Source organism: Ascaphus truei, unplaced genomic scaffold (assembly GCF_040206685.1).
Source record: "Ascaphus truei isolate aAscTru1 unplaced genomic scaffold, aAscTru1.hap1 HAP1_SCAFFOLD_335, whole genome shotgun sequence".
In the NCBI taxonomy this organism is placed as follows: Eukaryota; Metazoa; Chordata; class Amphibia; order Anura; family Ascaphidae; genus Ascaphus; species Ascaphus truei.
In genome coordinates, this window is record NW_027456344.1 from 175252 (window position 1) to 237182 (window position 61931).

The 61931-nt window shown below is 52.5% G+C and overlaps 2 protein-coding genes across 2 annotated transcripts; both read left to right on the plus strand.

Annotated features, from left to right (window-relative positions):
* Positions 1–5458: 5458 nt before the first annotated feature.
* On the plus strand, positions 5459–20020 carry LOC142483550 (alpha-tubulin N-acetyltransferase 1-like). The gene is made up of 3 exons (XM_075583571.1): positions 5459–5619; positions 16729–16765; positions 19217–20020. Exons 1-3 carry the CDS (start codon positions 5520–5522, stop codon positions 19500–19502), a joined length of 423 nt encoding a protein of 140 aa, XP_075439686.1. The 5' UTR covers positions 5459–5519; the 3' UTR covers positions 19503–20020.
* A 4971-nt stretch (positions 20021–24991) lies between these two features.
* CUNH6orf136 (chromosome unknown C6orf136 homolog) lies at positions 24992–35340 on the plus strand. The gene is made up of 6 exons (XM_075583563.1): positions 24992–25470; positions 26615–27079; positions 27587–27675; positions 28875–29075; positions 31087–31156; positions 34413–35340. The coding sequence occupies exons 1-6, from the start codon at positions 25354–25356 to the stop codon at positions 34551–34553; spliced, it is 1083 nt and encodes a 360-aa protein (XP_075439678.1). The 5' UTR covers positions 24992–25353; the 3' UTR covers positions 34554–35340.
* Positions 35341–61931: the final 26591 nt, after the last annotated feature.

Below are 61931 nucleotides of genomic sequence, written 5' to 3' on the forward strand. Positions count from 1 at the left end.
ATCTCCATTGCATTAAAATATCGCCACACACACACACACACACACACACACACACACACACACACACACACACACACACACACACACACACACACTCTCACACACTCTCACACACTCTCACACACTCTCACACACCTCTCACACACTCTCACACACTCTCACACACTCTCACACACACACACACACACACACCACTTTTGCGCACGTTCACATGTTTAGGCTGGGTCCCCGCGGGTGGCCGCTTGCGGAGGAGACTTGCATATATAGATATATGTAAGTCCCCGCTCACGCGGGTGCGCGCGGCGCTCGTGCATATCACCTGGCATACAGTGCTCCCACCGCAGCAAGGGATTCTGGGAAATGACATGCAAATGAGCACACAGTGCCACCTTTTTGCCTGGAATATCCATTCACATGGAGCCCATTTAAGCTAGAAATATTTCAAGGCAAGTATAAACCAACCTCACACTGATGATACCCATCAAGGCTGAAACATGTCTGTGAGTGGTTTGACTTGCTTTGCTAGTCCCATGCTGTGCTAAAAAGCTGTGTGAACGGTGATACATCAGCTTAAATGGGCTCCATATGAATGGATATTCCAGGCAAAAGTTGACATTGTGTGCTCATTTGCATGTAATTTCCCAGAATCCCTTGCTGCAGTGGGAGCACTGTATGCTGGGGGATAATGGTGAAAGGCAGGGCTGCATGTCATTTCACAGAATCCCTTGCTGCAGTGGGAGCACTGTATGCTGGGGGATAATGGTGAGAGGCAGGGCTGCATGTCATTTCCCAGAATCCCTTGCTGCAGTGGGAGCACTGTATGCTGGAGATAATGGTGAGAGGCAGAGTGCAGACCTGTCTAAGATATGTGAATGTGCTCACACGTGATATTCTTTATTGGCTATATACACACACAAAGAAACACACACCGTATGCAGGGCATTATGGGTTATGAATGACAGACACAAGTCAGAAGAAGGGTATCACCATGTCATTCAGCTGATTGGCTTAACCTGCTGTCAGGTATAACATAAACTCTGCCGCAACCAATCAGAAGCCTGCTTTCAGTTCAGGGTCTTTCTGAGGCACGGTAGCTGCAGTAGGAGGCCTTTCACTCCAGCCACACTCTGGTTGGCTCAGGCTGCTGTCCATCACACGCTGAGCCTGTCCCCGCCTTCTCCGCTGCAGGAACATCCCATAGAGTTTTTTTCGCGTGCCGAAACTGACTATTTTTATTGCCGCCCGTGGCAGACGCGACGCCATCTTTATTTTCTTTCTACCCCCCCCCCCCCATTGCTTACTAAAACAAACCTATTAGCTGTTGATAATTCGCTCCGCTCGGCCGCGGGTGCTGTTTTAGGGGGGGTCGACTAATTAATTAATCCATTTTACTAATTAATGAGGCTTGTTTGGAAGGGGGAATGTTTTAATTAACGGGATAATTAAAGATGGAGGATGACGAAGCAATGTTTTGTGTTGGTGACATTTTGTGACAAAGGATAGGAGGGAGGGCCGGGGGTTATAGAGAGAGGGGAGGGAGGGCCGGGGGTTATAGAGAGAGGGGGAGGGAGGGACGGGGGTTATAGAGAGAGGGGAGGGAGGGACGGGGGTTATAGAGAGAGGGGAGGGAGGGCCGGGGGGTTATAGAGAGAGAGGAGGGAGGGACGGGGGTTATAGAGAGAGAGGAGGGAGGGACGGGGGTTATAGAGCGGGGGGAGGGCCGGGGGTTATAGAGCGGGGGGAGGGCCGGGGGTTATAGAGCGGGGGGAGGGCCGGGGGTTATAGAGAGAGAGGAGGGAGGGACGGGGGTTATAGAGAGAGGGGAGGGAGGGCCGGGGGTTATAGAGAGAGGGGAGGGAGGGCCGGGGGTTATAGAGAGAGGGGAGGGAGGGACGGGGGTTATAGAGAGAGGGGAGGGAGGGACGGGGGTTATAGAGAGAGGGGAGGGAGGGACGGGGGTTATAGAGAGAGGGGAGGGAGGGACGGGGGTTATAGAGAGAGAGGAGGGAGGGACGGGGGTTATAGAGAGAGGCGGGAGGGCCGGGGGTTATAGAGCGGGGGGAGGGCCGGGGGTTATAGAGCGGGGGGAGGGCCGGGGGTTATAGAGCGGGGGGAGGGCCGGGGGTTATAGAGCGGGGGGAGGGCCGGGGGTTATAGAGAGAGGAGGGAGGGCCGGGGGTTATAGAGAGAGAGGAGGGAGGGCCGGGGGTTATAGAGAGGGGGGAGGGCCGGGGGTTATAGAGAGGGGGAGGGCCGGTGGTTATAGCGAGAGGAGGGAGGGCCGGGGGTTATAGTGAGAGTGGAGGGAGGGCCGGGGGTTATAGAGAAAGAGAGGAGGGAGGGCCGGGGGGTTATAGAGAGAGAGGAGGGAGGGCCGGGGGTTATAGAGAGGAGGGAGGGCCCGGGGGATATAGAGAGAGAGAAGAGGGAGGGCCGGGGGTTATAGAGAGAGAGGAGGGAGGGCCGGGGGGTTATAGAGAGAGAGGAGGGAGGGCCGGGGGGTTATAGAGAGAGAGGAGGGAGGGCCGGGGGTTATAGAGAGAGAGAGGAGGGAGGGCTGGGGGTTATAGAGAGAGGAGGGAGGGCTGGGGGTTATAGAGAGAGAGGAGGGAGGGCCGGGGGTTATAGAGAGAGATAAGGGAGTGCTGGGGGGTTATAGAGAGAGAGGAGGGAGGGCCGGGGGTTATAGAGAGAGGGGAGGGAGGAGGGAGGGCCGGGGGTTATAGAGAGAGAGAGAGGAGGGAGGGCCGGGGGTTATAGAGAGAGAGAGGAGGGAGGGCTGGGGGTTATAGAGAGAGAGTTGGGAGGGCCGGGGGTTATAGAGAGAGGAGGGAGGGCCGGGGGATATAGAGAGAGAGAGAAGAGAGAGGGCCGGGGGTTATAGAGAGAGGAGGGAGGGCCGGGGGTTATAGAGAGAAAGAGGAGGGAGGGCTGGGGGTTATAGAGAGAGAGAGAGAGGAGAGAGGGCCGGGGGTTATAGAGAGAAGAGGGAGGGCCGGGGGTTATAGAGAGAGGAGGGAGGGCCGTGGTTATAGAGAGAGAGGAGGGAGGGCCGGGGGTTATAGAGAGAGAGAGGAGTGAGGTCCGGGGGTTATAGAGAGAGAGGAGGGAGGGCCGGGGATATAGAGAGAGAGCGGAGGAGGGCCGGGGGTTATAGAGAGAGGAGTGAGGTCCGGGGGTTATAGAGAGAGGGGAGGGAGGGCCGTGGGTTATAGAGAGAAAGAGGAGGGAGGGCCGGGGGTTATAGAGAGAGGAGGGAGGGCCGGGGGTTATAGAGAGAGGAGGGAGGGCCGGGGTTAGAGAGGAGGGAGGGCCGGGGTTAGAGAGGAGGGAGGGCCGGGGTTAGAGAGGAGGGAGGGCCGGGGGTTATAAAGAGAGGAGGGAGGGCCGGGGGTTATAAAGAGAGGAGGGAGGGCCGGGGGTTATAAAGAGAGGAGGGAGGGCCGGGGTTAGAGAGGAGGGAGGGCCGGGGGGTTATAGAGAGAGGAGGGAGGGTCGGGGGGTTATAAAGAGAGGAGGGAGGGCCGGGGTTAGAGAGGAGGGAGGGCCGGGGGTTATAGAGAGAGGAGGGAGGGCCGGGGTTAGAGAGGAGGGAGGGCCGGGGGTTATAGAGAGAGGAGGGAGGGCCGGGGTTAGAGAGGAGGGAGGGCCGGGGGTTATAGAGAGAGGAGGGAGGGCCGGGGGTTATAGAGAGAGAGAGGAGGGAGGGCCGGGGGTTATTGAGAGAGGAGGGAGGGCTGGGGGGTTATAGAGAGAGGAGGGAGGGCTGGGGGTTATAGAGAGAGAGAGGAGGGAGGGCTGGGGGTTATAGAGAGAGGAAGTAGGGCCGGGGTTAGAGAGGAGGGAGGGCCGGGGTTAGAGAGGAGGGAGGACCGGGGGTTATAGAGAGAGGAGGGAGGGCCGGGGTTAGAGAGGAGGGAGGGCCGGGGGTTATAGAGAGAGGAGGGAGGGCTGAGGCTGCTGAACCCATGTCATCATCCCCCCCCCTCTCATCTCTCTCTCTCTGCCCCCCTCACACATTTGCTTTCCTTCATCTTTCATGGCTGCTCCCCCCTCCAACCTATCCCTCCCTCTTCTCAATCCACATTTCTCTCCCCATCTCTCTCTCCCCACCCATCTCTCTCCCCACCCATCTCTCCCCCCATCTCTCTCTCCCCCTCATCTCTCTCTCCCCCCATCTCTCTCTCCCCCATCTCTCTCTCTCCCCCCATCTCTCTCTCTCTCCCCCCATCTCTCTCTCTCTCCCCCATCTCTCTCTCTCCCCCCATCTCTCTCTCTCCCCTCATCTCTCTCTCTCTCCCCCCATATCTCTCTCTCTCCCCCCATCTCTCTCGTCTCCCCCCATCTCCCTCTCTCTCCCCCCATATCTCTCTCTCTCCCCCCCTATCTCTCTCTCCCCCCCATCTCTCTCTCCCCCCATCTCTCTCTCTCCCCATCTCTCTCTCTCCCCCCATCTCTCTCTCTGCCCCCATCTCTCTCTCTGCCCCCATCTCTCTCTCTGCCCCCATCTCTCTCTCTGACCCCATCTCTCTCTCTGCCCCCATCTCTCTCTCTGCCCCCATCTCTCTCTCTGACCCCATCTCTCTCTCTGCCCCCATCTCTCTCTCTGCCCCCATCTCTCTCTCTGCCCCCATCTCTCTCTCTCCCCCCATCTCTCTCTCTGCCCCCATCTCTCTCTCTGCCCCCATCTCTCTCTCTGCCCCCATCTCTCTCTCTGCCCCCATCTCTCTCTCTGCCCCCATCTCTCTCTCTCCCCCATCTCTCTCTCCCCCCCATCTCTCTCTCTCCCCCCATCTCTCTCTCTGCCCCCATCTCTCTCTCTCTCTCCCCCCATCTCTCTCTCTCTCCCCCCATCTCTCTCTCTGACCCCATCTCTCTCTCTCTCCCCCATCTCTCTCTCTCTCCCCCCATCTCTCTCTCTCTCCCCCATCTCTCTCTCTCTCCCCCATCTCTCTCTCTCTCCCCCATCTCTCTCTCTCTCCCCCCATCTCTCTCTCTCCCCCATCTCTCTCTCTCTCTCTCTCCCCCATCTCTCTCTCTCCCCCCATCTCTCTCTCTCTCTCCCCCATCTCTCTCTCCCCCATCTCTCTCTCTGACCCCATCTCTCTCTCTGACCCATCTCTCTCTCTGCCCCCATCTCTCTCTCTCCCCCCATCTCTCTCTCTCCCCCCATCTCTCTCTCTCCCCCATCTCTCTCTCTCTCTCTCCCCATCTCTCTCTCTCCCCCCATCTCTCTCTCTCTCCCCCCATCTCTCTCTCTCCCCCCATCTCACTCTCTCCCCCCAACTCTCTCTCTCCCCTCCAACTCTCTCTCTCCCCCCCATCTCTCTCCCCCCATCTCTCTCTCTCCCCCCCATCTCTCTCTCCCCCCATCTCTCTCTCTCTCCCCCCATCTCTCTCTCTCACCCCATCTCTCTCTCTCTCTCCAATCTCTATCACTCCACCATCTCTCTCTCTCTCCCTCCCCTATCTTTCTCCCTCTCCCCCACTCTTCCCCATCTCTCCCCCCTCTCAGTGATATGAATGTGTCGCTCGGTCTCATGGCTCAGAGAAGCTGTTATAGTCGTTATGCGTCTCCTTCTCCCTCTCTCCGCACCTCCAGCAGAGGGAAGACCCCAGGTAAGTGCAGAGCTGGGAGCTCCAGCTGTCTCTGTACTCCTCTGTCTGTCTGACTCCCCTATGTGTCTGTCTGTCTGTGTGTGTCTGTCTGTCTGTGTCCCTGTCTGTGTGTGTCCCTGTCTGTGTGTGTCCCTGTCTGTGTGTGTCCCTGTCTGTGTGTGTCCCTGTCTGTGTGTGTCCGGTCAGTGTGTGTCCCGGTCAGTGTGTGTCCCTGTCTGTGTGTGTCCCTGTCTGTGTGTGTCCCTGTCTGTGTGTGCCCCTGTCTGTGTGTGCCCCTGTCTGTGTGTGCCCCTGTCTGTGTGTGTCCCTGTCTGTGTGTGTCCCTGTCTGTGTGTGTCCCTGTCTGTGTGTGTCCCTGTCTGTGTGTGTCCCTGTCTGTGTGTGTCCCTGTCTGTGTGTGTCCCTGTCTGTGTGTGTCCCTGTCTGTGTGTGTCCCTGTCTGTGTGTGTCCCTGTCTGTGTGTGTCCCTGTCTGTGTGTGTCCCTGTCTGTGTGTGTCCCTGTCTGTGTGTGTCCCCTGTCTGTGTGTGTCCCTGTCTGTGTGTGTCCCTGTCTGTGTGTGTCCCGGTCAGTGTGTGTCCCGGTCAGTGTGTGTCCCGGTCAGTGTGTGTCCCGGTCAGTGTGTGTCCCGGTCAGTGTGTGTCCCGGTCAGTGTGTGTCCCGGTCAGTGTGTGTCCCGGTCTGTGTGTGTCCCGGTCTGTGTGTGTCCCTGTCTGTGTGTGTCCCGGTCAGTGTGTGTCCCTGTCTGTGTGTGTCCCTGTCTGTGTGTGTCCCTGTCTGTGTGTGTCCCTGTCTGTGTGTGTCCCTGTCTGTGTGTGTCCCGGTCAGTGTGTGTCCCGGTCAGTGTGTGTCCCGGTCAGTGTGTGTCCCGGTCAGTGTGTGTCCCGGTCAGTGTGTGTCCCGGTCAGTGTGTGTCCCGGTCTGTGTGTGTCCCGGTCAGTGTGTGTCCCGGTCTGTGTGTGTCCCTGTCTGTGTGTGTCCCGGTCAGTGTGTGTCCCTGTCTGTGTGTGCCCCTGTCTGTGTGTGCCCCTGTCTGTGTGTGCCCCTGTCTGTGTGTGCCCCTGTCTGTGTGTGCCCCTGTCTGTGTGTGCCCCTGTCTGTGTGTGTCCCTGTCTGTGTGTGTCCCTGTCTGTGTGTGTATGTATGTATGTGTATGTATGTATGTCTGTGTGTGTATGTATGTATGTCTGTGTGTGTATGTATGTCTGTGTGTGTATGTATGTCTGTGTGTGTATGTATGTATGTCTGTGTGTGTGTGTATGTATGTCTGTGTGTGTGTGTATGTATGTCTGTGTATGTCTGTGTGTGTGTGTGTATGTCTGTGTGTGTGTGTATGTCTGTGTGTGTGTGTATGTCTGTGTGTGTGTGTGTGTGTGTGTGTGTTTGTGTGTGTGTCTGTGTATGTCTGTGTGTGTGTGTGTGTGTGTGTGTGTGTGTGTGTGTGTGTGTGTGTGTGTGTGTGTGTCTGTGTGTGTGTGTGTGTGTGTGTATGTATATCTGTGTGTGTATGTATATCTGTGTGTGTGTGTGTATATATGTGTGTGTGTGTGTGTATATATATGTGTGTGTGTGTGTGTGTGTATGTATGTCTGTGTGTGTATGTATATCTGTGTGTGTATGTATGTCTGTGTGTGTATGTATGTCTGTGTGTGTGTGTGTATGTCTGTGTGTGTGTGTCCCTGTCTGTGTGTGTGTCCCTGTCTGTGTGTGTCCCTGTCTGTGTGTGCCTGTCTCTGCCTGTGTGTGCCTGTCTCTGCCTGTGTGTGCCTGTCTCTGCCTGTGTGTATCTGTCTGTCTGGTTCCCCTCTGTGTGTATCTGTCTGTCTGTTTCCCCTCTGTGTGTATCTGTCTGTCTGTTTCCCCTCTGTGTGTATCTGTCTGTCTGTTTCCCCTCTGTGTGTATCTGTCTGTGTGTGTCCCTGTCTGTGTGTGTCCCTGTCTGTGTGTGTCCCTGTCTGTGTGTGTCCCTGTCTGTGTGTGTCCCTGTCTGTGTGTGTCCCTGTCTGTGTGTGTCCCTGTCTGTGTGTGTCCCTGTCTGTGTGTGTCCCTGTCTGTGTGTGTCCCTGTCTGTGTGTGTCCCTGTCTGTGTGTGTCCCTGTCTGTGTGTGTCCCTGTCTGTGTGTGTCCCGGTCAGTGTGTGTCCCGGTCAGTGTGTGTCCCGGTCAGTGTGTGTCCCGGTCAGTGTGTGTCCCGGTCAGTGTGTGTCCCGGTCAGTGTGTGTCCCGGTCAGTGTGTGTCCCGGTCTGTGTGTGTCCCGGTCTGTGTGTGTCCCTGTCTGTGTGTGTCCCTGTCTGTGTGTGCCCCTGTCTGTGTGTGCCCCTGTCTGTGTGTGCCCCTGTCTGTGTGTGCCCCTGTCTGTGTGTGCCCCTGTCTGTGTGTGCCCCTGTCTGTGTGTGCCCCTGTCTGTGTGTGTCCCTGTCTGTGTGTGTCCCTGTCTGTGTGTGTATGTATGTATGTGTATGTATGTATGTCTGTGTGTGTATGTATGTATGTCTGTGTGTGTATGTATGTCTGTGTGTGTATGTATGTATGTCTGTGTGTGTATGTATGTCTGTGTGTGTGTGTATGTATGTCTGTGTGTGTGTGTATGTATGTCTGTGTATGTCTGTGTGTGTGTGTGTATGTCTGTGTGTGTGTGTATGTCTGTGTGTGTGTGTATGTCTGTGTGTGTGTGTGTGTGTGTGTGTGTGTGTGTGTCTGTGTGTCTGTGTGTGTGTGTATGTCTGTGTGTGTGTGTATGTCTGTGTGTGTGTGTGTGTGTGTGTGTGTGTGTGTGTGTGTGTGTGTATGTATATCTGTGTGTGTATGTATATCTGTGTGTGTGTGTGTATATATGTGTGTGTGTGTGTGTATATATATGTGTGTGTGTGTGTGTGTGTATGTATGTCTGTGTGTGTATGTATATCTGTGTGTGTATGTATGTCTGTGTGTGTATGTATGTCTGTGTGTGTGTGTGTATGTCTGTGTGTGTGTGTCCCTGTCTGTGTGTGTGTCCCTGTCTGTGTGTGTCCCTGTCTGTGTGTGCCTGTCTCTGCCTGTGTGTGCCTGTCTCTGCCTGTGTGTGCCTGTCTCTGCCTGTGTGTATCTGTCTGTCTGGTTCCCCTCTGTGTGTATCTGTCTGTCTGTTTCCCCTCTGTGTGTATCTGTCTGTCTGTTTCCCCTCTGTGTGTATCTGTCTGTCTGTTTCCCCTCTGTGTGTATCTGTCTGTCTGTTTCCCCTCTGTGTGTATCTGTCTGTCTGTTTCCCCTCTGTGTGTATCTGTCTGTCTGTTTCCCCTCTGTGTGTATCTGTCTGTCTGTTTCCCCTCTGTGTGTATCTGTCTGTCTGTTTCCCCTCTGTGTGTATCTGTCTGTCTGTTTCCCCTCTGTGTGTATCTGTCTGTCTGTTTCCCCTCTGTGTGTATCTGTCTGTCTGTTTCCCCTCTGTGTGTATCTGTCTGTCTGTTTCCCCTCTGTGTGTATCTGTCTGTCTGTTTCCCCTCTGTGTGTATCTGTCTGTCTGTTTCCCCTCTGTGTGTATCTGTCTATCCGTTTCCCCTCTGTGTGTATCTAACTATCCGTCTGTCTCCCTCTCCTGTCTGTTTGCGTGTCTGTCTACAGTAGCGAGAAAACATTTGTGAACCTCTTAGGATTTTCACATATTTCAAACATAAAATGTTATTAGATCTTAATCTAAGTCCTAAAAATAAAGATAAAGATAACCTGATCAAACAAATGACACAAAAACTTGATACTTTTTCAACATTTATTTAACTCCCAAATGATTCGACATTCAATATCCACGTGTATCTAAGTATATGAACTTTAGATTCAGTACCTGGTGGCGCCCCCTTTAGCAGCAATGACAAACTGCGCGTTTCCTGTAACTGCCGGTCAGTCTCTCACATCGGGTTTGAGGAATTTTGGCCCATTCCTCCGTACAGAACTACTCCAACTCGGTGACATGTGAGGGGTTCCTGGCATGGACAGCGCACTTCAGGTCCTTGATTGAGCTTCAGCTCTCGGATGGACGGCCTGGCATTCTGCTCTAGAATCTTCCGATACAACGCAGAATTCATGGTTGTGTCAATGATGGCAAGCCGTCTAGGTCCTCCGGCAGCAAAGCAGCCCCAAACCATCACACTCCCACCACCATGCTTGACGGTTGGGATGAAGTTCTTCTGTTCGAACGTAGTGTTTGGTTTTCGCCTTACATAACGTTTCTCATTCAGGCCAAAAAGTTCTACCTTTCCCACGTCTGTCCAGAGAACATTGTTCCAGAAGTCTTGTGGATCAACTGTGTGCTCTTTAGTGACCTTCAAAACGGACAACAAGGTCACCATTCAACACCATTATAGTTGTCTTTTTCTGATCGTTGAATCATGAACACCCACATTAGCCGAGGCGGGTGTGGCCGGCAGATCCTTGGATCTTACTCTGGGGGTTCTTTGTGACTTCCTGTATGATTTGCTGGTTTGTTCTTGGAGAGATTTTGGTTGGATGACCGCTCCTGGGTAGAGTGACTGTGGTCTTGAACTTTGTCTATTTGTAGACTATCTGTCTGACAGTGAATTGGTGGAGCCCCAAATCCTTAGAATTGGTTTTGTAACCCTTTCTAGACCGATGAGCATCAATAACTGCTTTTCTGAGGTCCTCAGAGATTTATTTTGATCGTGGCATTACATGTTTCCACACATCCGTATCGTCAAGACCAAACTCACAAAGTTTGTGATCTTTATATAGGTGGGGCCTCCCAAACTCACACCTGAAGATCTACCTAATTATTTACACAAACTTTTTCTCGCCACTGTATCTGTGTGTGTGTTTGTCTCTCTCTCCTCTCTCTCCTCTCTCTCTCCTCTCTCTCTCTCCTCTCTCTCTCCTCTCTCTCTCCTCTCTCTCTCTCCTCTCTCTCTCCTCTCTCTCTCCTCTCTCTCTCCTCTCTCTCTCCTCTCTCTCTCCTCTCTCTCTCCTCTCTCTCTCTCTCCTCTCTCTCTCCTCTCTATGTAATTGTCCATCCATCATCTCCCTCTTCCTATATCTCACACACTCTTTCTTAATAATAACTTAATTAATATAGAGCTTTTCTCCTAGTGGGAGACACAAAGCGCTTCACAATCACACAAAACACATCCAAACCTTAACAAATAAAGACCAAACACAAGATAAAACAATGAACCAAATGCAGGCGACGGATCTAGTAGAATGGACAAGGAGAATATGCAGATGACAACCCGAGGCCATGTCATCTGGTCATCTTGCCCAGTGGCAGCATGTACACTATGAACAACTTGGGGGATAAGATGGTCATCCACATGACATGGTCACTGGAGCAGAGGAGTACACCCCAGAAGATACGCTCTGAAGCCTACCAGTAAGGAAAGCTTTGACCCAGCTGAGAACTGTGCCACCGTGTCTACCGAAATCCTTCATGCGCTCCATTAAATTCCCATCGTACACTGGCGACACACTTTATTCGAGCTCGGCTAGTCCCACGAATTCGGATATACCCGGGTATATTGAGGTTTGTGACTGTTTTCTGCCCGAGTGCATTGGGTTATTTTCCAGGCAGGGATTGAAGCATTTTATTCCCGCTGGCTGCAATACTGCACAGTATATATATATACTGCATTACAATTCATAAATTTATGCCATCTGGTAGACACGCGAAGCATTGCAGTCTATTAAATCATTATCATTTAACAGATCAGCCGCCCGTCAGCCAGGCATGAACCCAGGCTGGGAAGGCAAACGCAACGGGGCTTGTCAGAGGTGAGGAGCGGCGCATTCCAGGTATCTGCCAGGTACATACTGGGTATTTGCTCGAATAAAGTATGTCGGTGCAGTACATAGTATCTAATGCTGCCAAGAGGTCAAGTAGGACTAAGATCAAACAGTCTCCTCTGTCTCCCGCCACCAGAAGATCATTAAGCACACGAACCAGTGCTGTTTCAGTACTGTGCCTTCTTCTGGATCGTAAATATTGTAGGTAGAAAGATGGTTTTCCAGTTGGGCTGCAATCACTTTCTCAATGACCTTCCCTAGGAAAGGAACATTTTGATACGGACGTGGTTAGCCATAAAGGCTTTTGTAGAAGAGGTCTGATGATGGCTTTCGGCAGCGGTTCCGGAAAGATCTTCGTTTGCAAAGACCATAGGACTATTTTGGCAAATACTGGGCCGATTTACATCACCTCCCCCTAGAGCAGGGGTTTCCCAACTCCAGTCCTCAAAGACCCCTAACAGTCCAGGTTTCAAGGACATCCCTGCTTGAGCACAGGTGGTTCGGTCGAAACGATTGAGCCACCTGTGCTAATGTGAGGATATTCTTCAAACATGCACTGTTCAGGGTACTTGAGGACTGGAGTTGGGAAACGCTGCCCTAAAAGATGGCATGCCCAGATCCAAACTACAGGTAGAGGGTTGCCACCCCTTGATAGTTTGCACAATTATTTCCGCATCCAGATGGTCCAAACTAGTCCATGAAGCCAAAGAACTTGCATTCACTGGCAGCCCACGATACTTCTTAGACAGCACTGTCGGAATCCAGGCCTGGATGGAGACCTTTTTTTATCAACCAAAGAAGAGCACAAACTCATCACACCACAACTGATAAAAGGCTTACATCAGACTGTAAAAATGCTGGCGTGTAAGGCCTCTCGAGCTTAGCCGGTCAATTGTCCACTGCCACAATCTCTGATTTCTTACGAGTGACCGTAGACAAGTATTTGACGATATGGTGAATCAGTTTAAGCTGGTCTTCCACCATGCGAGTCTCCTGCCAGCGCCGTTGAAGCCTGCGACCCCCCCCCCTTCTTCCATTTCCTGTGGCGACATGAGGTGTCGTATATGAACAGGAGCAATACTATCCATTGCAGCCGATTTGTAGTAATGGACTGCAGCACAGGGATTGTTCCAGGCAGTGGTTACGTCAGAGAGGTCCAGGGTTGCCATGAGCCCCATGGAAGATAGACCCTTCATCGGGTTATGTGGTCATTGCCACGGTAGACCAGGTCTTTAAACACATTTATATTTAAGGGATCAGTCACAAGGCAAAACAAGGCAGTGAAATAAAATGAAGTTTATTTGGATAAGACCTCGGAAACGCACAGGAACACAAAATACTGAAAATATACACACTGGGGTCTGGGGGTAGCCCTTTCCTAGTTGCGGGCGCCTGCTTCAGCAAAAGGCATTACCCTGTCTGCTCCGGTTGGTTCCAGCCTACTAGCTTGGCTTCTCTGTGTGAATAGTTCTTTTACCGAGAAGCACCTTTGAGAAGCCTGCCAGCAGCTCCTTCTCTCTTCAAATCTCCAACAAAAAAGAGGGTTATCTGCTACACTGCTCTCCCTTATATAGGGTTTGAAGCCTATCTAATACATTGAGGGGGCTGGCAGCCAATTAGAGCACGGATTGTGGTTGTGCATTCAATGATAGGAGGGGAAGTTCAAAACTTGCCAATGGAAATTGTGCCTATGAGTTTGAAATCCAGCAACCGTTTTCCTGGCTAGCCCAATACCCCCTGTGTTCCTGGCTCCCCTGGGTCTAGGTGAAACAAAGGCTTTCTCTGAAAATAGCAAATCCACAGCCCTCCCCCTCACCATGTTGCAATTAACACAGGGAATCCCTATACTTGGGCTAGTGGAATTTAATTGCTAATTCACATCTGGCTGCCTTTTGTCCTGTATGCAGTTCAGCTCACCGCATAAACACAAAATGCATTGTTGTTTTAAAACTAACATTTGGTCCCTAGAGCTTGCACTCTACAATTTGGACCTAAAATGTGGGGTCTGTGAACTGGGGCTCTAAAACCTGTTCTAGGACACCAGCCCCTACACCCAATACAGTAACAGTAACATTTGATCCCTAGAGCTGACACGCTAAAACTGGGATCTGCGAGCTGGGGTTCTAAAGCCTGCGTTAGCATACAAGCCTTCTAGACCCAGCTCTAACACCTTGCTGGCAGGCAATACAGGTTAACCCTGTTTGCCCCCAAATATCCCCCTTTTTCCTCATGTTCCAGAAGTCTCTGCCCTGCAGCTATTTCTCATAAGGGGCCCAACAATACAAGGCAACCCACGTATAAAACAGAAAACAGCGCACAACGCTCATCGTGAAATGTGTATAAACAATTTATATATTAAAAATGATTCAAGGTTCTGCGTACATCAGATATAAGAATAACGGGCATTGATTATGACAATGACAGCTGTTACCACTCACACCGGAACACACGGGGAAGCAGGGACGGGCGACCTGATCCACTCCAGGGTTCTGCAGTCAGGTGGCTTGCAGTGCTCTCATCTATCACGATCTATGTGTAGAGAGTCCTTTAGTAACGTCCACACCGTCCAGGAAAATGAATCCCAAGCTCCGTTCGGGTCAGAGGTGGCTGATACACTGGCAGTCTCATGGAACAGCGTCTGCTGTCTATCTCACGGCACCACGCTGAACGCCGTCGGGCAGTGATGATGTCACCGTTATCGGCGCCAGTCAGGAAAGGTACAATATTAGACCCAAGAGCTGACACTCAGCCCTTGCCATACTACCCCCCAGGACTACCCCCTACCGTCACAGTCATGTCCATGGAGGAAGGGCTATTTGGGGGGGGCAGTTACAATTGACAACCAAACATAGTGGTGATCTGACAAAAGTACTTAGTCTATCTTTGGGTCAGAGATGTCTAACCAGGTCTGGACAACATGATCAAGCGTGTGTCCACTTTTTGGGGTATTTGAGTGGACTACTTGTGTGAGGACTCAGAGCACTTAGAGACTTTATCATTGTCACGGTGAGATTATGGCAGGCTGTATAAGTCACACATAGATATATATAACAGATGATATATATTTATCACTGGGTCTGAACTGGGACGGGTCTTAGATATAATAAAGTATATTTATTCCTTTGGATAGGTGAACACACGAATAATACAGTAACAGACAAGAAGTACACTTACTTTGGGGTTGGGGAATGAGAAGTATATAGCATAGCAATTCTCTCGCAATCAGGTAGCCATCAGATGATAAATTGAAGACAAAGGATACAGGGTGGACATCAGTTTATAAACCTTGTGTGCCCTATCCTTAACATTGAGTACCGTGGATTGGTTTTCAATTAACTCTAGCCAGTAGTTAACGTGGGAACACTTTTTGACCCATGCCCCCGGCTAGTTGGGATACGCGTAGTAGAGCTCTGGGGTCCCATTTCTATGACCCTCCTCTGTATCAGGAATGCCAGCTAGTCTACCAAATGGAGTACCTGGCAGGAAATCCTTTGTTGGGAGGTGTGAAATGGAACACTTGAAGACTGCTCTGGTTTGAGTAGTCTCCACCCTCATGCAAACAGTAGAGGTGACGAAATCCTTTGAAACATACTCAGGTCCTAGACATGGGGTCGCCTTTCTGGCCATATGCTACTCTGGTATGCAAAGGAATTTCCTCTGAGTTTTACCCATATCTTGGAATACAGTATGTTGGATAAAACATGAACATATTAAAATATCCGGTTCCTTTGGGTCCAGCAGGTCCAAACTTCCCAGTTCTCAATGCCGGAACTGGGACACCCTATGGTCCAATTTGCGACCGGCTATGACCTGGGAAACCGGAGATACACAAATACACTTAAAACCGTTTTACATTTTAATGCACAAATCTCCGCTGTAAATTAAATCACGGTTTTTCACTAAATCCCCATTGAAAACAACGAGTTCCGCCGCCATAGACTTTCAATGGCAAACGGCCGCCATTGGCGGCTATGGGAATCCCCGCCGTAGATTTTCAACGGGGCGATGCCGCCGTTGAAGTCAATGGGAGTTTTCCGCCGTAGCCGGTCAATGGGGGTTTGGCCGCCATTGAAGTCTATGGGAGAAATCCCGAACCTTCAAGGGGGTCCATACTCCGTCGGGTTGGTCCCAGAGGGTTAAGGATGGTTCTGCAGCGATGCCGGAGCAGTGGTTACACATACTCCAAACCCTGACTCTCTGGACCCTCCGGAACCGGAGCTATGGAATACCAAATTTCTGCATTTGACACTTAGCCGTTTTCCTGAGCTGGTTCTGCCGCCGCCATTGGAACCTATGGCGCGGCCTGCTCTTCTCGGTTCGACCCTTATCGGGGGTCCAGGATACGGGGACCCGGTTGTGGTCGAGTGGGGGGAGGTCTAGGAACTAGGGACAGAAAGAATTTTATTCCTAGAGGCCCTAGAACTGTTTATTCCCACGCCACTTGTCATTGAACTTGACTTGTAAGTGATCAAAGCTCTTTTATTGAAATTGTATCCGCTTTGCGGTCAAGCGGTTTGGACGGCAGCCAACTCGTTCCTGGAAAGCTCTCTCGAGGGTTTCTCCATTGAAGTCAATGAGCCCATTGACTTTCAATGGGAAACCGCCGCTCTCCCTCTCGGACGCCATCTGCTGGTCTTCTCAGGAACCGGACTCCACAGCAAGATTCACCATTAAGAAGCATTGAGCCCTAATGGCGGCCTATTGGAACCTGCAAAATGGTGCCTGAAAAGGCGGGAAAATTACACAAAGGGCTATAATCACTATACCACTATTAACCCTTGTGCTCCCGGATGGATCCCAGTGTGTGTGTGCTGCAGACCAGATGTTACAATAAAACAGGGGAATACACATGTACATGTCATTACAGGGGTTAAATCACCGTTCTGGGTCTTAGTCCAGTTAACCCTTTGACTCCCGGGTGAGGTCAGGGGATGGCCAAATGGGGTGTAACCCCTTTAATCCCGGGCCACCCCCTTTCTCCCTTTACAATCATCAACCCAGGCACTTAAACATCCACTCCCCCCCAAGATGGAGCCATATGGGGGGGGTTCTCCAGAACTAACCCAGCAATGATACTTTCCCATCTCTAGGAGGACCGTCGATGAGAAGGACTCAAATGATCGAGTTCACCCAACTGAGAGGGTCCTAAGGTTCAAAGTAGTTTTAGAACAGATTGCCACACATAATATTTTGGTTGGAACAGCGGCTTTGAAAATGGGGTCTACGTTTTTCTTCTGCTTCTTAATCTGTCCCTCTTTTCTTATCTCTCTCCCCATTCCCTTTTATTCCTCCTGTCTTTCCCCCTTTTCTTCTCGGTACTAATCAGTCTGTTTCATTCTCTCCATAGTGGAGGTTGAAGGAAAACCGCACGACACAGAGACAAGGTGAGAATGACGTCCCCTATTTGTTACCCTGCGGGGGAGGGACAGACTCATAGCTCCCTTCTGTCTGTCACTGTGTCACCCTGCGGGGGGAGGAACAGACTCATAGCTCCCTTCTGTCTGTCTCACCCTGCGGGGGGAGGGACAGACTCATAGCTCCCTTCTGTCTGTGTCACTCTGTCACCCTGCGGGGGAGGGACAGACTCATAGATCCCTTCTGTCTGTGTCACTGTGTCACCCTGCGGGGGAGGGACAGACTCATAGCTCCCTTCTGTCTGTCACTCTGTCACCCTGCGGGGGAGGGACAGACTCATAGATCCCTTCTGTCTGTGTCACTGTGTCACCCTGCGGGGGAGGGACAGACTCATAGATCCCTTCTGTCTGTGTCACTGTGTCACCCTGCGGGGGGAGGGACAGACTCATAGCTCCCTTCTGTCTGTGTCACTGTGTCACCCTGCGGGGGGAGGGACAGACTCATAGCTCCCTTCTGTCTGTGTCACTGTGTCACCCTGCGGGGGGAGGGACAGACTCATAGCTCCCTTCTGTCTGTGTCACTGTGTCACCCTGCGGGGGGAGGGACAGACTCATAGCTCCCTTCTGTCTGTGTCACTGGGTCAGCCTGCGGGGGGAGGGACAGACTCATAGCTCCCTTCTGTCTGTGTCACTGTGTCACCCTGCGGGGGGAGGGACAGACACATAGCTCCCTTCTGTCTGTCACCCTGCGGGGGGAGGGACAGACTCATAGCTCCCTTCTGTCTGTCACTGTGACACCCTGCGGGGGGAGGGACAGACACATAGCTCCCTTCTGTCTGTGTCACTGTGTCACCCTACGGGGGGAGGGACAGACTCATAGCTCCCCTCTGTCTGTGCCACTGTGTCACCCTGCAGGGGAGGGACAGACTCATAGCTCCCTTCTGTCTGTGTCACTCTGTCACCCTGCGGGGGAGGGACAGACTCATAGATCCCTTCTGTCTGTGTCACTGTGTCACCCTGCGGGGGGAGGGACAGACTCATAGCTCCCTTCTGTCTGTGTCACTGTGTCACCCTGCGGGGGGAGGGACAGACTCATAGCTCCCTTCTGTCTGTGTCACTGTGTCACCCTGCGGGGGGAGGGACAGACTCATAGCTCCCTTCTGTCTGTCACTGTGTCACCCTGCGGGGGAGGGACAGACACATAGCTCCCTTCTGTCTGTGTCACCCTGCGTGGGGAGGAACAGACTCATAGCTCCCTTCTGTCTGTGTCACTGTGTCACCCTGCGGGGGGAGGGACAGACTCATAGCTCCCTTCTGTCTGTGTCACTGTGTCACCCTGCGGGGGAGGGACAGACTCATAGCTCCCTTCTGTCTGTGTCACTGTGTCACCCTGCGGGGGAGGGACAGACACATAGCTCCCTTCTGTCTGTGTCACTGTGTCGCCCTGCGGGGGGAGGGACAGACTCATAGCTCCCTTCTGTCTGTGTCACTGTGTCACCCTGCAGGGGGTGGGGCAGACTCATAGCTCCCTTCTGTCTGTGTCACTGTGTCACCCTGCGGGGGGAGGGACAGGCTCATAGCTCCCTTCTGTCTGTGTCACTGTGTCACCCTGCGGGGAGTGGGGCAGACTCATAGCTCCCTTCTGTCTGTGTCACTGTCACCCTGCGGGGGGAGGGACAGACTCATAGCTCCCTTCTGTCTGTGTCACCCTGCGGGGGGAGGGACAGACTCATAGCTCCCTTCTGTCTGTCACTGTGTCACCCTGCGGGGGAGGGACAGACACATAGCTCCCTTCTGTCTGTGTCACCCTGCGGGGGGAGGAACAGACTCATAGCTCCCTTCTGTCTGTGTCACTGTGTCACCCTGCGGGGGGAGGGACAGACTCATAGCTCCCTTCTGTCTGTGTCACTGTGTCACCCTGCGGGGGAGGGACAGACTCATAGCTCCCTTCTGTCTGTGTCACTGTGTCACCCTGCGGGGGAGGGACAGACACATAGCTCCCTTCTGTCTGTGTCACTGTGTCGCCCTGCGGGGGGAGGGACAGACTCATAGCTCCCTTCTGTCTGTGTCACTGTGTCACCCTGCAGGGGGTGGGGCAGACTCATAGCTCCCTTCTGTCTGTGTCACTGTGTCACCCTGCGGGGGGAGGGACAGGCTCATAGCTCCCTTCTGTCTGTGTCACTGTGTCACCCTGCGGGGAGTGGGGCAGACTCATAGCTCCCTTCTGTCTGTGTCACTGTCACCCTGCGGGGGGAGGGACAGACTCATAGCTCCCTTCTGTCTGTGTCACTGTGTCACCCTGCGGGGAGTGGGGCAGACTCATAGCTCCCTTCTGTCTGTGTCACTGTGTCACCCTGCGGGGGGAGGGACAGTCTCATAGCTCCCTTCTGTCTGTGTCACTGTGTCACCCTGCAGGGGGTGGGGCAGACTTGTAGCTCCCTTGTATCTCTGTCAGACCACATCTCTCTTTTGCCTTCACAGAGTCACCAGGGGGGAGACCCCAGAAGACTCTCTTAACTTGAACTGTCAACCCCAAAGCCACCAAGTGAGCACCCCAATTACCCAGCATCGTCGGCAGCTACCCAGTGACCCCTCCGGCCACAAGACAGAAGGGGCGATAGGAGAGGAGGGGCAGAGCGGATACTGTGCCTCTGATGTCCCCAAATTTCCCTGGATGGATCAGCCCTCATGGACAGTGTTGGGGAGGGTGACAAATGCCCAGTGGGTGAGGCGTAAACAGGAGATACGCGGCACGCAGCCATGGTGAGGGCAGGAGAAGAGAGGGGGAGGAAAGGAGGGGGATGGAGTGAGTGTGACTGAGCGGGGAGAGGAAGGGGTGAAGGAAAGGGAGGGAAAGCGAAGCAGATGAAGAGGGGAGTAAGAAAGGGCTGTAGAGTAAGGGCGGAGGAAGTGGAAGGTAGGGGAGAGGTAGGAGATGGAAGGTATGGGAGGAGGGAGGAGAGGAGGAAGATTAGAGCGCAAGAGGGAGAGCGTTAGGGAGAAGGAAGAGAGTTAGGGAGAGGGGAGGAAGGTAGGGGAGAGTGTGAGGGAGATGAAGAGCGCACAGGATTTGCAAAGGAGAAAGTGTGGGTGGGAGATATGAAGAGAACATGAGAGAGGGGAGAGATTGAGAGTAGGAAAGCAAGAGGAGATGATGCAGGGGGGAGGGTGAGAGTACAAAAGGGAAGGGGGGAGAGTGGTGAGAGTACGAAAGGGGAGAGTGGTGAGCACAGACTGGCACACAGACACTTTATTATGCACACAGACATTTCTATACGGAAATAAACTGACTTTTATATATAAACAAAAACCTGTCTGCTGGTGTTTATATTACAGTGCGGGTGTTTATATATAAGTATGTGTGTCTATATAACTGTTTGAGTGTTGCTATTAGTGTGTGGGTGCTTATATTAATATGTGGGTGTTTATACAAATGATATTACTCTGGGTATTTATATTATGGTAAAGGTGTTTATATGACTAGGTATTTTTTATTAATATGTGGGTGTTGATATAACTGTTTATAGTAGTGTGTGGGTGATTATATTAGTGTGGGTGTTGATATAACTGTTTATAGTAGTGTGTGGGTGATTATATTAGTGTGGGTGTTGATATAACTGTTTATAGTAGTGTGTGGGTGATTATATTAGTGTGGGTGTTGATATAACTGTTTATAGTAGTGTGTGGGTGATTATATTAGTGTGGGTGTTGATATAACTGTTTATAGTAGTGTGTGGGTGATTATATTAGTGTGGGTGTTGATATAACTGTTTATAGTAGTGTGTGGGTGATTATATTAGTGTGGGTGTTGATATAACTGTTTATAGTAGTGTGTGGGTGATTATATTAGTGTGGGTGTTGATATAACTGTTTATAGTAGTGTGTGGGTGATTATATTAGTGTGGGTGTTGATATAACTGTTTATAGTAGTGTGTGGGTGATTATATTAGTGTGGGTGTTTTTGACGGGGGGAAATATTGGTCGTGATCAAGCAGATCTTGACCGGACGTAACTGGGAGATGGGCCACGCGCGCCCACGCACACACCACCCACGCGCGCACACCACTCACACGCTCCGCTTATGCACACACACCACCCACGCGCTCCGCCCACACACCACCCACGCGCTCCGCCCACGCACACACACACCCATTCATAGACGAAAAAATATATATACCGGCACTCTCAGTGCTCAAGTGTCAATAAATGTCATTTAACATGTACGATGTAACATGTAATGAACATTGGAAGAATTAGGTAAAAGCCATATTTGAATTGTCTGTCTTCAATTCCACCCCTTGATGTGTCTCTTAATTAAATTCAACTTGTCACACCTAGGCAGGACAAGAGCCTGGTTAGAAATACCATTTGTTTTAATGTGCCTCGCATGTGCTAATTGAGCTGGCTGGGCTGAACTTAATTCAGTCGGGTGACTTTTTAGAGCTATATAACTAGAGACATAGCAGCCTTTGCTGTATGTAAGAGCCTGCATTTAAAGCCGCCCATATTTAAAGTAGCAGTGTTTTAAGTAGCATGCAGTGTGGAGTTGAACAGGGAGTTCAACCAGAGTGATATAAGTGGACAACACAACACCTACAGGCCCTGAATCCTGGATTTGAACTACGCTGGAAAGGAGGATATTATCTATCCCAGACTGCACATCTCCGCTCTAAGCTATCACTGCCACGCCGCAGATACTGTTTCTATTTGCTGTGACCGCACTTCTTCTCAAAATACGCGCTTCTTTCTACCAGTCTCATTATGTCTCTAACTCTATTCATATATCTCCATCTCTCCTTCCTTCGCCACTTCTCCGTTCACATGAACGCCTTTCTTATATACCCTCTGCACTAAAACACACCCTTACAAATCATCCTCACACATCCTCTTTCTATCCATGCTTCTCCTCCTTGCTTCTGGGGACATCTCTCCCAATCTTGGTCCCTGTCTTATTTCTACTTGTTCTCGTCCTCGCCTTCCACATGCAACTTTCACTACTTCGGTTAACCCCTCACCTCATACCCATCTCCTGCCACCCTCCCTCCTCTCTCCCTTTCTCCTGTGCCCTTTGGAGTGCTGCAGTGCGTGCGACCACGTGACATTCGCACGGCGCATGCGCGCGAATCATGCACTCTATGCAGGCGGCCAGGGGCCAGGGCGGAGCTGTGGCCCGTGATGTCATGCGAGTGGTATGCCATTATTAGCTGAACCGCTTCACGTGACGCTGACGTCACGCGGCGGCCGCATGAACAGACACTTTCATTTGTCTCTCCTGGGTCCTGCCGCTCGGTAGTATCTCCGCCTGGTCACGTTCACTATCTGCAGCATGATGCACAACAAGGTATGTGTTTTGGTGCCACGTGCTGTCGCCGCAACTATAAGTGTGGCCTTTCTTTCTCTCACACTCCGCGCACTGATGGCAGGGGTGGAGGCGTGGGGCTCCTGCTCTCCTCTCTCTGCCGTTACCGAACCCTTCCTATTCCCCCCTCTCTAGCTTTTCCCTCCTTTGAGGCTCACACTGTCCAACTTGTTTCTCCTCTCCCTGACCACGTGGCGGTCATCTATCGCCCACCTACCTCTACTCATCCCCCTTCTGTCTTTCTCACTTTGAATCCTGGCTCTCTTTCTTTCTCTCCTCCGCTGTTCTTCTCCTTGGAGACTTCAACTGCCATATTGATGACCCCTCTCTCCCTTGGGCTTCCCGCTTTCTCTCTCTAACCTCTTCTTTTGGCCTTCAACCGTGAACTGCAGCCAGCACCCACAAGGATGGCCACTACTTAGACCTGGTTTTCACTAAAAACTTTTCTCTCTCTGACTTCTCTGTTTCCCCTTTTTCTCTATCTGACCATCATCTCATCTCATTCTCTCTCACTTCTCCACCCACTCCCCTGTTTCTGCAGAGACCTGCGCGCTATTAACCTATCAGCTTTTGATTCCACATTACGATCCTCCCTCTCCTCTGTTCTGCTCCCGACCCTGACAACTTGGTCAGGAACTACAACTCTGCCTTATCATCTTCACTTGATCTACATGCCCTGCTTTCTCTCTGCCTTTCTCGCCCTTCTAACCCCAGACCCTGGCTAAATTCCCACACGTGCATGCTGCGTTCCTGCGCTCGTTCCTCTGAGCGCCTCTGGAGGAAATCTCACACTCTCGCAGACTTCCTTCACTACAAATTTATGTTATCCTGTTTCAACTCTGCCCTCATTCAGGCTAAACAAGCCCATGCTTGGGTGAAACGCGTTAGAGGTGCAGGGGCATCCTTTTTCCCCCCTCTTTTTAACCATGCTTTAATAAAGGACACTTCACAGCACAGTCCAGCAGTTGCTACGTTTTTTCTGCCTCGTGGTGCCCGCTGAAACACCCCTTCCAAACCGGAACAGGTACACCTTCTAAACAAACCTACTTTTCTCATCTAATCAACACGCACAAGTCTAACCCACGCCGACTCTTCTCTGTCTCTGTCGCTACTCAGACCACCCTCAGCTGCCTCTTCTTCTTCCTCATCTCCGCTCAGGACTTTGCTGACTATTTCAAGGAAAAGGTGGAATCCATACGTCAGGATATCCCCTCTGTATCCTCCTCCCATCCTACACCTCTTCCTAACGCCCCATCTGTCTTCCTTGACTCTTTTTCCGCTGCCACAGAGGAGGATGTCATTGCTGATCTCCTCTTCTCCCTCTACCACTTGCCCACTTGACCCCATTCCCTCCCATCTCCTTAAACCTCTTGCTCCTACTATAATCCCTACGCTCACACACATTTTTAACTCCTCCCTCTACTCTGGTACCTTTCCCTCTTCATTCAAACATGCAACAGTTACACCATTACTCAAAAACAGCGAGCTTGACCCTACCTGTCTTTCTAACTATCGACCTGTCTCCCTCCTGCCTTTCGCCTCTAAACTCCTTGAACGTCTTGTATTCTCTCGCTTGCTCCATTTTCTCAACACCTATTCTCTCCTAGACCCTCTACAATCTGGCTTCCGCACTGCTCACTCCACTGAAACAGCCCTCACTAAAATATTTAATGACCTCCTCCATGATGCCAAAGACAGAGGTCATTACACTCTGCTCATATTACTCGACCTCTCTGCAGCATTTGACACCGTGGACCACCCTCTTCTCCTCCACATTCTCCATACTCTTTGTATTCGGAACAAAGCTCTATCCTGGATCTCATCCTACCTCTCCCATCGTACTTTCAGTGTCTCTTCTGCTAACACCTCCTCCTCCTCTATTGATCTCTCTGTGGGGGTACCCCAGGGCTCTGTCCTGGGACCTCTTCTCTTTTCTCTGTACACAATCTCTCTAGGTGACCTAATAACATCTTTTGGGTTTAAATATCACCTCTATGCTGACGACACACAAATATACTTTTCAACACCCGACCTTAGTTTCTGAATGTCTCTCTGCTATATCATCCTGGCTGGCCCTCCGCCGCCTTAAACTCAACATGGCTAAAACAGAGCTCCTCATACTTCCTCCCAAACCTGACCCTACTACCTCCTTCCACATTACTGTTGGAACTACAATCATTCACCCAGTAGCCCGAGCACGCTGCCTAGGGGTCACACCCGCTCATATTTTGTCCCTGCAGACGCACTTACTAGAATTCCCTCCTACTGTCTCTGTACGTTCCCCCTACCTACTGTACCAATTAGATTGTAAGCTCCTCGGAGCAGGGACTCCTTCCTTAATGTTACTTTTACAGTATGTCTGAAGCACTTAGTCCCATGATCTGTTATTTATATTATCTGTTATTTATATGATATGTATTACTACTGTGAAGCGCTATATAAATAAAGACATACAATACAGGAGTGCTGCTATCTCTCTTGTTTTCTCTCTGGTGCGAAGCGCTGAGTGCACTGTGGGCGCTGTATAAACACAGATATAACATGCATGTTACAATAGAGAGAGCGTGTCTTGCCACCCCGATTACCCGGCCCACTTCATGATGACGTCATCTGATTGCTTCCCTGTGATCCCTCTGTCCTTTCCCTGCTGCTGTATGTCATTGAAGGACAGTGCTGGGGGTGCCACACGCAAGATGGCCGCCCTCGCACGCCCTCAAGAGGTTTTCCTGTCGCGTTCTCTTGATGAGCCAATCAGCTCAGCGTCGGGGGGGGGGCGCGGTCTGCCTTTCTTGCCGCAGCCAATAGGAAGCTGGACCTGGCCACCTTGCAACGCAAAACGCGGAAGCGCGGCTCTGCAGGCTTCCCCTTCCACCAGTCGCCAGCCGTGGTAGGCGGTGCCTCACAGCCACTGCCGAGCTTCTGATTGGACAGGCCCAGCCGCGCCTCCGAGCCGCAGTTGGCGTTCGTCATCTCGCTGGGCGGGAACGGCTTGCGGCTCGTGCCGCAGTCCTCCCCCATCTGATTGGCTGAGGTTCTCGCTCTACGAACGCTCTCACATTAGCTGCATCCCAACCCCTTCTCCACCACCTTAGTGGGCGTGGCCTCCTGTCTCGCGCCCGGTACTGTCTAACGGCAGCCGCCGGTTCCTGCAGTGACTCCCCCACCCTCTGTGACGTCACCGCCGCTTCCGGGCGCGCGGGAGCGTTTCCGGGCGCGCGGGCGGGAGGGGTGTGCCCCGCGGGGGAGGGCGCAGAGGCGGATGGCGCTGTGTGTGAGGAGGCTCCGCGGGGCCCCGGGGCTGGGAGGCGGCTGGAGGAGCGGGGTCCGGGGGGCAGGGGGAGGAGGAGAGGCCGGGAGGGTCCGAGAGGGGACCGGGGTGAGTATAAAGGGAGGGGACACACACACACTGACACACGGACACTGACACACAGAGACACACACACACTGACACACACACACACACTGACACACACACACACACACACACTGACACACACACACACACACTGACACACACACACTGACACACACACTGACACACACACACACACACACACTGACACACTGACACACAGACACTGACACACAGACACAGACACTGACACACACACTGACACACACACACACACACACACTGACACACTGACACACGGACACACACACGGACACACACACTGACACACACACTGACACACAGTGACGCACAGACACACACACACACACAGACACACACACACACACACACACAGAGACACACACACACACACACACACACACACACACACACACACACACAGACACACACACACACACACACACACAGACACACACACACACACACACACACACACACACAGACACACACAGACACACACAGACACACACACACACACACACACAGACACAGACACACACACACACACACACACACACACACACACACACAGACACACACACACACACACAGACACACACACACACACACACACACACACACACACACACACACACACACACACACACACAGACACACACAGACACACACAGACACACACAGACACACACACAGACACACAGACACACAGACACACACATATATATATTAGGGTTATAGATCCCCCCACATACAGCTTACTAGTGATACGTACATATACACTGCATGCAAAACATCTATGTTATCTATATGCTACGTGTGTGTGTGTATATATATATGTATGTATATACACCTTAAGTATTTATGTACACGCTTCATTCAATCATTGCAAACATCTGTTTTGTGTGTGTGTGTGTGTGTGTGTGTGTGTGTGTGTGTGTTAGAGAGAAAAGTTGGTATTAGTAAGACGAATATATACATTTACCACTCATGTACATAGACAGATACTGTATGCACCCGCACAAATGTGTGTGTAAATATTTGTATACCACCGTATCCTGCATACATTACATATATATGCACACGTGTTGTGTTTGTATAGTATTGCTTTCAGGTGTTTTAAAAATGGCCGTCTCTCTCTTCCCAGCTCCGTGACGTCTGTTGGCACCCCGAGCTCGGCCTTTTCCCCCATCTCTCTACCCCCCTGCGCCGCCCCCTCCCCCGACGTCCCACCACCCCCCCGCGTGCCAGGCTGTGCCCTCCTCTGACTGGGCGAGACGGAGCACTGCGTCAGCTGCAGGAATGCCTAGCGCCGCAGGGCCCAGCTCCGCAACTGGCACCACCCCCCTGTGCCAGCCTGGAGGAGGGCTGCCCAGCGGGCAGAGAGAGCTGGCACCTTAGTGGTGCCCAGCTGGACTGTTTCAGGAGTCTGTTTGAGCCGGGCATCTGTAGGACGCCTTACCAGGCACTGGCTCTGCCCGCCCCCGGTACCCAGCTAGGGGTATTAGCCTTCCGCCTAAGCCAGCAGGCCGCGGCAAGTCCTGTGCCCGGAGGCAACCAGCCAGACGTGGAGGAGCAGCTGGCACTGATGCACGCCAAGCTGAGAGAAGAGGTAAGGGCCTATGTGCCCGCCGAGCGTCTGTGCGCTGGGTGACGCCCGCGGAGCGTCTGTGCGCTGGGTGACGCCCGCGGAGCGTCTGTGCGCTGGGTGGCGCCCGCGGAGCGTCTGTGCGCTGGGTGACGCCCGCGTCTGTGTGCTGGGTGACGCCCGCGGAGCGTCTGTGCGCTGGGTGGCGCCCGGATCTGTGCGCTGGGTGGCGCCCGCGGAGCGTCTGTGCGCTGGGTGACGCCCGCGGAGCGTCTGTGCGCTGGGTGACGCCCGCGGAGCGTCTGTGCGCTGGGTGGCGCCCGCGGAGCGTCTGTGCGCTGGGTGACGCCAGCGTCTGTGTGCTGGGTGACGCCCGCGGAGCGTCTGTGCGCTGGGTGGCGCCCGGATCTGTGTGCTGGGTGACGCCCGCGGAGCGTCTGTGCGCTGGGTGGCGCCCGGATCTGTGCGCTGGGTGGCGCCCGCGGAGCGTCTGTGTGTTGGGTGATGACGAATATTTTGTCTTTTTTCAAGTTGCCGAATTTCTTCTTGAAGAAACCAGATTATTCCATATACAGGAAGGACGTGGAATTTGTGAATAGTATTCTCCACATACACACGCGGTGAGTACCCCCATTACTGCACATGCACACGCGGTGAGTACCCCCCGTTACTGCACATGCACACGCGGTGAGTACCCCCCGTTACTGCACATGCACACGCGGTGAGTACCCCCCGTTACTGCACATGCACACGCGGTGAGTACCCCCCGTTACTGCACATGCACACGCGGTGAGTACCCCCCGTTACTGCACATGCACACGCGGTGAGTACCCCCCGTTACTGCACATGCACACGCGGTGAGTACCCCCCGTTACTGCACATGCACACGCGGTGAGTACCCCCCGTTACTGCACATGCACACGCGGTGAGTACCCCCCGTTACTGCACATGCACACGCGGTGAGTACCCCCCGTTACTGCACATGCACACGCGGTGAGTACCCCCCGTTACTGCACATGCACACGCGGTGAGTACCCCCCGTTACTGCACATGCACACGCGGTGAGTACCCCCCGTTACTGCACATGCACACGCGGTGAGTACCCCCCGTTACTGCACATGCACACGCGGTGAGTACCCCCCGTTACTGCACATGCACACGCGGTGAGTACCCCCCGTTACTGCACATGCACACGTGGGGAATACCCCCCGTTACTGCACAAGCACACGCGGTGAGTACCCCCCGTTACTGCACATGCACACGCGGTGAGTACCCCCCGTTACTGCACATACACACGCGGTGAGTACCCCCCGTTACTGCACGTGCACACGCGGTGAGTACCCCCCGTTACTGCACGTGCACACGCGGTGAGTACCCCCCGTTACTGCACGTGCACACGCGGTGAGTACCCCCCGTTACTGCACGTGCACACGCGGTGAGTACCCCCCGTTACTGCACATGCACACGCGGTGAGTACCCCCCGTTACTGCACATGCACACGCGGTGAGTACCCCCGTTACTGCACATGCACACGCGGTGAGTACCCCCCGTTACTGCACACGCGGTGAGTACCCCCCGTTACTGCACATGCACACGCGGTGAGTACCCCCCGTTACTGCACATGCACACGCGGTGAGTACCCCCCGTTACTGCACATGCACACGCGGTGAGTACCCACCCCCCAAGCTCTGCCTGACGCGCTCTCTCTCTCTCTCTCACAGCGGTCTCGCTCTGTACCAGCTCTGCCTGACGCTCTCTCTCTCTCTCACAGCGGTCTCGCTCTGTACCAGCTCTGCCTGACGCTCTCTCTCTCTCACAGCGGTCTCGCTCTGTACCAGCTCTGCCTGACGCTCTCTCGGCTCCTGTTCCTGAGTTATTTCTCCAACGTCAGTGTCTCAGTTCTAAAGCTGACGTCTCATCCCGAGACGTGCAGTATCCAGGCTCGCTGGGCAGTCTCTGGCCTCCCGCTGCACTCTCTCCTTTCGCACATCTACCGGACAGAAAAGACTGAGCTGTACCGGTGAGCTGGCACTCTAATATACACAGTGTGTGTGTGTGTGTGTGTGAGATACGGGAGCTGACACTCTAATATCCAGATACGGAAGCTGACACTCTAATATAGTGTGTGTGTGTTATACGGGAGCACACACACACACACACACACACACACACACACACACACACACACACACACACACACACACACACACACACACACACACACACACACACCCACACACTGAGATGCAGGAGCTGGCCCTGTAAAATATATATATCTATCACTTGTGAGCACATTCACATGTCTTAGACGTGTCTGCACCCCGCCTATCACCCAGCACACAGTGCTCCCACTGCAGCAAGGGATTCTGGGAAATGACATGCAAATGAGCACCCCGTGTCACCTTTTGTCTTAAATCCATTATTACATGGAACCTGTGCCTAAGTCAGTAAATAAAGTATGTGTAATATACACTACTGATGGTGCTAGAGATGAAAAAATATGTGTAAAAGAAGTATCCCACAACAGCACTCTGCCATACAAAAGTATCAAATGTATTAATTACATCACAGAAGACAAATGACAATTAAAAACTAACCCCAGTGTCCCTGACAAAATGTATACTGAAACCTCACTGGGTTGTAAAATTAACCCCTCACAAAAAATAAAATGAATAAGCTACACACAGAGGCTAAAGTGCACTAATATGCAGATATAAGTATTGTGCACAAATTGAGACAACCTAGATCATAAACAAATGCCAAACAGCAAAACCCAGCAAGGGTAAGTCCTCGAGTGAGGGGTGGGATACTGAGCACAGGCCAAGTGAATGACTCCCAGGATCAGCGGAGAGGAGAACGGTGAACCCGAGGGCAGGACTCCCACACTGCACGCGTTCCGGGAACCCGGGCGGGCATCAGGTGACTGCGCAGCGGGGAAGAGTGTAGTCAGGGACACCGTGGCACAGAGAAGTGAGCCCCTGCCGCGCACGTTTCGCCACCTGCTTGGTCCAGGGGACTTCACGATCGTGCTGGCTCTAAATCTTATTATTCACAAAAGCCGTGACGTTGGATAATTGAGTGATTTTTGAAAGCGCTGGTGACACCAATGTTGGTAGCCTGGTTCTAACGCCCTCCTACAAGGGGAGGGCTAAGCAGATGTAGTTATATTATACCTAACGTGAAAATGAAAACAAGGCACAAAGTATATAAAAGTTACATGAAAAAATACACAATATTTTATGGTTTGTAAATATTCTTTTACCAGCGCTTTCAGATCACTCAATTATCTAACGTCACGGCTTTTGAGCAAATGAGCACACAATGTGTCACCTTTTGCCTGGAATATCCATTCACATGGAGCCCATTTAAGCTGATGCATCGCCGCTCACACAGCTTTTAAGCACAGCAGGGGACTAGCAAAGCAAGTCAAACCACTCACAGACATGTGAATGTGCTTACAAGTGATGTTCTTTATTGGCTATATGATAACGGTGGAGGTTTTCTGTCGCCTTTTTCACCCACCATAACTTAAAATGTATATGGTAAACCTACCCGGCCTAGAAATATTTCAAGGCAGGTATAGACCAACCTCACACTGATGATACCCATCAAGGTTGAAACATGTCTGTGAGTGGTTTGACTTGCTTTGCTAGTCCCATGCTGTGTTTAAAAGCTGTGTGAACGGCGATGCATCAGATTAAATGGGCTCCATGTGAAGGGATATTCCAGGCAAAAGGTGACACATGTGCTCATTTGCATGTAATTTCCCAGAATCCCATGCTGCGGTGGAAGCACTGTATGCTGTGGGATAATGGTTGAAAGGCGGGGCTGCAGACCTGTCTAAGACATGTGAATGTGCTCACAAGTGATATTCTTTATTGGCTATATGCTAACGGTGGAGGTTTCTTGTTGCCTTTTTCACCCACTGTGTGTGTGTGTATATGTTTGTGTGTATATGTATGTGTGTATATGTATGTGTGTGTGCGCACTGTGTGTGTGTAACGGGAGCTGAAACACATTTTGCTTTTCAGGACGTTTGACGCACACTCCACCTTCTTCCTGGGGTCAGACGGTCTCATATCCCTACATAAACTTGAGAGGGTGAGTGATACAACTGCTTGCAGGGTGACACAGTGACACAGACAGAAGGGAGCTATGAGCCTGTCCCTCCCCCCCGCAGAGTGACACAGACAGAAGGGAGCTATGAGTCTGTCCCCCCCCCCCCGCAGGGTGTCACAGTGACACAGACAGAAGGGAGCTATGAGTCTGTCCCTCCCCCCGCAGGGTGTCACAGTGACACAGACAGAAGGGAGCTATGAGTCTGTCCCTCCCCCGCAGGGTGACACAGTGACACAGACAGAAGGGAGCTATGAGTCTGTCCCTCCCCCGCAGGGTGACACAGTGACACAGACAGAAGGAAGCTATGAGTCTGTCCCTCCCCCCGCAGGGTGACACAGTGACACAGACAGAGGAGAGCTATGAGCCTGTCCCTCCCCCGCAGGGTGGCACAGACAGAAGGGAGCTATGAGTCTGTCCCTCCCCCCGCAGGGTGACACAGTGACACAGACAGAAGGAAGCTATGAGTCTGTCCCTCCCCCCACAGGGTGACACAGTGACACAGACAGAAGGGAGCTATGAGTCTGTCCCTCCCCCCGCAGGGTGACACAGTGACACAGACAGAAGGGAGCTATGAGTCTGTCCCTCCCCCCGCAGGGTGACACAGTGACACAGACAGAAGGGAGCTATGAGTCTGTCCCTCCCCCGCAGGGTGACACAGTGACACAGACAGAAGGGAGCTATGAGCCTGTCCCTCCCCCGCAGGGTGGCACAGACAGAAGGGAGCTATGAGTCTGTCCCTCCCCCCGCAGGGTGACACAGTGACACAGACAGAAGGAAGCTATGAGTCTGTCCCTCCCCCCACAGGGTGACACAGTGACACAGACAGAAGGGAGCTATGAGTCTGTCCCTCCCCCCGCAGGGTGACACAGTGACACAGACAGAAGGGAGCTATGAGTCTGTCCCTCCCCCCGCAGGGTGACACAGTGACACAGACAGAAGGGAGCTATGAGACTGTCCCTCCCCCCACAGGGTGACACAGTGACACAGACAGAAGGGAGCTATGAGTCTGTCCCTCCCCCCGCAGGGTGACACAGTGACACAGACAGAAGGAAGCTATGAGTCTGTCCCTCCCCCCACAGGGTGACACAGTGACACAGACAGAAGGGAGCTATGAGTCTGTCCCTCCCCCCGCAGGGTGACACAGTGACACAGACAGAAGGGAGCTATGAGTCTGTCCCTCCCCCCGCAGGGTGACACAGTGACACAGACAGAAGGGAGCTATGAGACTGTCCCTCCCCCCACAGGGTGACACAGTGACACAGACAGAAGGGAGCTATGAGTCTGTCCCTCCCCCCGCAGGGTGACACAGTGACACAGACAGAAGGGAGCTATGAGGCTGGCCCTCCCCCCGCAGGGTGACACAGTGACACAGACAGAAGGGAGCTATGAGTCTGTCCCTCCCCCCGCAGGGTGACACAGTGACACAGACAGAAGGAAGCTATGAGTCTGTCCCTCCCCCCACAGGGTGACACAGTGACACAGACAGAAGGGAGCTATGAGTCTGTCCCTCCCCCCGCAGGGTGACACAGTTACACAGACAGAAGGGAGCTATGAGCCTGTCCCTCCCCCCACAGGGTGACACAGTGACACAGACAGAAGGGAGCTATGAGGCTGGCCCTCCCCCCGCAGGGTGACACAGTGACACAGACAGAAGGGAGCTATGAGTCTGTCCCTCCCCCCGCAGGGTGACACAGTGATACAGACAGAAGGGAGCTATGAGTCTGTCCCTCCCCCTGCAGGGTGACACAGTGACACAGACAGAAGGGAGCTATGAGTCTGTCCCTCCCCCCGCAGGGTGACACAGTGACACAGACAGAAGGGAGCTATGTGTCTGTCCCTCCCCCCGCAGGGTGACACAGTGACACAGACAGAAGGGAGCTATGAGTCTGTCCCTCCCCCCGCAGGGTGACACAGTGACACAGACAGAAGGGAGCTATGAGTCTGTCCCTCCCCCGCAGGGTGACACAGTGACACAGACAGAAGGGAGCTATGAGCCTGTCCCTCCCCCGCAGGGTGACACAGTGACACAGACAGAAGGGAGCTATGAGTCTGTCCCTCCCCCGCAGGGTGACACAGTGACACAGACAGAAGGGAGCTATGAGTCTGTCCCTCCCCCGCAGGGTGACACAGTGACACAGACAGAAGGGAGCTATGAGTCTGTCCCTCCCCCGCAGGGTGACACAGTGACACAGACAGAAGGGAGCTATGAGTCTGTCCCTCCCCCGCAGGGTGACACAGTGACACAGACAGAAGGGAGCTATGAGACTGTCCCTCCCCCCACAGGGTGACACAGTGACACAGACAGAAGGGAGCTATGAGTCTGTCCCTCCCCCGCAGGGTGACACAGTGACACAGACAGAAGGGAGCTATGAGCCTGTCCCTCCCCCCGCAGGGTGACACAGTGACACAGACAGAAGGGAGCTATGAGTCTGTCCCTCCCCCCGCAGGGTGACACAGACAGAAGGGAACTATGAGACTGTCCCCCCAGCAGAGTGACACAGTGACCCCTCCCAGCAGAGTGACACAGTGACCCCTCTCTCTGTCCCCCCCGCATGGTGACACAGTGACCCCTCTCTCTGTCCCCCCCGCAGGGTGACACAGTGACCCCTCTCTCTGCCCTCCCAGCAGAGTGACACAGTGACCCCTCTCTCTTTCCCCCCTGCATGGTGACACAGTGACCCCTCTCTCTGCCCCCCCCCCCCGCAGAGTGACACAGTGACCCCTCTCTCTGCCCTCCCAGCAGGGTGACACAGTGACCCCTCTCTCTGCCCTCCCAGCAGGGTGACACAGTGACCCCTCTCTCTGCCCTCCCAGCAGAGTGACACAGTGACCCCTCTCTCTTTCCCCCCTGCATGGTGACACAGTGACCCCTCTCTCTGCCCCCCCCCCCCGCAGAGTGACACAGTGACCCCTCTCTCTGCCCTCCCAGCAGGGTGACACAGTGACCCCTCTCTCTGCCCTCCCAGCAGGGTGACACAGTGACCCCTCTCTCTGCCCTCCCAGCAGGGTGACACAGTGATCCCTCTCTCTGCCCCCCCCCACCCCGCAGGGTGACACAGTGACCCCTCTCTCTGCCCTCCCAGCAGGGTGACACAGTGATCCCTCTCTCTGCCCCCCCCCACCCCGCAGGGTGACACAGTGACCCCTCTCTCTGTCCCCCCAGCAGGGTGACACAGTGACCCCTCTCTCTGCCCCCCCCGCAGGGTGACACAGTGACCCCTCTCTCTGTCCCCTGCAGGTGATGCCCTCCCCGCCGCTCACTGCTCCAGTTAAGAGTCTCCTCGCTGCTGCCCTCGTTGCTTTTGGATTGGAAGAAAGCCGCCCTGCCTTAAATCTCCTCTCCACCCCTCTCCCCCCCAAATCCCCCCTCAAGCTCTGATCCCACATGCCCCCTCCCCCCAACATCATGTATGACCTCGCTGCCCAGTAAGCCTCCTTTGGGGTGTTCCCTCCCCCTGCACGACGCTGCCCCTACAGCGATCCTATAAACAGTGGCATTAAAAAACTGCTGAGGTTTCAGCCCGTAGAAATACTGCTGCTTTGCGAAGGAGATGTTTAGGATATGAAGAAGAATCCTATAAGTTAATAGTCTCGGCGCCACGTACGTCTTGTAGGACTTCCTCACGTGCGATGCCCAGGTATCCCTGCTGAGGGAGGGGTTATTGGCCCTATTAACTTATAGGAATCCCCTGTGTGCGACGCCCTGTTATCCCGTCAGGGGGCACCGTTGAACCTAATGACTACGGGCGTTGTTACCACCACAGTTATCAGTGGGGTTTTTAGAAAGGTGACCCTATAACCTGATCTAATCCTATATCCGTGTATGCTGCCTCCCTTCCGAGGATGCCCCAGAAGCCATCTGTTGCTCCGCTCCCTTAGTTTACAAGCCCTATGGGAGATGTTCAGTTGGGGGTATTAGGGTGGCCCTATATCCTGCCAGCTATCGGGTGCTGCGTGCCCTGTCTGTTTAAGCCCTGCGGGAGGGGGGTTTACCAGCAGTGCCAAGAGCGGGATTTTAATAGGGTTAACCCGTATACCATGACGCACGCTTCTCTCCCCTTCCGTGAGATACTCGGATCTGCGCGCTCGTAGCTTTGTGACTGCAGTGCCGGCCTGTGGATGTGTAACATACTGTATACTGTACATAATTAAATTATAATGAGGTGCACGTGTGTCATGTGGGGTGGTACATACAGGACGAGCGTCACGGAGACGCACACATGCACACAGTTGGAGACGCACACAGTTGGAGACGCACACATGCAGGCATACGCAGAGATGCACACATGCACAAGGTTGGAGATGCACACAAGCACACAGTTGGAGACGCACGGAGATGCACATATGCACACAGTTGGAGACGCTCACAAGCACACAGTTGGAGACGCACGCATGGAGACAGACACGGAGATGCACACAGTTGGAGACGCACGCATGCACACAGCTGGAGATGCACACAGTTGGAGATGCACGCATGCACACAGTTGGAGACGCACGCATGCACACAGCTGGAGATGCACACAGTTGGAGACGCACGCATGCACACAGCTGGAGATGCACACAGTTGGAGACGCACGCATGGAGACACGAGATGCACACAGTTGGAGACGCACGCATGGAGACACGAGATGCACACAGTTGGAGCCACCCATGGTGACGCACACATGCACACAGTTGGAGACGAACGCATGGAGACAGACACGGAGATGCACACAGTTGGAGACGCACGCATGCACACAGCTGGAGATGCACACAGTTGGAGACGCACGCATGGAGACACGAGATGCACACAGTTGGAGCCACCCATGGTGACGCACACATGCACACAGTTGGAGACGAACGCATGGAGACACGAGATGCACACAGTTGGAGCCACGCATGGAGATGCACACAGTTGGAGCCACGCATGGAGATGCACACAGTTGGAGACGCACGCATGGAGACACGGAGACGCACACATGCACACAGTTGGAGACGCACGCATGGAGACACGGACATGCACACGGAGATGCGCACAGTTGGAGACGCAGACTACCATTGGCATCTAAATAACTAAAGAAAATCAAAGCCCAATTTTACTCCTACTAATATTTATTTATAAAATGTGTTACCAGGAAGTAATACAGTGAGAGTTACCGCTCGTTTTTACGTATGTCCTGGGCACAGAGTTAACTGATTACTAATAATACAATGTCACAAATACATAGTTACATAAGTGGACGGGGTATACGCTTTAGTTATGAAAGAACTTAGACTGGTGGCGGCTGTGAGAGTCTCCGGCAGACTGTTCCAGTTTTGGGGAGCAAAGTACGAGGAGGAGGAGCGGCCGGGTACTTTGCTGAGCCTTGGGACCACAAACAGTTTTTATTAATCAACTGTAACGCGTCAGCCCGCAATAAACAACTAACGCTGTCACCCCATAATACACAGCTATAACGCTGTCACCCCGCAATACACAGCTATAACGCTGTCACCCCGCAATACACAGCTATAACGCTGTCACCCCGCAATACACAGCTATAACGCTGTCACCCCGCAATACACAGCTATAACGCTGTCACCCCGCAATACACAGCTATAACGCTGTCACCCCATAATACACAGCTATAACGCTGTCACCCCGCAATACACAGCTATAACGCTGTCACCCCGCAATACACAGCTATAACGCTGTCACCCCATAATACACAGCTATAACGCTGTCACCCCATAATACACAGCTATAACGCTGTCACCCCATAATACACAGCTATAACGCTGTCACCCCATAATACACAGCTATAACGCTGTCACCCCATAATACACAGCTATAACGCTGTCACCCCATAATACACAGCTATAACGCTGTCACCCCATAATACACAGCTATAACGCTGTCACCCCATAATACACAGCTATAACGCTGTCACCCCGCAATACACAGCTATAACGCTGTCACCCCGCAATACACAGCTATAACGCTGTCACCCCATAATACACAGCTATAACGCTGTCACCCCATAATACACAGCTATAACACTGTCACCCCGCAATACACAGCTATAACGCTGTCACCCCGCAATACACAACTAACGCCATCACCACACAATACGCAACTGTAACGCTGTCACCCCATAATACACAGCTGTAGCACCATCACCCAGCAATACACAACTAACGCGTCCCCCGCAATACACAGCTGTAACGCGTCACCCCACAATACACAACTGTAACGCGTCACCCTGCAATACACAGCTGTAACGCGTCACCCCGCAATACACAGCTGTAGCGCCATCACCCCGCAATACACAGCTGTAGCGCCATCACCCAGCAATACACAGCTGTAACGCGTCCCCCGCAATACACAGCTGTAGCGCCATCACCCAGCAATACACAACTGTAACGCGTCCCCCGCAATACACAGCTGTAACGCGTCACCCCACAATACACAACTGTAACGCTGTCACCCCATAATACACAGCTGTAGCGCCATCACCCCGCAATACACAACTGTAACCCCGTCTCCCCAATACACAACTGTAACGCCATCACCCCGCAATACACAACTGTAACGCCATCACCACACAATACACAACTGTAACGCTGTCTCCCCCAATACACAACTGTAACGCTGTCTCCCCCAATACACAACTGTAACGCCATCACCACACAATACACAACTGTAACGCTGTCTCCCCCAATACACAACTGTAACGCTGTCTCCCCCAATACACAACAGTAACGCCATCACCACACAATACACAACTGTAACGCTGTCTCCCCCAATACACAACAGTAACGCCATCACCACACAATACACAACTGTAACGCCGTCACCCCGCAATACACGACTGCTGGGTGAAGGTTATTCTTTTGTTCCCGTGACCAGCCCCAACACAACTTCACAATGACTGGAACACGATTGTTCGCAATTTTAACATGAAAAAAAAGGACTTTATGAAAATAACAAAAAAACATGGAGAATGAAAACGGCTGAACATACACCAATTCATTTAGCAATAACCAACGCTGACTCCCCTACCTTCCAGCTGTACCCATTATACCCGGACGGACCGATTGTGCAGGTCCCTGTCTCTCTCCCATTGGTCGAAGCCCTGAACCTTCAGCTAATTCTAGCAATGTGACGATGACATGACTGGGCTGATAAACAATCGGCGGGGTTGTCGTGTACGCGTATATATTTGTATATTGAAGTAAATCCAGGAATATCCGTTTTATTCCCGAAATGACCTTTGCCAATAATAAGGTGCGCGCATGCGTGCGTGCGTGCTAGTGACATCATGGGAGGGTCTTGGAAGCGCCTGTATCCCATGACGACGGCGGGAAGTAAAGTCTACCTCTTTGCATGAGCTCTGTGTTGGAGGGTCAGGAACCATCCGCCTATCTTTGGGAACCGCAAAACGTCGCGGGCGGAAAGTACAGATTTGGTCAGACTCGCTGGCGCCCGCAGTGGAAGCGAAGGTTCTGCGGCGCCGGAGACACGCGTGTGCCGTGATGGAGCCGGGGTGGGGGTCCACGCTTCCAAACGGGACTCTCCGCCGTGTTAATCCTCCAGTACTGTTGCTGGCCGTGCCTCCGGAGACGGCGCGGTTAGCTACAGTTGCTGCGCGCGTTGCCTGCCGCGATGGCGGCCTGGACAGATTAACGGTGGGGGCGGGGGCGATTCGGAAGGATGTACCCCCTGCAGCACTAACGTGGCAGACATGGTCTCCAGCGCCGCAGACTTTTACTTCCACGGTGGTGCTGGGGACAGAGACGTCCTACTACTGTACATTTATACAGCCAAGTGTCGTTCAGGTACAACTACTACAGGTTTATACTACTAGTAGTAGGTGCACTACTACAGATTTATACTACTAGTAGTAGGTGCACTACTACAGATTTATACTACTAGTAGTAGGTGCACTACTACAGATTTATACAACACTAGTGAGGTGCATGTAGAGGGAGAAAGGGGGTGGCCCGGGATTAAAGGGGTTACACCCCATTTGGCCATCCGCTGACCTCACCAGGGAGACAAGGGGTTAACTGGGCTGAGACCCGGAACTGTGATTTAACTCCTGTTATGACATGTAAATGTGTATTCCCCTGTTCCCCCCTGTTTTATTGTAACATCTGGTTAATCAGTGTCTGCATCACACACACACTGGGATCCATCCGGGAGCACAAGGGTTAATAGTTGTATAGTGATTATAGCCCTTTGTGTAAATTTCCCGCCTTTTCAGGCACCATTTTGCAGGCTCCCATAGGCCGCCATTGGAACTCCATGTCTTTCAATGGCGAATCTTGCTGTCGAGTCCTGTTCCTGAGAAGACCAGCAGATGGCGTCCGAGAGGGAGAGCGGCGGTTTCCCATTGAAAGTCAATGGGCTCATTGACTTCAATGGAGAAATCCTCGAAAGAGCTTTCCAGGAACGAGTTGGCTGCCGTCCAAACCGCTTAACCGCAAAGCGGATACAATTTCAATAGGAGAGCTTTGATCACTTACAAGTCAAGTTCAACGACAAGTGGCGTGGGAATAAACAGTTCTAGGGCACCTAGAAATAAAATTCTTTCTGTCCCTAGTTCCTAGACCTCCCCCCACTCGACCACAACCGGGTCCCCGTATCCTGGACCCCCGATAAGGGTCGAACCGAGAAGAGCGGGCCGCGCCATAGGTTCCAATGGCGGCGGCAGAAACAGCTCAGGAAATCGGCTGTCAAAAGCTGAAATTTGGTAATCCATAGCTCCGGTTCCGGAGGGCCAGAGGATCAGGGTTTGGGGTATCTGTAGCCACTGCTCCGGCATCGCTGCAGAACCATCCTTGACCCTCTTGGACCAACCCGACAGAGTATGGACCCCGTTGAATGTTCGGGATTTTTCCCATAGACTCCAATGGCGGCCAAACCCCATTGACCGGCTACGGCGGAAAAACCCCATTGACTTCAACGGCGGCATCGCCTCGTTGAAAGTCTATGGCGGGGATTCCCATAGCCGCCAACAGCGGGGCTTTGCCATTGAAAGTCTATGGCGGCGAAGCCCGTTGTTTTCAATGGGGATTTAGTGAAAAACCGTGATTTAATTTGCAGCGGAGATTTGTGTATTAAAATGTGAAACGGTTCTAAGTGTATTTGTGTATCTCCGGTTCCTAAAGTCGTAGCAAGTCGCAAATTGGACCATAGGGTGTCCCAGTTCCGGCATTGAGAACTGGGAAGTTTGGACCTGCTGGACCCAAAGGAACCGGATATTTTAATATGTTCATGTTTTATCCAACATACTGTATTTCAAGGTATGGGTAAAACCCAGAGGAAATTCCTTTGCATACCAGGGTAGCATATGGCCAGAAAGGTGACCCAATGTCTAGGCCTTGAGTATGTTTCAAAGGATTTTGTCACCTCCACTGTTTGCATGAGGGTGGATTTTACTCAAACCAGAGCAGTCTTCAAGTGTTCCATTTCACACCTCACAACAAAGGGTTTCCTGCCAGATATTCCATTTGGTAGACTAGCTGGCATTCCTGATGTACAGGAGGGGTTATAGAAATGAGACCCCAGAGCTCTACTGCGCATATACCAACTAGCAGGGGGCATGTGTCAAAAAGTGTTCCCACGTTAACGAGTGGCTAGAGGTAATTGAAAACCAATCCACGGTACTCAATGTTAAGGATAGGGCACACAAGGTTTATAAACTGTTGTTCCCCCTTTATCCTTTGTCTTCTAAATATCATCTGAATGCTACCTGATTGCGAGAGAATTGCTATGCTTCATTCTTCTCATTCCCCAACCCCAAAGTAAGTGTACTTCTTGTTTGTTACTGTATTATTCGTGTGTTCACCTATCCAAAGGAATAAATATACTTTATTATATCTAAGACTTGTTCAGTTCAACCCAGTGATTTGTGTAACCTTTAATACCTGTGACAGGCTATCAAAGTTAACTGGTGGCAGCGGCGGGATTGAACAGGACCTGTATTACTAGTGTTCTGCGGGATACTGTAATATAGTGGAAACTTGATGGTAATTGCGAGTTCCTGGGTCTAAAGATATTGAACACACGTTAGTGCAACAAGTAACACAAGTTGTCACACCACCTCACCTGCTGCGACCCAGAACCATGAGTGAAGCGGAGAACGCCTATTACCTGAAAACTAGAAATCAGCTAAAAGACAAGTGCCATGCCTGTGGACCAGGAGGTCGAGGACATGATTGCCGCAATCACAGCACATGAAGCCGAGCTTGCAGAGTCTCAGGATACGACTCAGCTTGCCCTTGTACAGCCGCCCGGAGATCAGGGACTGAACCCAGTGCCAGAGCGGAAGGATCCCGGGGAGGGGATAAGTGCACCTCCCGGGACAAGTGCAACAAGAGGGGCACCGATGGCTGCGGCCACCAGTCCGTTTACCCCTGAAATGTTGGCACTGATCACCAAGTGGGGAGACCGAGGGACAGCGGAAGAGCAGCTAACATTTCTCTCAATGGCAGTGAACAGACCCGCTTATTGCCCCCCGGTCCAACCCCGCAAAGATGAACTCCAACTGGACAAGCACAGTCTCACCAAGTACGTGGAAGGCACTGATCAGATCGACATGTTTTTAAGGAACTTTGAGACGCAGTGCCGGCGGTACAAGGTGCTTCCCGAGCATAGGGTGGCACGCTTGGACCCGCTACTTTCCGGCTTGGCTAAGCAGACCTTGATGGCGCTTACAGAGGAGTTTGCTGATGACTATGACCACCTGAAAGAACTTTTGCTGTTTCAGCACGGTTTTACCCCTGAAGCTTACCGGGGTAAATTCCGGCTGGAGGAGAGGCACCCTCAGGAGACCTATGTCACTTATGTGACCCACATGGCCTTGTACGGGTTACACTGGGTGGAGGGCTCTGAGGCCAGGACTTACCAATGCCTGCTGGACCTCATCTTTCAGGAGCAGCTCATGCAGCAGTGCTCGCCGGCGGTGAGAGCTTGGGTGTATGATAAAAAACCAAAGACCTACACAGAGGTGGCGAGGATGGCTGATGACTATGTGGTCAGCCGGTCCCAGATGACCGCCAAGGTGCCAGCCAAAGCGGTGACCACACCGGTGCCGGCCAAGAAAGCTGTGAGTACCCCCCAGTGGACCCAAAAGCCGCCTGCGGGCAGCAGTTCACAGAAGGCGGGAGAGCTCCGGCATGAGCGCCGGTGCTACAATTGCAACAGCACTGGTCATCTCAGACCAGATTACCCGGAACCCCTGCGATCCAACAGACCCCATCAGGGGCAACGCACCCCAGCTGCGAAGCCGGTAGCCCGCGTGCGGGTGGTTTCCACCAAAGAACCAGGACCGGTCATGGAAACAACTCCCAGCGAGACGTCCCATGTCACCCCTATCCCAGTTTCATCGGTGCCCACAGCCAGGAGCGGAGGACATCTCGGCGCAGACCTGCAGCAGACGGATGGCCGGAGCAGACATCTCACCCCGGTCACAGTCGGTGACCGGCAAGCAGTCGGCTTGCTGGATTCAGGAGCTGCAGTGACCCTGGTCCGACCTGATATGGTCCAGCCAGAGGAATTGATCCCAGGCCCTGGGTTGCAGATCACTGTGGCCGACGGAGAGCCACGTTTCATGCAGGTGGCCCGCATCTTTTTGGATTGGGGGGTGGGCAAGGGTGTGCGGGAGGTGGGGGTTTTACCTGGTTTGGATGCTGAAATTCTTTTGGGCAACGACCTGGGATCGATGACCTGCACCTACGACCGTGTGTCCCAGCCCGCTGCAGTGGCGGTGGTTACCCGGAGCCAGACCGCGGCAATGCCGGCGGCGGCTTCAGTCCCCCAGCCTTTGGGACCAACGTTAGCGGAGGGCGCAGAGGAGCCCGGGGAGGTAAGCCAGGATCAGTTGCAACCACAGGCTGACTTACTGTTCCCTCTCACCCTGTCCCCTTCCCCTGACAATGACATGACTGGGGAGTGGCCAGACTTAGGAGCCCAGTTTAGGGAGGCAGTGAAGGCAGACCCTACCCTGGCCGGCGTGAGACTTCGGGCGTCCGAATCTCAGGCAGGGGAGGGCACTGAGCACTGCCTATGGCATAAGGGATTCCTATACAGAGAAGAAGGGAACCCGGGGATAGAGAAGGGATTGACCGGTAAGCGACAGCTAGTAGTGCCCCAGGGGTACCGACAGCAATTGTTACGGGTAGCTCACTCTATTCCGTTAGCGGGACATCAGGGGGTCACTAGGACGCGAGCCCAGTTATTGCAGCGTTACTACTGGCCGTGGGCATCCCGAGATGCGAGCAATTTCTGCCGCTCTTGTGATGCCTGCCAGCGAGTAGGTAAGGCGGGCGACCGTGTGAAGGCACCACTGAGACCCCTACCGATAATAGGGGAACCCTTCCAGAAGGTAGCGATGGACCTGATAGGACCCCTCATGATTCCTAGCAGGTCAGGGAAGCGCTACATCCTCACGGTGGTTGACTTTGCCACCCGGTACCCTTAGGCGGTAGCGCTTGGCACCATAAGTGCCAAGACAGTGGCAGCAGCTTTGCTGAACATTTTTGCTAGGGTAGGTTTCCCTAGTGAGATCCTAACCGATCAGGGGTCGCAGTTCATGAGTGAACTGTTACATTGTCTCTGGGATGCTTGCGGTGTACAGCACCGGCGCACTACCCCTTACCATCCCCAAACAAACGGATTATGTGAGAGGTTTAATGGTACCCTGAAGCAGATGCTTGGGACCTTTATAGAGGCGGAGGGGAAAGACTGGGAGATTCACCTGCAGCACTTGCTGTTTGCATACCGAGAGGTACCGCAAGAATCTACCGGCTTCTCCCCCTTCGAGCTACTATATGGCCGCAGGGTACTTGGACCTCTGGACCTATTCCGTGAGGGATGGGAAGGGGAGACTACTGCTACTGATGCTTCAGTGATCCAGTATGTAGTAGATCTCCGAGACCGGTTAGAGATGCTTATGGGGGTGGCCCAGGACCACCTCAGGGCCGCTCAGACCAAGCAAAAGCAATGGTATGACTGGCATGCCCGTAGCAGAGAATTCATCCCAGGACAGCAGGTGCTTGTTCTCAAACCCACTCGGGAGAACAAGTTAATGGCTGCCTGGTCGGGACCGTACTCGGTTATCCGAAAGGTGAATGAGTGCAACTATGTTGTACAGGTAGCGCCTGAGAGGCACAAGACATACCACATCAACATGTTGAAAGAATACAGAACACCGAGTATGGGAGCAGTGCTGGCCATTTGTAGCCCACTGCTGGAGGATCCGGCGAGCAATGCTCTGCCTGATCTCCTAGGGGAGGCTAGGCAGGGAAACACTGTAGAGCAGGTAGAGATAGGGGCACAGTTGAGTGTTAGGCAGAAGGGAGAAGCCAGGGACATGCTAGCTCAGTTTAGCGCCCTCTTCACTGACATGCCAGGGACCACACATCTAACGAAACACCCAGTACACACAGGGGACCTGCAGCCTCTGCATAAGCACGCTTATAGAGTGTCAGCAGAGGTCAAGACCAGTATGGAGAGAGAGATTGAGGAGATGCTGACCCTAGGGGTAATTACTCCGTCCCAGAGCCCTTGGGCAAGTCCAGTAGTCCTAGTGCCTAAGAAGGACAAGACCACCTGGTTTTGTATGGACTACCGGTTGCTCAACGCTGGGACGGTGTCAGATGCTTACCCCATGCCCCGAATGGATGAGTTACTAGATGAACTCGTGGGGGCAAAGTATCTGACCACCATGGATTTGAGCAAAGGCTATTGGCAAATCCCACTGACCCTGGAGGCTAGGGGAAAGTCAGCATTCATCACTCCAAGTGGCCTCTATGAGTTTTTGGTGATGCCATTTGGGATGAAGAATGCCCCGGCTACCTTTCAACGCCTGGTCAATAGGTTACTGGGAGGGATGCAGAGCTATGCCAGGGCTTACTTAGATGACATTGCTGTCTTTAGTAATTCCTGGGAATCCCACATAGGACATGTGTCTTCGGTGCTGGGTAGGATCAGGGAGGCTGGGCTTACCTTAAAACCCACTAAGTGTATGGTAGGGATGGCAGAAGTCCTGTAATTAGGGCACAGGGTGGATGGAGGGCATCTCAAACCAGAGCCAGCCAAGGTAGAAGCCATAGTTGAGTGGCCTGTTCCAAAAACCAAGAAACAGGTCATGGCATTTTTGGGCACCGCAGGGTACTATAGGAAATTTGTCCCACAGTACAGCGCCCTGGCCAAACCCCTGACTGATCTGACCAAGAAGCAACTGCCTGTGCTTATCACCTGGACTCCTGCCTGTGAAACTGTTTTCCAGGCCCTGAAAACTGCGTTGCTGGAGCCCCTATACTGGCTGCCCCAGACTATAGATTCCAGGGATAGGAAACAGGGGAGGGGAAGGGGACTGGGGAGTGCTCCCGCATCAGCAGAGGTATAATGGAAAATAATAAAGGGCGTATAAATAAGACCAAAGGCTGGTGCAAAAGGGGATGAGGATAAATATAAACAAACAAACAAGAGATTCCCCCTTGAATGCACTCAGATTGATTAGTAAACTGATCAATCTGAGTGCATTCAAGGGGGAATCTCTTGTTTGTTTGTTTATATTGCCCCAGACTATACCAAGCATTTTCTTATACAAACTGATGCCTCAGACTTTGGTGTGGGGGCTGTGTTGAGCCAGGTGGGGGACGACGGCAAAGAGCACCCTGTGGTGTATCTCAGTCGCAAACTGCTCCCCAGGGAAGTGGCATATGCCACCATTGAGAAGGAGTGCTTGGCCATTGTGTGGGCACTCAAAAAGCTTCAGCCCTATGTATATGGGAGGGCTTTCACGGTCATCACAGACCACAACCCCCTGAGTTGGCTACAGAGGGTCTCAGGGGAGAATGCAAAGTTGCTGTGATGGAGCTTGGCTTTGCAAGAATTTGAATTTACCATTCAACACAAAAAGGGCAGTGAAAACAGCAATGCTGATGGACTTTCACGCCAGGACTATCCCTCTGAGACTGAGTTCATTAATGGTGCCAGCAGTGCCCCACTCCCCGTTAGGGCCAGTGGGCCACAGGTCACCCATTAAGAAGCGGAGGTGTAGAGGGAGAAAGGCGGTGGCCCGGGATTAAAGGGGTTACACCCCATTTGGCCATCCCCTGACCTCAACAGGGAGACAAGGGGTTAACTGGGCTGAGACCCAGAACTGTGATTCAACCCCTGTTATAACCTGTAAATGTGTATTCCCCTGTTTCCCCTGTTTTATTGTAACATCTGGTTAATCTGTGTCTGCAGCACACACACACTGGGATCCATCCGGGAGCACAAGGGTTAATAGTTGTATAGTGATTATAGCCCTTTGTGTAAATTTCCCGCCTTTTCAGGCACCATTTTGCAGGCTCCCATAGGCCGCCATTGGAACTCCATGTCTTTCAATGGCGAATCTTGCTGTCGAGTCCTGTTCCTGAGAAGACCAGCAGATGGCGTCCGAGAGGGAGAGCGGCGGTTTCCCATTGAAAGTCAATGGGCTCATTGACTTCAATGGAGAAATCCTCGAAAGAGCTTTCCAGGAACGAGTTGGCTGCCGTCCAAACCGCTTAACCGCAAAGCGGATACAATTTCAATAGGAGAGCTTTGATCACTTACAAGTCAAGTTCAACGACAAGTGGCGTGGGAATAAACAGTTCTAGGGCACCTAGAAATAAAATTCTTTCTGTCCCTAGTTCCTAGACCTCCCCCCACTCGACCACAACCGGGTCCCCGTATCCTGGACCCCCGATAAGGGTCGAACCGAGAAGAGCGGGCCGCGCCATAGGTTCCAATGGCGGCGGCAGAAACAGCTCAGGAAATCGGCTGTCAAAAGCTGAAATTTGGTAATCTATAGCTCCGGTTCCGGAGGGCCCAGAGGTTCTGGGTTTGGGGTATCTGTAGCCACTGCTCCGGCATCGCTGCAGAACCATCCTTGACCCTCTTGGACCAACCCCACGGAGTATGGACCCCCTTGAAGGTTCGGGATTTTTCCCATAGACTCCAATGGCGGCCAAACCCCATTGACTGGCTACGGCGGAAAAACCCCATTGACTTCAATGGCGGTTTGCCATTGAAAGTCTATGGCGGCGAAGCCCGTTGTTTTCAATGGGGATTTAGTGAAAAACCGTGATTTAATTTGCAGCGGAGATTTGTGTATTAAAATGTGAAACGGTTCTAAGTGTATTTGTGTATCTCCGGTTCCTAAAGTCGTAGCAAGTCGCAAATTGGACCATAGGGTGTCCCAGTTCCGGCATTGAGAACTGGGAAGTTTGGACCTGCTGGACCCAAAGGAACCAGATATTTTAATATGTTCATGTTTTATCCAACATACTGTATTTCAAGGTATGGGTAAAACCCAGAGGAAATTCCTTTGCATACCAGGGTAGCATATGGCCAGAAAGGCGACCCAATGTCTAGGCCTTGAGTATGTTTCAAAGGATTTTATCACCTCCACTGTTTGCATAAGGGCGGATTTTACTCAAACCAGAGCAGTCTTCAAGTGTTCCATTTCACACCTCACAACAAAGGGTTTCCTGCCAGATATTCCGTTTGGTAGACTGGCTGGCATTCCTGATGTAGAGGAGGGGTTATAGAAATGAGACCCCAGAGCTCTACTGCGCATATACCAACTAGTAGGGGGGCATGTGTCAAAAAGTGTTCCCGCGTTAACGAGTGGCTAGAGGTAATTGAAAACCAATCCACGGTACTCAATGTTAAGGATAGGGCACAAAAGGTTTATAAACTGTTGTTCCCCCTTTATCCTTTGTCTTCTAAATATCATCTGAATGCTACCTGATTGCGAGAGAATTGCTATGCTTCATACTTCTCATTCCCCAACCCCAAAGTAAGTGTACTTCTTGTTTGTTACTGTATTATTCGTGTGTTCACCTATCCAATGGAATAAATATACTTTATTATATCTAAGACTCGTTCAGTTCAACCCAGTGATTTGTGTAACCTTTAATAACTGTGACAGGCTATCGTCACAGTGCACTACAACAGATTTATACGACACTAGTGAGGTGCACTACTACAGATTTATACTACTAGTAGCAGGTGCACTACTACAGATTTATACAACACTAGTGAGGTGCACTTCTACAGATTGATCTACTAGTAGTAGGTGTACTACTACTAGTAGGTTTACTACTGTAGATTGTTACTACTACTAGTAGGTGCTACTACAGGTTGCTACTAGTAGTAGATGCATTACTAGAGATTGACATGATCAACAACTTATTACCCTTAACATAAGACGAAAATACGCTTGTTATCCTATAAATTCTCGAGCAGATCCGGTAGTCGGGAGGGTGGTTCAGGACAAAGTGGGTTATCTGGAAGAGGCCCGGAGGCTGGCCACAGACGAACAGACGCGTCGATGCATCAAGCCTCGCCGTCTCCGGATCTGCGGTGGGCGAGAAAACCAGATCCGCAGCTCAGGAGCTAGTGCGGTTGCGGTGGGGGGGTCCTGCTTCTGGATTGGACCCCACACCCCCCCCAACCCCGATAATCTTCCGGCAGGCGCGGTAACATGGCCACCTCTGTACCTCTGTCTCCAAACAAGATCCCGCCCCTAATGTACGTGAAAGAACGAACATTTAATCAATGAAGCAAAGGACAAAGGGCTTTTATTAAAAAGGTTTGTATATTTTTTAATGAATGTCCGAGAACATCGTTGTTGTACTGAAATAACTGGGTACAGGACACTTGGGTAAGATCTAGCTTAGTAAGCGATGAGTTATTGTGTTAATAAGGCCTCCCAGAATATATGCTGCATGTTATTCGCACACAGCAGCCCTCTAACGGGGATGGGTTCTGTAGCTACTCAACAGACGGAAGCTATAGTAACACTTTCCCTAATACCCCACGCTCCAAAGGCAGATCCAGCCGAACAGGTTGGTGCTTGGTAAACAAGGCACCTTGTTAAAAAAAAACCCCGTTGGACATCTTTTTAGAAAGGAAAGGTGTGACAGTAGGGTGGTAATCGGGCTCTCAAAGGTTTAAGCTCGTTTGGTTAGCCCTGATCCGTAATAAGGGTTCAAGAAGAGTCAGTTCTTGAGCCCAGTGCTGTGTAATGCATACAATGTATGGTGCGACAACAAAGGATTTGATGTGTTTTTGCCTTTCCAGGAGTGCCAGCGAGCAGGGATTGATAGGGTATGAGTTTCAAGGGGGGTTTGCAGAGAAAGTGCTGTCAGATTATGCCTAGGTAGTCGGGGTCCAGAGTTGCTGGATACCCCAAAAATGTACCCCGGGTAGATGTAAGCACATTGTCCCAGCAATATCTCCCCTTGAAAACGCTTGCGTGACTCACCGCTAGGGTTCCCTGCTTCAGCACAGCCCAGAAAGTTAAATGGTGCAAAGGGATGAAAAGTGTCCCTGTAACTATAAGGGGTCTGTGACGGTGAAGGGGTACCCAGGCTCACTAATAAAGGTTCAGCCCACTTGGGTACCCCTGATCCATGTCAAAAAGACCGTGCTGAGGCGCGTTGAGGGGAAACATTATCCCTATCAGCGCGGCTTTAGGCTAAGGCTGCGTCCATAGGACTGCAGCCGCGCTGAGGCTGAGGGAAAGCGGGTGCTTTCCCTGGCCTTGGTCCGCGCGCCGTCCGGGGGCGTGTCGGCGGGGTGGGCCTGTGACGTCACGGAGCTGGTGCGCCCTCATTGGGCGAACCGCTCACGTGACTGGCCCTGTGCTCCGGCGAGCTCTGAAACGTAACATTTGTTAAGACACACGCTTCCGCAGGCGTGCGGAAACGTGCGCGAGCCCCTGCTAAAGCCGCTCTCATTGCGGCTGCAGGGGCTCAGTGCTGAGCAGCAGCGCGCCTCAGCACGAGTCAGCGCCTAAGCGCTGACCATGCCCGAGGCCTTAGACGGCGCTTCCGCACGCCTCCGCAGGCGTGCGGAGGCGTGTGGAAATGCAGGAGACAGGCAAGTTTAAATTTTGCCGCTCATGCAAACGCAGGGCCAATCACGTGACTGCCAGAAGCCAATCGCAGTCCGTGACGTCGGCGGTGTGACGTGGTGCCCTAGCCCCGCCTCTTGGCCCGCCTCCAGGCCCGCCTCCTACCCGGCACACAAGCGCGCTCGCTGGCGCTCATGCAGGGACAAGAAAAATCTCCTGCATGAGCAGGAGAGCATGAGCGTCAGCGCTGCCCAGCGCCGCTCCCTGCACCATGTCCCAGGCCAAACATGGAAATAATACTACCCGGCTGCCGCATCCTCCTTGGCGTCGGCGCCGCTCACTCCCCCCGCGTATTGCCGCGCATCCCTCCCCGCGCATCGTCGCTGACTCCCCCGTGCACTAGGGAGAAAAACCGGGACATTCCCGGGACGGATGAGCAACCGGGACAGCCCAGCAAAAACCGGGACTGTCCCTGCAAAAACGGGACGAATGGTCACCCTAAGTATATCCCCTCACTCCATCCCTGACACCAGAACGGGGACTTACACATTTTTTTATCACACAAGATACAGGACGCAGTATACATTTTATTAAAGAATAGAACAAATATCACTAGATGGCGCTCTAACACTTCCCAAATAGTGCCCAGTGATACTAACAATAATATATCTAATACCTTAATAATAATAATATACAGTGCAATATAAAAACACAATAAAGGCAAACCAATGTACTCTAAACCCTGTCACTTAGACTGCTTCAAAAGTCTAGGGGTGTGCAGCTATTCCAAAACCCAGGAGAGCGGAGATGAATGCCAAAAAAATAAAAAATAAATATATATATATATATAGTGTAGTATGGAAACACAGTGATAATAAATTCCAGGAGGGCTCCTGAGGAAGACGTCATCACGCACGTCGAAACGCGTTGAGCGTGGCTTCGAGGCGGGGCTTGGAGGAGGAGAGAGAGCTAGAGGCGTTCGGAGGCGTGTTCCTGTTCTATGCGGGTGACGCCGAGGTGACGCCGAGGACCCGGATGCGGAAGTGATTGCTGGTGTGTCTTCTCCGAGACTGCTGTATGCCGATTACCTACGATATCCAGATCCGAGACGTTCACTAGTCAGAGGCTGGCACACTGCTCCTTCTTTCTGCTCAAAGTGGGAGTAGGAATTTGGGAGCCCCCCTGTAATTTATTATCACTGTGTTTTCATACTACATTATATATATTTCTTTTTTGGCATTCATCTCCGCTCGCCTGGATTTTGGAACATTTTATTAAAGAGTTATGTTTAATAGGTATATATGCTGATAACCTGTGAATTAACTGTGGGATTTCCAAGTCTTGGATTCCGAGGGACCCGGTGGCGACCAAGCTTGGTGCCTGTGGGTCTGTGCGGAGTCCGGACTTGAAAGCTTCAGGGATGCCCAGGTGTTAGAACAGGAGGGGTACTGCAGTTCTGCTTGAGTACCCGCATCCTGGGCTAACACAGGGCTATCCGGCCACCATTAGCCCAAACTCAGACTCTGCGAAGCCTGGACAGTGGGTGGGCTCAGTATGCAAAGTGGCAGAGGTGCCAGGTTGGCGCATGCCTCTTGGCAGAATGAGAAAAGGTGCCCATCCGGCTTTACAATACCGGCAAATCGGTGATTGGCTGGCAGGGAAATTCCCACATTCTGATAGGCTGTAGAGGTTGGTGAATGGGACACTGAAACTCATAAGAAACCTTGCAGCCAATCAGGAGCGCAGATTCCAAGCGCCAAATCAGCAGCGGCAAATTCAAAGATGACTGTACTGAATAGACGTGAGCCGACTTCAAAGATTTTGAGTGAGAAATGTTCTAAGTCCCGCTTTTGAGAACGTAGCGGTCGCGTCTGGCATTGCACGCCGAACTCAGTTCCAGGACTTTTGTGAGTACCTCCCAGTCATTGGAAAGGGCTCCTACTAGGGTTGCCAGGCGGCTTCTCCAAAAATACTGGAATCAATGCTGAAAGGTGCGTCAGGTCACTGTGTCCAGGGAGGAAAATACCGGACACACACATGTCCAGTATTACAGCACCTCTCATTTTTTACTGGACAGAGTATCCAAATACAGGGCAGTCCAGTTCAATACCTGGCCTCCTACAGAGGTCATTTTTGTTAATTTCGTTTAAAGGATAGTTTTATTCGTTAGCCCCGTTCCCAGTAAGTGTGTTAACCCTGTAAATTGTGTTACATTGTGTGTCTGTCTTTTCCTGAAATAAATGACAATTTATTTTACCTCCTTGCTTTGCTCAATCATATGATCCCGGTATAAAAAGGTGTTGATCAACCTGGTCTCCTGTGACAGGGTCCCTAGGTTAAGGGGATACCCAGTTACTGCCCCGGTCACCCAGAACCTATATAGGGGTTAATGGGTTGGTTCCCTGCTTCAGCACAGCCTAGAAAGGTAAATGGGGCAAAGGGATAAAAAGTGTCCATGTAACTATGAGGGATCCCTAGGTTAAGGAGGGATGCCCAGTTAATGCCCAGGTCACTCAGAACCAGTATAGGGGTTCTGGGGTGCTCCAACCATATATAAGGTTGTGAGGGGATTTTTATAGTCCAGTCTAAGTCTATTTAATAGTGTGTGGGGAATATAGGCTAATAGAAAATGAAGTGCAGCTTTTTATTCCATTCCCCATACCCAGAGACCTAGGACATGTAACAGTATATTTTATTAATAGTTGTTTAATATGGTATGTACTGTTGTGCACTGTATTATGAGCTGGGACTTTCAGAACCAATGTTCTGAGTGAGCCACTGGGCTTCCAACTTGGTGCCAGTGAGTCTACTCAGACATCGGCATGAAAGCCACAGAGGATGCCATAGGCGTGAAGAACATTTGGGCAGGAGGGAAGAGCTCAAGTACCCACGTCCTGTGATGAATGGAAGTCCTCCGGACTACCATTTGCCCCACCAGACTTGGAGGAGCCTAACCCAGCAGGTGGTTCCTGAATAGCAAGTGGCTAAGGTGGCAAACATGCGCATGCCCCTTGGCTGATTCAGAATTCCCACTTGCCCGGCTTCACAGGACTGGAATCGCTCTGATTGGCTGGTAAGAAAGTTCCCACGTTGTGATTGGCTGGTAAGAAAGTTCCCACGCTGTGATTGGCTGTAGTATTTTGTGAATAAACTCCAAAATACTATAAGAATCCTCTCAGCCAATCACTCGCGAGATTCTTAAGCGCCAAAACAGTGGCGGGGTTTTTGAATGTGGAAAAAGATGCCTCTGCGAGAATAGCAGAGCAACCGCTTGTAGAGGGAGAAAGGGGGTGGCCAGGGATTAAAGGGGTTACACCCCATTTGGCCATCCCCTGACCTCACCAGGGAGACAAGGGGTTATCTGGGCTTAGGTCCAGAAATGTGATTTAACCCTTGTTATGACATGTAAAAGTGTATTCCCCTGTTCCCATGTTTTATTGTAATATCTGGTTTAATCAGTGTCTGCATCACACACACACTAGGATCCATCCGGGAGCACAAGGGTTAATAGTTGTTTAGTGATTATAGCCATTTGTGTAATTTTCCCGCCTTTTCAGGCACCATTTTGCAGGGTCCCATAAGCCGCCATTGGAGCTCCATGTGTTTCAATGGCGAATCTTGCTGTTTGGGTCCTGTTTCCTGAGAAGACCAGCAGATGGCGTCCGAGAGGAGGAGCGGCGGTTTCCCATCGTAAGTCAATGGGCCCATTGACTTCAATGGAGAATCCTCGAAAGAGCTTTCCAGGAACGAGTTGGCTGCCGTCCAAACCGCAAAACCGCAAAGCGGATACATTTTCAATAGGAGAGCTTTGATCACTTAGCAGTCAAGTTCAACGACAAGTGGCGTGGGAATAAACAGTTCTCGAGCACCTTGAAATAAAATTCTTTCTGCCCCTAGTTCCTAGACCTCCCCCCACTCGACCACAACCGGGTCCCCGAATCCTGGACCCCCGATAAGGGTCGAACCAAGAAGAGCGGGTCGCGCCATAGGTTCCAATGGCGCGGCAGAAACAGCTCCAGAAATCGACTAAGTGTGAAAAGCTGAAATTTGGGAATCCATAGCTCCGGTTCCGGAGGCTCCAGAGGATCAGGGTTTGGGGTATCTGTAGTCACTGCTCCAGCATTGCTGCAGAACCGTCCTTGACCCTCTTGGACCAACCCGACGGAGTATGGACCCCCTTGAAAGTTCGGGACTTCTCCCATAGACTCCAATGGCGGCAAATCTCCATTGACCGGCTATGGCGGAAAACCCCCATTGACTTCAACGGCGGCGTCGCCCCGTTGAAAGTCTATGGCGGCGGATTCCCATATGGCGGCGTCGCCCCGTTGAAAGTTTATGGCGGCGGAGCCCGTTGTTTTCAATGGGGATTTAGTGAAAAAACATGATTTAATTTACAGCGGAGATTTTTGTATTAAAATGAGAAACGGTTTTAAGTGTATTTGTGTAACTCCGGTTCCGAAGGTCGTAGCAAGTCGCAAATTGGACCATAGGGTGTCCCAGTTCCGGCATTGAGAACTGAGAAGTTTGGACCTGCTGGACCCAACGAAACCGGATATTTTAATATATTTGTGTTTTATCTTCAATGCTGTGTTCCAAGGTATGGATAAAACCCAGAGGAAATTCCTTTGCATACCAGGGTAGCATATGGCCAGAAAGGCGACCCAATGTCTAGGACTTAAGTATGGTTCAAAGGATTTTGTCACCTCCACTGTTTACATGAGGGCAGAGATTACTCAAACCAGAGCAGTCTTTAAGTGTTCCATTTCACACCTCACAACAAAGAATATCCTGCCCGGAGTCCAATCTGGTAGACTAGCTGGCATTCATGATGCAGATGAGGGGCTACAGAAATGAGACCCCAGAGTTCTAATGCGCATGTACCAGCTAGCAGGGGGGCATGTATCAAAATGTGTTCCCATGTTAATGAGTTGCTAGAGGTAATTGAAGACCAATCACCTGTACTTAATGTTAAGGATAGGGCACAAAAGGTTTATAAACTGTTGTCCACCCTTTATCCTTTGTCTTCTGATATCATCTGAATGCTACCTGATTGCGAGAGAATTGCTATGCTTCATACTTCTCATTCCCCAACCCCAAAGTAAGTGTACTTCTTGTCTGTTACTGTATTATTCGTGTGTTCACCTATCCAAAGGAATAAATATACTTTATTATATCTAAGACTCGTTTCAGTTCAAACCCAGTTATTTGTGTAAATTACACCCTGTGATAAGCTATCGTCACACCGCTTCAGAAAACCCAACCCCAAATATAAGTCCTGCCTTTTGGGAACCAGTTCTCAAAAAACAAAACGGAGCGGGTCGCGGCTGGGATTTCCAGCCGATTTTAGTTCTAGGACGTTTGGAGCGTAAGTCCTGGTCAATGAAAAGCAAGTCCTCCGGAGAGAAGGGAGCTGCGGCGTCTGGAATTGCATGCCAACTTGGGTTCCAGGACATGTCGGGCTTTTTGTTAGTATCACTGGTCCTTGATTGTATATTCTACTTATATTATAACCAAGTGTCGATCATCTTATTGATACACGATCAACTAATGTTGATCGGGGTAAATATAGGAGAATCATGGGAAACCTACATTCTCGTACGCCGGCAAAGGGTACGCCCCATGGAATTATGTGTAGACTTTATGGTAATAAGATGAGAAAGTATTGTAAGGTTTGGGTCAAACGAGCAGAGGGACATTGACTATTGCTACTGCCGGCCACTAGATGGCACTTTTGGCCTAATCTTATACTATATTAGTGAAAGCACTGTATGCCTGTCTGCATCTCCTGTGTCCCTAGGGGAAATCTCATTGGTCCCTTGGGCCGCCCGCCCCCGACACTCTCATTGGCCTGAGGCGGAGTGACGACACACACACACACACACACACTGCGTGGCGCTCATTGGGACCCGCGCGCACCTCCTCCTCTCCCCGGGTCTCCCGGTTTCCCGCGCTTTTTCCTCCCCTTCCCCCCCGCCCCAGCGCCGCTACAGTCAGCAGGGGAGCGGAGCGAGCGCCCGGGACACAGCGGGGGACTCTCACCCCCCCCACCCACACACACAGAGCACTGAGCGGCTCTCCCCCCCCCGGCGCTCCCCCCCCCCCACACACACAGAGCACGCGGCTCTCCCCTCACACAGGCTCCCCGTCCCAGAGGCCGCTCCTCCATCTGTCTCCGCCTCTCCTCCGGCTGTCTCCGCCTCTCCTCCGGCTGTCTCCGCCTCTCCTCCGGCTGTCTCCGCCTCTCCACGCGAGAGGCACAGCACCTTCTCACCGGAGCGTCTCAGCCTCTCCTCGGAGGAGCCCGAGGTGGAGGAGGAGGGCGGCCGGTACCCGTAGGAAGAGGAGCGCGGCCGTGTGCAAGGTGAGTAAACGCAGGGGAATGGGTTATTTAACGCGTCCCTGAATCACCCTGCCCTTTTCCCCCCCTGCCCTTCCTCCCCCTGCCCTTTGCCCCCTGACCTCCTTCCCCCTGCCCTTTGCCCCCCTGCCCTCCCTCCCCCTGCCCTCCTGCCCTTTGCCCCCCTGCCCATTGCCCCCCCTGCCCTTTGCCCCCCCTGACTTTTGCCCCCCCTGCCCTCCTGCCCTTTGCCCCCCTGCCCTTTGCCCCCATGCCCTCCCAACCTCTGCCCTCCCTTTGCCCCCCCTGCCCTCCCTCCCCCTGCCCTTTGCCCCATCTGCCCTCCCTCCTCCTGCCCTTTGCCCCCCTGCCCTCCCTGCCCTTTGCCCCTCTGCCCTCCCTCCCAATGCCCTTTTTCCCCCTGCCCTCCCTCCCAATGACCTTTGCCCCCTGCCCTTTGCCCCCTGCCCTTGCCCCCTGCCCTTGCCCCCTGCCCTTTGCCCCCTGCCCTTTGCTCCCTGCCCTCCCTACCCCTGCACTTTGACCCCTGCCCTCCATCCCCTGCCCTTTGCCCCCAGCCCTTTTCCCCCTGCCCCTTTCTCCTTTGCCCCCTGCCCTTTGCCTCCCTGCCATTTGCCCCTCTGCCCTTTTCCCCCCTGCCCTTTGCCCCCCATGCCCTTTGCCCCCCCTGCCCTTTGGCCTCTTGCTCCCTGCCTTCTTGCCCCCCCTGCCCTCTTGCCCCCCTGCCCTCTTGCCCCCTGCCCTCTTGCCCCTCTGCCCTTTGCCCCCCTGCCCTTTGCCCCCCTTGCCCTCCCTGTCCTCTTGCCCCCCTGCCCTCTTGCCCCCCTGCCCTTAGCCCCCCCACCCCTCCCTGCCCTTGGCCCCCCCGCCCCTCCCTGCCCTTTGGCCCCCCCTGCCCCTCCCGGCCCTTTGCCCCCCCCGCCCCTTCCTGCCCTTTGGCCCCCCCTGCCCCTCCCTGCCCTTTGGCCCCCCCCGCCCCTCCCTGCCCTTTGGCCCCCCCCGCCCCTCCCTGCCCTTTGGCCCCTCCTGCCCCCTCTCTGCCTTTTGGCCCCCCCCACCCCTCCCTGCCCCTCCATGCCCTTTGGCCCCCCCCCCCACTCCTCCCTGCCCTTTGGCCCCCACCACCCCTCCCTGCCCTTTGGCCCCCCCGCCCCTCCGCCCCTCCCTGCCCTTTGGCCCCCCTGCCCCTCCCTGCCCTTTGCCCCCCCCCCGCCCCTCCCTGCCCTTTGGCCCCCCCGCCCCTCCCTGCCCTTTGGCCCCCCCGCCCCTCCCTGCCCTTTGGCCCCCCCAGCCCCTCCCTGCCCTTTGCCCCCCCGCCCCTCCCTGCCCTTTGGCCCCCCCGCCCCTCCCTGCCCTTTGGCCCCCCCGTCCCTCCCTACCCTTTGGTCCCCCCCCGCCCCTCCCTGCCCTTTGGCCCCCCCCACCCCTCCCTGCCCTTTTGCCCCCCCCGCCCCTCCCTGCCCTTTGGCCCCCCCACCCCTCCCTGCCCTCTGGCCTCCCCGCCCCTCTGGCCTCCCCGCCCCTCCCTGCCGTCTGGCCCCCCCGCACCTCCCTGCCCTCTGACGCCCCACCCCTCCCTGCCCTCTGGCCCCCCCGCCCCTCCCTGCCCTCTGGCCCCCCCGCCCCTCCCCGCCCTTTGCCCCCCCGCCCCTCCCCGCCCTTTGCTCCCACGCCCTTTGCCCCTCCCCGCCCTTTGCCCCCCCCGGCCTTTGCCCCTCCCCGCCCTTTGCCCCCCCGCCCTTTGCCCCTCCCCACCCTTTGCCTGTGTGTGTGTCTCCCCCGAACAGACGCGTGTTATTTACCTGGAACATGGTACGATCTGCACAGATAGAGTGTGTAACATGCTAAACACGCAGCACATACTAACTGTATCACATGTGCCCTGTCATGTACAGGCTACAGAGGAGGTGATAGCGCTCATTCTACCTGTGAGACGCTGTAGAGGGCATCTATATGAGGAGGGACCCTGAAACACATGGCAGAGTAACTTCTCTCTGTATAACAAGAAGAGGAGGAGGGGGAAGGAGGATGGGAATAGTCCCAGAAACGCACCATTAGATGAAAGTTCTGGAGGATCCGGTTCTGGTTCAGACGCTCTTGATGGGGCTGAAGCCATTGGCAGTTTTGGGAATAGGAGAAAGAGCTCAGACACAGCAAGAGGAAAACTCTCCATGAAAGCTCCTGAGACATTGTCACTAAGATGGAAAACAAGAGCCCATCGTGAGATGACAGAATACACACTTGGGAAGGAAGTCTTCTTCTTGTAGAGTTGCAAAAGATCCAAGAAAAACCAAGCGGTGCAACTCCCCCCATGCAGCTTCACTGTCAGCTTCACTGCATGGAAGTTGCACCGCTTGCTTTTCTTGGATCTTTTGCCACTCATCTAGCAAGGAGCACACACCGGAGCAGCCAAGCGTCTCAGTATCCTAACAGTGACTACTTCATTGACTCGGTCCTATACCCCATACAAGACTTTCCTCAACCAGAGGCTACGGGGGGGGGGGGGGGGGGGGGGAGGGGGGAGGGGGGCTGTGACACTGTCATTTATGGATACATGGATACTTCATATGTGACGCCGACCACCTCATCTCTACGGTAATTATAACCAACACCAAATCAGGACCACATCCATTTCATCCCATTATAAAAATGGCAATTTACACATTGCTGGCATTTACAGGACTTTTCATTTTTATTACCATTCATTTCAAGTTCATTTACTGACAGGATTATGTGTTATTCTGATGATCTAAAACACACCAAATAAGCACAGATAATGTTTTATATACCCAAAGGCATTTATTCAAAAACAGACATAGATTAAAAATATAAAACAATGATATAAGTATATTTATATAAATAGATCTAAATAATATATAAATATAGAGGTCATTATCACACAGTAAATGAGCAGGTATACATGTCTTCATTGCAGATAATTATCCGTCTCTTCCCCTCCTTCCATGCGAGAGGAGAGTTGAGCCGCCAGTCGTAAATTCCTCGCCATTTCCATCCGGATGATATTCCGAGCGCACACGCCGTTATCCTTCAAAATGTAATGGTGGAGAAGACGGGATTACAATAAAGTACAGTGCCGAGTAGTGAGAGTGTAAGGAAGGTGCAGAGGGAGAGACACAGCTGCTGCTGCTGCTGACCCTGTGCTCGGCACTCAGCCTGTGTCACCTCCCGATCTCAGTTACTGGGTAACTGGGAGATTAGGGACGTATCTCGATCACGTTATGCTGCTAGTTGTAATGGGGGTGAGGAGGATTTAGTGCCTGGAGGTCTCCCAGTGTCTTTAGATTGTAAGCTCTGTGGGACAGGGATTCCCTTCTCTCAGTGACTGTGTTATCCCTGCAGTGTGCGAGTCTTCTCCGGGGGTCTCACATTGTTGGGTCTTACACCCTAAAACTCTCTGTACGTGGCCAGCGCCACACAGAACATGTAACATGTGACCCGCTCACGTGATGAGGAGGACATGTTTAACGTGAGAGATGGGGGTTACTCCTCTGTACAGGTGTGAGCGTTACCTGCTCTTGCACCATCTCCTCCAGCGTGTGGAAGTATTTGGACGTGGCTTCTTTATGGAGATGATTTTCTGCTCCCTCGGGGATCTGGAAAGATATAGGGCGTCCTTATTCATAGCCCCCTACAAAGTCAGGAGAGGGATACGGGTTCCACACACTTCATGCTGCACTTACACACTCAGCCAGCTGGTTCCCCTGGTACTGGAGCAGCGCCTGCAGCCTCTCCAGGCCTGCTGCCGGCACCGGAGACTCTCATGGTATTTGATGTAGAACCGGTATGTTTGGTTGGTGACCTCACGCACAGCGAGCGCTGCAGCTCCCACCTGAAAGGCCCAATGTGTTAGCGCCGCAGAGAGCCGAGTGCTGGGTTCCTCACGTTGTGAGCTCACTACAGATTGTGTGTGTGTGTCTCCCCCGAACAGACGCGTGTTATTTACCTGGAACATTGTACGGTCTGCACAGATAGAGTGTGTAACATGCTAAACACGCAGCACATACTAACTGTATCACATGTGCCCTGTCATGTACAGGCTACAGAGGAGGTGATAGCGCTCATTCTACCTGTGAGACGCTGTAGAGGGCATCTATATGAGGAGGAAGGTGGTGTTCAGTACACAGGCGAAAGGAAACTCCTCAACTGGGCTCTGAAAAACAGGAACACAGAATTGGGGATAAATAGGTCATCAATGAGGTGATTGAGAGGTTCAGGAAATGTGCTAAATTGGGCAAAGAGCAATAGACCCCAAATGTGAATATGTTACACTTCATTACATTTTGGGGTAATAAAAGCTCATTTCTTATCTTGTTTGTGTGTGATTTTGTAGGGAAAAGCCTCTGTATAGCAACGTCTCCTTAATGTTTCCCTCTGTTATGTGGAGATGGGTTTTCAGTTCTGATCAGCAGATCTGCGCTATCTAAAAGAGACAATCTGACTGTGTCATATAAATTATATTTGGCACGTAAAAGTTCTGTAGAAAAACACGTTACTGCCACTAGTGACTTGAGTAATGAGAAATAAATGTACCTCTTGGAATAGTACTTTGTGACCCTGAAACACATGGCAGAGTAACTTCTCTCTGTATAACAAGAAGAGGAGGAGGGGGAAGGAGGATGGGAATAGTCCCAGAAACGCACCATTAGATGAAAGTTCTGGAGGATCCGGTTCTGGTTCAGACACTCTTGATGGGGCTGAAGCCATTGGCAGTTTTGGGAATAGGAGAAAGAGCTCAGACTCAGCAAGAGGAAAACTCTCCATGAAAGCTCCTGAGACATTGTCACTAAGATGGAAAACAAGAGCCCATCGTGAGATGACAGAATACACACTTGGGAAGGAAGTCTTCTTCTTGTAGAGTTGCAAAAGATCCAAGAAAAACCAAGCGGTGCAACTCCCCCCATGCAGCTTCACTGTCAGCTTCACTGCATGGGAGTTGCACCGCTTGCTTTTCTTGGATCTTTTGCCACTCATCTAGCAAGGAGCACACACCGGAGCAGCCAAGCGTCTCAGTATCCTAACAGTGACTACTTCATTGACTCGGTCCTATACCCCATACAAGACTTTCCTCACTCCAGAGGCTACAGGGGGGACTGTGACACTGTCATTTATGGATACATGGATACTTCATATGTGACGCCGACGGCTGTTCAAAAAGCAGCTGAAAGATGTTCTTCTTATTACACTTGGCCAGCATTGAGAAGCGCCACCAGGGGGCGCGAGACTCCCATCTTCTGTAGAGTTGGACAGGAGACTCTTACCTGTGTGTGTTGGATGTTGTGTTGATTCTGCTGCTGTGTTCTTGTTCTGTACTGGCCTTCATCTTCCAGGTTAATACTTCTTTTTTGTCAGCGGGAATGTGGACGTTAATAACTTGTGAACAAAGTGTTGTTGCCTGAAGCTCTTTTCCCCCGTTTTGGTTTCATATCTTTGCCGTGATCATGAAAAAGTAGCCGACAGCGGCGGGAATTGAACCAGGTTCCTAAGCTGCTGCACAGTCAGTGCTAGACCGTGTGTG

Bases quoted from the DNA above. Each gene is read 5' to 3' on its own strand.
- LOC142483550 (XM_075583571.1), top strand. From the start codon at position 5,520: ATGAATGTGTCGCTCGGTCTCATGGCTCAGAGAAGCTGTTATAGTCGT. The intron at 5,620-16,728 runs GTAAGTGCAGAG...TTCTCTCCATAG, and splicing joins CAGCAGAGGGAAGACCCCAG to TGGAGGTTGAAGGAAAACCG. The intron at 16,766-19,216 runs GTGAGAATGACG...TTGCCTTCACAG, and splicing joins CCGCACGACACAGAGACAAG to AGTCACCAGGGGGGAGACCC.
- CUNH6orf136 (XM_075583563.1), top strand. From the start codon at position 25,354: ATGGCGCTGTGTGTGAGGAGGCTCCGCGGGGCCCCGGGGCTGGGAGGC. The intron at 25,471-26,614 runs GTGAGTATAAAG...CTCTCTTCCCAG, and splicing joins GGGTCCGAGAGGGGACCGGG to CTCCGTGACGTCTGTTGGCA. The intron at 27,676-28,874 runs GTGAGTACCCCC...TCTCTCTCACAG, and splicing joins ATTCTCCACATACACACGCG to CGGTCTCGCTCTGTACCAGC.